Source organism: Urocitellus parryii, chromosome 9 (assembly GCF_045843805.1).
Source record: "Urocitellus parryii isolate mUroPar1 chromosome 9, mUroPar1.hap1, whole genome shotgun sequence".
Taxonomy (NCBI): Eukaryota; Metazoa; Chordata; class Mammalia; order Rodentia; family Sciuridae; genus Urocitellus; species Urocitellus parryii.
This window is the reverse complement of record NC_135539.1, coordinates 38,174,337-38,244,787: the sequence shown is the minus strand read 5'-3', so window position 1 is coordinate 38,244,787 and position 70,451 is coordinate 38,174,337.

Below are 70,451 nucleotides of genomic sequence, written 5' to 3'. Positions count from 1 at the left end.
CTCTCTGAGGTGTGGGGGCTATGGATAGTGGAAGGGATGCTGCTTCAGTTGGGAATCACCAGCAGAATCCCTGGCACCATTGGCCACCTAGATACTGCAGACACAGGAGGGAAGGACCACCTCCCCCTGCTTCCCCTCTTCTCCCCCCCCCCCCCCGCCACTTCCATGGCTCCATTTAGAGCAAGGTGAGATAGCTGGGCACAGCATTGCACACCTGTAATCCCAGCGATTCAGGAGGCTGAGGCAGGAGGATCCCAAATTTGAGCCTAGCCTCAGCAACTTAGTGAGACCCTGTCTCAAAACAAAAAGGGCTGGAGATATGGTTGAGAGGTAAAGTGCCCCTGAGTTCAATCCCCAATGTCCCCCCTGGCCCAAAGGAGCCAGGTGAAGTCATCTAAGGGGTTTTTAGGAACCCTTGGTGCCCAGGTCAGGAGGGAATGGGAGTGGGTAGTTGATGGCACTAAGTCTGTCTCTGAACCTCCCGCAATAACCCTAGGCTGGATGAGAACCAGAGTCTAACCTCTCATTTGACTCTGGGTCACCTTCACAGGTCACAGCTATGGGGCAGCCCAGGGAACTCTGGGAGAGCAATCATCAAGAGCTGTTCTGTTTACTGTGGGCAGAGGCCAAGGAGGCTCATCTGGTTGGCTCAGGATCTTTTCCTCTAAGTCAGTGTCATTGTCACTTGCATTCCCTTGTCTCAATTGTCTGTGAGTCTAAAGGTGAATTCCAGATCTTGAAGCTGTTGTCTGTAAGAATACCTTAGTGGGATTCCATTTGGTCTTTTTTTTTTTTTTTTAAGAGAGAGTGAGAGAGGAGAGAGAGAGAGAGAGAGAGAATTCCCAATATTTATTTTTTAGTTCTCGGCGGACACAACATCTTTGTTGGTATGTGGTGCTGAGGATCGAACCCGGGCCGCACGCATGCCAGGCGAGCGCGCCACCGCTGAGCCACATCTCCAGCCCCTCCATTTGGTCTTCAGGGGGCTTCAGTGGACTGGCCAGGGTGAGCTCTCCTGGTCACTTTGCATGGAGAGAGCAGTATGTTGGCCAGAAGTGCAGTCAGTTTGGGGGCCACACCTGGTTGCGGGGGGTGGGGGGACCCTTGGTTGGCAAGACTAGGTTGAACAGCCTTGAACAGGACTCTTTATTTTCATGATGCCTCTCTCTTCCTCCAGGAACAATCTTAGGTCCCCCTAGGTCACCTGGATGTCCCTATCCTCCATGTTCCACCCCACCAAAGCCCTTCAGCTGGGCATGGGAAGCTACAGAGCACTCCAGGTGTGACCTCCTGGATGGTTTCTCAGGGCTGCCTCCCTCTGAAAGCTGAGAAAGCCGGGCTGAACGGGGCACCTTCTCCTCACTATGGGAAGACGGGGTTCCCAACAGGAGAACCCCCTGGGGCCTGAGTTCCTTGTTCAAGTTCACCTCTTGGATCTGAGTCAAGATCCTCCTGAGTGGGGACTAGAAAGATCACACATGCTGTGGGCTGAGCTGTGTCCCCCCCAAACTCCAGTGCTGAAGCCCTGAACCCCAGCACCTCAGAATACAGAGAGAGGGACCTTGAGAGAGGGGATTAAAGTGAAGTGCGGTCACCGGGGTGGCCCTACCTAGTCCAGTCTGACTAGGGTTCTTTGAAGAGGAGTCCGGGACCCAGATACACACAGAAAGATGACCCGGTGAGGACACACAGAGAAGATGCCATTTGCAAGCCACACGAGGGCGGACTCAGGAGGAACCAGCCCTGCTCCTCCTTCATCTGGGACTGCAGCCTCTCCAGGGCTGTGACCTGGTCAGTGGTGTGGGCTAACTGTCGCTGGAGCAAACTGACACCAGACCTGAAGGAGATGCCCACCCATCTATGGGGGTCTCACTGGGCCCTGGAGGGGTCCCTGGGGAGGGGATTTTTGCCGCAAGGTAGCCAACTGTGAGAAAACACCAAGGTCAGGGTGACCTGTAGCCTTTTCTCCAGGTCAAGCAACCCGGGACAGAGAAGGAGACCTTCTTGTTCCCATCCGTCCGTCCGTCCGTCCACTCTTCTGGTGGGGAGACGGAGGTCTCTGGCCTCCTCATGTCTCCGTGGCTTAGAGCTGGCATGTGGGGAAGCCAGCAGGTCTCTGCGTTCCCCGGGGTGCATTGGTGACGTGGAGCCTTGCCACTGGGAGGAGGGGCTTGGTGTGGCCTGGACCTGGTTTCTACGGAGGGGAGTTGGCACGTGGGGTGGCAGGATGTTCTCAGCTTTTAGCTACAGATTTATGTAAATATGGATTATGGAGTTTGGCCCCAGTTCTCCCTTCCCCTTTCCCCTCCCCTGCCCCGGAACATAGTGGGCATTAGCACCCGTTGGTTGGTGGATTTCCACAGCCTGTCAATGAGCAGCACTTAATTCTCAGGCAAATGTCGACTTATCTCGCTGTGTGGTGGGCTTAGGCATTTGCCTCGCTCAGCCTGCAAAGCCGTGGAAGGGAGGGAGGGACGTGGCCACAGAGAAGGGGTGGCTTCCCTCACCAGGGCCTGCTGCATCTCCTGGCTTTGTCCTGGCAGTCCCATGCAGGACTGGGAGCCCAGAGAGAAGGCTCCTCCAGGGCAGTGGGCCTCTTTCTTGCTGTGTGTCTCTGAGTGGGTTCCTTCCTTTTATTTTATTCTATTTTTTTTTTTTTTTGGTACCAGGGATTGAACTCAGGGGCACTCGACCACCGAGCCACATCCCAGCCCTATTTTGTATTTTTCTTTAGAGAATGAGTTGCTTCGTGTCTTGCAGTTGCTGAGGCTGGTTTTGAACTCGAGATCCTCCTGCCTCAGCCTCCCAGCCACTGGGATTACAGGTGTGTGCCCCACCACACCCGGTGGTTCTTTCTGTTTTTGAGGTTCAGTTGTTCTCTCTCTGGGAAAACAGGGACAGTAAGATTCCTTCAGGGTGACCTTGGGATAGCTAGTAAATGAATGAGTGTGGCCAGCCCTATCACCTGCGACTCAGCCACCTGAAATTCTGTCCCTAGACCACGTCTAGCTTAGAAAGATGCAGGTGTCAGGAGACAGGCAGGTAGGACATTGAAACTCAGAGTCAAGTCTGACTAGCCCTGTAGAGCTGAGCTCCCACCCCTCCCTCTGGGCAAGAATGAAGGACAAGGCTCCAGGCCTGCCAGGATGCAGCAGTGGCCCCTTGGGCAGGTGTCACTAGATTGTGAACAGGTACTAGTGATGGACCGCAGGCTGGTGAGCATGCTGAGGAGGTCAAGGGCAGCTGGCTCAGGCTTGGAGCCCATGAGCACCCCAGCACATGCCTGGTGTGGTGGGTCTCGAGTTCCAATCTGCAAACTGAGTCACCCCTGGTTTTCCACCAGGTCCCCGGAGGGGGGGTGCCACTCGCCCTTGGTCCTATCTTCTCCATCACTTCCCTCTCCCTGTGGTTTCAGAGCTTTGAGAACCACAAAATTAGTTCTAAAAAAAAAAAAAAAAACTACCCCCTTATTTCATTGCTAATCTCCTAACTCCCTTAATTAAGTCAATGGTAGCCTAAATTGCTCTAAACATCTTTGGGGGGATTATATATTTTAATCATCATTATCCAATGAATATTTGATTATAGAGTCATCATATAATCAAGAGTAAAAATTATAATCCCAAAAAAGGGGCATTTAATAACACTTTAAACGACTGGGTGTTTGATAAAGGGCGTGAGAGGATTAGGTGCCGACTGAAAGACTGGACGGAGCTCCCCAGTCAAGGACTCCAGCGATCGCTTTGCTTAAACGTAGGGCCAACCTTTGAGAAAAAGGAAGAAAGAAAAACCGAGCTGCTGGGCTCCCCCAACACCCAACCCCTTCTCGAGGAGTAAGGTGTCTGTTCTCCTTTGAACAGCTCTTTTGGAAACGATGGCTAAAAATGTCATCAGGTTTGGGGATTGGACCGTGTTCTGTGACTCCTCGAGCAAGCTGAGAGGCAGGGTCATGAGCCTCCTCAAGTGAGTGTCCATCTTGTGGACGAGTACTCCAGGGTCCAGCAGGACAATGACGAGTACAGGACATCTGTGGGTTTGCCACCCCGGTCTGGAGCTAGGCTTCCCTTGGCCTGGATATGGTGTGTTCTATGATGGGCACATCCCCTTGCTCCCCACCCTGCCGCACCCCATTGCAGTACACCTGTCCCAGGCCCTCCCCTGCAAGCACCAGCTCCTCAGGCCATTGGTAGAGCCGACCTGGATGCAGAGAACCCCAAGACCCGACCGGCTCACCTCCTTCCCGTCGGAGAGGCCCCTCTATTGACGTCTGCTGAAATCATTTGAGACAAAGTTACTGCACGGGCATTAGAGCCACTTTTCAGAGCGAAACATCTGTCATTTAGCACTATGACGCTACGGGGATGGCACTTTAGAACAATCTTGTTGCATTTAATTTATTTTCTTGAGAACACTGCAGAGAGAAGGGTAAATTCTTAGGTTCTCTGTGTGGACAGATCCAGAAGCCCCGCCCCACAGCTGGGAGATGCCCGGGCTGGGGGCCACCCTCTGGCCCTCAGGGCAGATTGATTTATTCTTCTTCAGACTTGCAGGGGCCGCCTGGGAACACTGGCAGACCCCCTTCCCGAAGCCCCAGGGACAAAGGGGGGTCTGGGGGGGGGTAGCGTGCTACTGGCTGAAATGTCATCCTGGAGAGGAGCAGCTGGCACCTCCCCCACCCGGGGACTCTCCTTGCCACCTGTGTCATCCTTGTGCCCCCCCTGCCCCCAAGAGCCTGGTCTCCAGGATCCGCCTGTCCCACCTCCAGCATGAGACAGAGTAAACCCCTTGTCCAAGCCTCTCTTCCCTCCCCCACCCTCAGAGATGACACCATGTGTAAATGTCCTTTCCCGGCCTCCTGTCCCTGCTTCTTGGGCACCCCTGAGAGGTTGATAGAGGGCCCCCATTTCACACAGGAGGAAGCAGAAACTCAGAGGGGTCAGACTCGTGCCTGGAGCCAGTTGGCGGCAGCGGATCAGGGATTTGAAGGGCAGCGTGTGACCCTGCAGCTAGACACTTCCCAGTGTGCTGCCCTAGAGGACTGGCGGGCTCTGCACCTGGGGACTTGAGTGCATCCCAGGAGAGCAGGCAGGAGCTGGAAGAGGCTGAGGCGCAGTCCTCAGGCCCAGAGCAATGCTCATCCTCCTCCATCTATTCTGCACGTCGGCAGCAACCAGCCCCTTCCTCCGGGCCACCTGGAAGCTCCCCTCCTGGGGCCAGTGCTGCGGTCCCCATCTCTGCCCTGTCCCCGTCTGCCTCACACAGGGCTGCTGGGGACCACACAGGTGTCCTCATCACCTGAGGAGGATCATGGGTGTCCCCCAACCTTCCCCTAGCTCTGGTAAGGCCGAAACCCAGGCGGGGACCGTGGAATGAATCTCCCACACAGGCTCCGAGCTTGCTGAGATCAGTCCAGGGTCCTGGGTCCCACCAGGGTTGGTTGGTGTCAGGAGGAGACTGGGACAGTACAGGGAGCCCTGGAGCTGTCCTGTGACAGGGACCCTTTACCTCTGGGGCAGGGAGGAAGCTGTGTTTGGGGCCGAGACATTGGGCTGAGCTCCAGGCTGGGACGGAGGGAGGGGAAGGTGTCCTGAGCTCTGGTCTCCCAGGGCCCAGGACGTGGCTCAGCACAGCCCCCAGGGACTGATGGGAGACAGGGCCTGGAGGACGCAGAGCTCACTGCTCTGTCCCATTCCCTCCCACAGGGGCTGATCTCCGTCCTGCAGCTGCTCAGAACTCCTGCATCCCATCTGTGTGGGGGTGCAGAAACCCACCTTGATTTCTCCTTGGGTCTGTGGGATGTTGGCAGGCTGTGGGACCCCCCTCCCACACCAGAACATTCTGTGGTAATGGCCCCAGAGGCCCACCAGGCCTGCCCAAAGGACCAGGCTGTGATGAGGGGACAGAGTTTGTCCTTCTTTCTCTCCTATGGGACCACCTGGCCAGAGCCCCCTGCGGTTGGCATTTGTTCTCTGTGAACCCCTAGGAGTGTGCAGGGGTGGGCCAGCTCAAGTGTACCCCTGGAGCTCAGCGTGCTTGGGCACCTCATATCTAAGGCAGCCACGCGGAGGGCGGTCGGGAGACCCAAGGACAGGAGAGAGACTGGGACTGGTACCAGGTGGAACTCCTCTTCATCCTCCTCAGCTGGGCCCCAGGGCTTCCTGGAGTGGCCCCTGAGAGCTGGCAGAGGGCGGGGACTGAGGTGCTGGGCCCACCTGGGCTATTGTCCTGAGTCGCCAGCCCTGCTTGACCGCAGAGACTGGGTGTCTCTTCTTTCGAGAGGGCATGTCACAGAAGCAGGACAGAGAGGCAGTCCACCTTCCAGGGCACCTGGGCTCCAGCCCCTTGGTGAATCCTCCAGTCTGTGGCCAGAGGTCTCAGCTCTGCTGACGGACATGTGACAGAGGTGGGTGCAGCAGCCACAGAGGCAAAATTGGTTTTCTCCTGGCCACTGCTATTGTATTCCAAGGGTTAGTTCCAGCCTGGCTGAGCCGGCCTAGGGCCCAGGCACCTCCCGAGCTCTCCGCCTCCCATCAACTGGCATGAATAATTTAGTCTCTAATTAAAAGTGAGGTCAAACGATGAAAAATTGCTGGACGTTCTGTGGCACAGAGATGCATTGAATCACTGGCAGATCAGCGGCAGGAGGGCAGGAGACTCCAGTTTACCCACCAACTTCTGGGCCTCAACTCGCTATGCAGCAGCAGGGCCCAGCCTGAGGGAGAGCCCCGGGTGAGATGGGCCAGCACTGCCCTGACCTCTGTTCCGAAGTGGCCCTGAGGAGCTCTCTGCCTCTGGCCACGCAGGCCTCCCTTCCTTTCTCCAACAATAGCATGTCCTGCCGTGTGCCTGTGGGTGTGTGTGTTTTCTTTCTGGAACATTTTTCCTCCAGACACCTGCTTGGCTTGCTCCCTCATTTAACTTGGGTCTCTTCTCAGAGGTCATCTTGCCTGTCTACCCTGGCTAAAGTGCCATCTACCAATGCCCACTGCCTGTCTACCCAGAACCCTTCCTGGCTCCATCCTGGTCTATGCTCACTTGTTTACACACTTGTTATCTGCCTTGTCAGCTAGAATATAAAGGGACCTCTCCTCAGGACCCCCGTGGACGGCACCTGGTACACACAGGAGCATGTGGAGGCGGCTAACCCATGCACAGAGCTCCCTGTGGGCAGGTAGGGGATAGGACAGGGGCTGGGCTCCTCGGGGTCAGCAGGAAGGTGGGTCTCCTGAGAGACAGTGTTGTTCCAAGGTGCCTCTCCCTGCAGTATTTGTCCAGCTGTCCTTGGTGGAGACACAAGGTCACAGGGTACAGCTGATTGTCCCCTGAACTCTGTGATCCTACGTCTCCACTAAGGATAGCCAGAGGAACACGGCAGGGAGAGGTGTCCTTTGCTCATGAGCTTGTGCTTTGGGACAGCCATCCTCTGCCCATAGGTACCCAGGTTCCTGATGTGTCTGAGCTAAGGGCAGGTGATGGCTTGCAGTTTGCTCCAGTGGAAGCCAGCTGGGGGCAGGGCAGAGAACAGGGCGCTGCAGGGAGAGGTCCAGATCTGCAGGAGGTGGAAGAGCCTCCCCCACCCCCTGCCTGCTCTACAGCCCTCCCTGGGCGGCCTCTCCAACATCCACCTCCTCAAGGCTAGAACCCCTCCGAGAAGAGCCAAGGTTCTGAGCCACTGTACCATGCATGGTGACCCCATCATCACCTCTACTTGCCAGAGGGGTCAGGCAAGTCTCAATGAAGCCAGCTAATACACCCAAGTCCTCCAGCTGATGGGTGGCCAGGAGCTGGTTTGGGCCAGGTCTTGCACTCCCTGGTGGGTTATAGAAATCTGAGCAGTGCCAGACCCTCTCTGAGCTCAGTGACCTCTTCTGTAAAATGGGGCCTGATCCCAAACTCCTGGCTGCTCCAAGCCCTTTCCGCAGGCCAGCATCTTGGCCAGGTGCTAGAAGTTCCTGGAACTTTTCTGTGAGCTTTGAGTCCAGGCTGGGGAGGCAAGCCAGATAGACCTCAGTCACCTCCTGAGGCTGCCATGGCTCCAGGAACGCCCACAGGGCCAGAGCTAGGGAGGAAGACCTGCTGTAGAACAGCAAGCCGACAGAACATAGTTCACCCCATTGTACAGCGAGGGTCCTGGGAGAATCCGTGCAGAGGCTGAAATTCAAACCCAGAGCTTTGGAGCTGTTTCACTGCTCGTGTGCCATCATCAGGTTGCTTACCCTTGCCAACTGGTCTGTGGCTCCTGACTGAATCCTCGTTTGTATTTTCCAGAGAGGAAGGTGGGGGGAGGATAGGATGCCGGGGCGGGAGCGGGTTGCGTGGGCCCTTGGGTAGCAGATTAAAGATGGATATTTTGTTTGTTACAATCAAGACCTCTGATTTCAGTTTTATAAATTTTTAAAATATTAATTATATTTTGGAAAGTGTGCCGAGGTGAATGCATTAGCCGAGGCTCTTGCTTAGATGGCAACTCTTGGGTGTTTGGCCCAGATTAGCTGCTGTGGAGGTTGGGCATTTTAATCCACCTTGTTAAGTTATTAAATTTTCTTTATTTACATACAGATCCCACTTTCATTAGCATTGTAACAGGTGCTCATTAACAATTTATCATTTGGGAGGCCGGGTGAGAAAACAGCTAAAGAGAGACATTGCTACAAAGTTTACTCTTAATTACAGGGAAGGCATCGTGGAGGACAACAGAGGCTGCTGCTCCCTGGCCCTCCCTGGCTCTGTCAGGCCCTGTGGCTTCAGAACCAGTGGGGCTTCCTGTGGCCAGTCTGGGGTCCTCAGAGGAAACCTCTGCAAGGGACCAGGGCTGCTAGAGGGTCCAGCACTGGGGAAGGATTCGCCTCCTTGGCCCTTCCCCTGAACTGAATTCTGCCTGGAGGTGAGATTGTCTGCAGGGCCACCTGAGAGGCGTGGGCTCAGGGTAGTCACCTGTCCAGGGCTGGCTGGGCAGGGCCAGCCCCACCTGACTTCCTAAGCCCAGCAATAGGCCTCCTGAGCAGGGTGACCAATAGCTGGTGGTGGAGGAGGTGTGACCTTCGAGAGACTAGAGGGTCCCGGGGGGCATCCAGGGAGACCCTGCAAATGAGCAAAGGAAGGTGGGCTTCTGGCTTGTGGCTGCCCCTTGCTTTGGGTTAGGCTCTCTCCAGTGTCTTGAGGACCTCCTTTGTGTGACGGTCCAAGTGTCACCACCTTTAGCACCCAGAAGGCAGGGACCTGTGGCTCCTTTCTCATGTGGTTCTTTGGAATGGCAAGGTCACCCCCATCCTGCTGCCCCAGCTACAGCCAGGCTCCAGGGTGCTAGGAGAGGTGGGTAGGGAGGTAGGGGAGATGGTGTGGAAAGTTGGTGGTCAGTCGGGGAGAGGCTGGAGTGGGCAGACCCTGGTGCAGAGGCGCAGAGGAGCCTACCTGCTGGGGTGCAGGCCTTGGCATTACACCCCTGCCCCTCTCTCCCCTCCACTTGCTGCCATGCCAACCTGCTTTCTAGGACCTTGCAGCCCACCCACCCCTGTCCAGGAGACCAAGGCTCAGAGAGGAGAAGAGGCGGCCCAGGACTACCCAAGAGGAGGCAGAACTGGGACTGGGAGTGCCCAGTCTCCTGGTCACCTCTTCTCAGACTGGACATGCTGGGGAGAGGGGGCGTGGGACAAGTGGAGATGAGTTCCCGTCTCCTGGCTGCAATCGGATGGCACAGGGCCACAGCTGTGAACAGCCAGAGGGGCTGGCCTCCCTGCGTCTTGGGGCTGCCTCACGCCAGGTGCCCCAGGGCCTCCTGCACCTGCTACTTGAGTTGCTGCTCTTGGAAGGGCAGCCACACCCATCTCCCCCGGGGCTTGTCACCCTTCCTGGCTTCCTGCAGGCCCCTCTTGCCCCAGGGTGGGGACTTCTGGATGGCCATCCTCTCCAGCTGCCTGTAGGGTGGCCCTGGAGAGTACCTTCCCTGCTCTGCTCCTCTGAAACATATTCCCAGGGTGTTTTTCATGGATGGGGCTTTTAATATTCATCACAGCACTGACAATTTTTCCTGCCTTGTTACCAAGAGCCGGTGTCGGTTTTTCATTGTATCTTTGGACAGTTGGTTTATTCGGAGCCACTTAAAGGCTCAAAAGTGATTCTCTTTTTATAATTTGAGAAGTTTCATGGGCTGAACATCAAAGTGACCGGTTGGGACTGTTTCCCACTGTGCTCGGTGGCTCCCCCCCCCCCCCCCCCCGCAGGCCTTCCGGGCAGGTCAGGCCCACGGGTGGCTTAGTTCTCTCTGTGTGTGTGTGTGTGTGTGTGTGTGTATGCACACTTGCACGATGATGCCTTTAGTCTACAGTGAGGCTGGGGAGGGGGACTCTTGCAGGTCTGAGAGCAGCTCAGACCTGTACTGGGTCCTGCCCTTTCCAGTCTGCGAGGTCCACCGAGAGTCTCTGCTCATTTGTAAAATGAAGGTCTTGGTGCAGAGTAAGACCATCAATATGGAGCCACAGGGATGCAGCAAGACTTGGAACTGGGTGGGGGTTGGCTGGGTAAGTCTGTAGATGAGGGAGATACACGTGAGAACTGTTATGTCCCAGGGATTGGGGAGAGTTTGGGAACAAAACAGGAAAAATTCTGTCTGGGTGGGTGACATCCATGTGGACAGTGTTTGACTTGGTCACAGGAAACAATAGGACCCCAGGACCCAGGGAAACTGGAAATTCGCTACCCCTTGGGGCTACTGCTCCTCCGGGTGGAAAGCCCTGCCCTGCCCTGCCCCTAGATACCCCAAGGTTAAAGGTAGGTGACAGAGTGGGGGGCTGGGTGTGCCACAGGATGTCTTGAGCTCCCTGGGGAACCAGAAGGGGGTGGCCCGGTCCTACCCCAGCTGGACAGGGCAGACTTGACCACACCAAGAGTTGTTGTAGGTTTGGACTTTGGAAGAGAAGCCAAAATCTGGATTTGCCCATGAAATTTCCTGATTTCTGATGTCAGGGATGATTTCCAAAATGTTAAAAATACCAGGTAGCTGGTGGCACAACACTGTGAAGTCTTTAATGCCAGTTGTACACTGAAGAATGGTTTAAAATGGTAAATTTTATGTATACATTTTACCACCATGAAAAAAAAATACCATGTAGCAAATACTAGGTTGGGCAGATTCATGTTGCAGGCTCAGTTTGCCACCTCTGGTCTGGACTGGGAAATTGTTGCATTTTTCCTGACTTCAGCATTAGTATACTCACTCTTGGATCAACCACAGATTTATGTGATAAGAATGGACCTACTGCCGGGCACAGTGGCACACACACCTGTAATCCTAGCAGCTCGTGGAGGCTGAGGCCGGAGGATTGAAAGTTCAAAGCCAGCCTCAGCAATTTAACTCAGTGAGACCCTGTGTCTAAATAAAATACAAAATGGGGCTGGGGATGTGGCTCAGTAGTCAAGTGCCCCTGAGTTCAATACCTGGAACCCCCCTCAAAAAAAAAGAATGGACCTACTGCTGTTATTTGTTGAGGTCACCGGTCCACCAGATCTTCAGGTGTTGATTTCCACCTGGAGTGCTCGGAGATGGGTACCTGGGTGGGGAGGGGGTCATGATCTGTGTGCCTGTGTCCCCTCCCAGCTGTCATTTTCTCCTCGTCCCCCATATTTGCCAGGACTACCCCCACCTCCCTGCCTCCAACGTCACCTGCACCCACCCCTCCACACTGCCACCAACACTACTGTTATTTTATAGCATTTGCACTTTCAACTATAGCAAGATAAATGGGCACAATTATCCCATTCCCAGCCTGGGAACATGTGGCTTGGCATATGCGGGGCCAACCTCAGCAGAAATCCAAGAGTGCCTCCCCAGACGGCGGTCCCCGCACCCACCGCCCCAGCTTCACCCGGCCCGGCACCGCCCGTCCCCGCAGACAGCTGCGAATAGTCAGATGGCTTTACAATATTTTTACTTATAATAGAGAAAGTAATAAAAACACACATTTAAGTAGCATGCTGCCGTTCTAAAGGAGCCCTGGGTTGGCGGTAAATTCAGTGCACATGTTAGGTGCGGAAGAGCTGGGGGCTGGGATCGGCAGCCGGGCCACCTGGCTGGGGGGTGTGACTCCCAGGTCAGGTTGTTGTCCCTGCTGTGAAGTGCAGGTTCCCAGCCCTCAGTTTTTCAGGGGTTACTTGGGGGGTGGGGCAGAGAGACTCCTTAGAGAAGCTGGTGAGAGTTAGGGGCCTTGCCTTTGAAGAGTGACACCAAGGCATTTGGTGACAACCTGAGGGAGCCCCGAGGCCTGGACTAGGCACAGGTGTGAATGTGGGCACACTGGTGAGCTCTAGAGCTTCCTCTGTTCTCCCTGCTTGGCCTGGGCCACTGTTCTGGGGACCAGTGGACCGGTCTTCCCAAGGACAGGGACTTACCTGAAGTCCTACACAGGGCCAGTGGCATGGCCAAGATGCCTCTCACCTGCCCCCCAGAGCCTGAGGACCCTGGACCTGGGCTGTTTATGACAGAAGGGTCTTCCCTGAGTCTTGACCACTGCTAACACCCTGGCCATTGTCCTGCAGGCTGCAGAAGGGCTGGAAGAAGCCCCTGTCCTTTGTAGCAGTGTCTTTTCAGGTGGCCTTGGGGACCAGTGTTCAGCTTCTGCTTCCCCAGATGGAGGGCAGGAGAAGCCAGGCCCCATTCCCAGCCCCTCCCACCACACCTGTGTGCGCAGCCTGCGTTCCTGCCCCTGCAGCTCGCCCGGTGGCCCTGGAGGATGGCAGGAGGCGGGCGCCTATCTGCAGTGGAAGAAATCGAGGCTTGGACAGCACAAGAAGTAACTCAGCCCGTCTGTGCAGACGACTCGGGGCCAGCGGCCGGTGGCTATGTGACTCTGAAGAGGAGCCATCTCTGGTGGGTGGCATCATCTCGCACCTCACCGTGGTAGCTTGGCAGGTGCGGCACAGGGGCAAGCGACGGAACCCACACACTAGGTGATCCTGGGCGGCTCCAGGGTGGATTATGTAGGGCTGGGGACAGGGACGCTGGTGTGGGGCTCCTGGTCTTCCAGGGGTGGTGTGAAGTTGGTGGAGGGCTTTCAGCAGGGGCAGCTCACGGTCCTAGGGTCCCGGGGTGGTGGGGTGGGGCAGGAGGATATGGGTGTAGTAGCCCAGTGGCCACATCTGCTCTTCTCATGCCTTGTGGCCAGTGGCTGTGGCTCCTGGGTGGGATCTTGAACAAGGGGCATTTCTAGGGCACAGTCCAAGATCCATGGCCTCTGGTGCACTGGCTCTGTCCCCCTGTGGGGACACCGCCCGTGGATCCTAGTACACAGACCCACGTGCCCCTTTGTTGTGCCTGGGATGGGTGTCGAGTCACAGGGTCAGGGGCCCGTCCAGGGTGCCCTTGCTCTGATCTAGATGTCCTCCCTGTCCCAAGGGCCCTCCAAGAGCTGACCAAGCATGGTGGAAGCAGGTTGGTCTTCCCTGGGTGGACCTGTATTGTCCCCTACCCTTGCCCTCCCGTGTGGGAGAACTCCATTCCCAAATCATGGCAACCAAGGGCACAGATACCCCCTGGGGGTCACACTGGGCCACAGGTCACACCTATTTTGGAGGGTGAGTGTCCCAGGAGTCCTGAGCTGTGCATCCGCTTGTTTGAAGGACCCCAGTGCCCTGTAGGAGGGTTGGCCCCGTGGGTGCCCACAAAGCTGGAAAGAGACGCCTGTCCCCCTCCTGGGGCTCTCGCTCCCCAGCCCAGCTCCTGCTTCAGGGGTATGCCCTCCCACCCCACCTCTCAGGCCCCCTGCCCTCCTCGGGCCCCTGACCCCCCATCCCCAAGCCCCTCAGGTACGCCGATGGCCATCCCCAGCTCCCTCCCCCACACCTGTGCTCCACTCTGGTCCCGTCCCTTCAGCAGGGAGTCTCTGGGGCATGTCCACCACTGTCCATCTCTACCCGCTCGCCATCTCGCCTCGGGCCCTGTGCAACCTGCCTCTCCTGCCCCCCCCCTTCTCCCCACAGTAGCCAGAGAGAATTTCAGAACCCAGATCTGGTCACCAGACCCTCTGAGAGCCCTCAAGGTGACACCCAGTTCTGCCCCCTGGCCCTGATCCTCCTCCCCAAGCCTTCCTCTCCCTCGCTTGCTCTTCCAGAAGGAAGCCAGAGGCCACCCCTGCCCGCCGCCATATCTATGTCCCCTCAGCCTGGTCCTTCTCTGGGATGTGGGCCTCCCTGTGGCCCAAGGCCTCATCCCTCCTTGGCCCTGGAATCCCGTGGGCCAGCGCAGACCTGCCTGCCAGTCAAGGGAGACCCTTCCTGTCCACCCCCTCAGGTCCCCGCTGGCCGGCCCGGAGGAAGGAAGGAAGAAAGTCTGGGAAATGCGGAAGCCCCTGCTTTGCCCAAGAGCACCCTGAGCCGCGGAGCCTTTCAGCGAGGACCCGTGTCCGCACATGAGCGGGGACTTTTCAGCCTTGAGGTTGGCAGTGGAGCTGGGCGTGTGGCGGCCCCTCATTCCTGAGCCTGAGCTCTTCCCCAGGAGAGGGGGGCAGTCACAGGAAACCCACCCTGTCACCTGGCAGTTGGACTGGCCCATGGCCATCTCACAGGGCTCGCCCTGTGTCTCAGGAAGAGGTGGCAGGGTGTCACGAGGACACACGGGGCCTGGTTTCCTCCCTCTGCTGCCCTGAGCTCCCTGGGCCCTGTTTCCACTGGGTGAGACGGAGGGCGTGGGGCCCAAAGGGAGCATGGGAGTACCCAGGGGCTGCAGGGGACAGGGAGGTAGCTGGGGAGAGTGGCCCACCATGCCACAGGGGCACAGGGGGGATTGCTGAGCATGAGGCCAGCCCATCTTCTCCTTTCCTCCCAGGTTGGCAGAGAGGACGGGGTGGCATGATCCTCAGGCTGCATTTGTGAAGGTGGGAGCTGGGCCAGGGAGGTCAGGGGTCTGGTGCTCATGATGCTGAAGCACCCGTTGTTTGGGTGTCAGAGGCCGGGAACTCTGGGTAACAGCTGGGACCCTGGGGGGGACACAGAGATGTCAGTCTGCAGGAAACCCACTCTCAGAAAAGACCTACCTGGATCACAGAGGGGTCACTGGGGCCAGGAGGAAGAGGGCACCTGGCTCCTGGGTCCCTCACCCCCTCCGAAGCCCCCTGGAGCTGCCACACACGTCCCCGGGCTCTGAAGCCTTAAGACGCCCAAAGGCCCCTCTGAGGCCAGGTGACCTGCTGCCTTGGGGACGCAGAGCCGTGTGGCGGGCTGCTTGATTGTGTCGATGGGAGACGATTTTCAAGGTGAAATTTCTAGTCCAGTTGAGTCACTTTCGTTCAAGGCATCGCGCAAAATGTCATCCCCGCCCCGTTCCCCGCGCAACGTGCTTCTCTCCCGTCGCATTTAAATTTACTCCACTTTCCCTCCCTGACACCTGTTTAAATCAATATCTTCCTCTCCAGGTCGCGGGGAGAATGTGCCCGGCTCTCCACACAGCGCTTCTCAAATCCACTAAAATCAACACAATAATTGAAATATTTTCAAGCTGATTACACCGCAGCCCGAGGCTAGCCTGGTTGCTAAGGGTGAGCTCCGCGGTTGCTAGGGGGAGTAAATCATCTTGCATTATTTGATTTTTGTTATAGATATGAAACCGCTACTCCCGCGATTAAATGTCTCTCAGCCTAACACCTATGGGACCTGGGGAGAGAGGAGAGAGGGGCTCCAACCTTGACCCTGTCAAATAAATATCTCTAACTTTTCCTGTCCTCAGGCTTCCCAGCCAAACCTGTCTGCGGGATTTTTTTCTTCCCTTAACCTGACTTTAAATAACAAAGCTATGGGGACAGGGAGATGAAGAGAGGAAAGGCTGTCTGTTCTATTAACGGGCGCTCAGCGTTGAAACCTCCATGCCATCCTGGACCAGCGTCACCGATAGCTTCAGACGCCAGCTCAGGGCCCGCTCCCCTCTCTCTTGGCTCAGGCCAGGTGGCTCTTCGGGGCTCCCTGGCCGACAGAGGGGGAGGCTACCAGGGACTTGCCTACCCTGGTGACTCCTGCCCACTTTTGGCCACCTCCCTCTGGGTGGATCCTATCCAGACCATGACTTTGGCCCAGCAGAGTCACCCTGTAGAGGGACTGGAGGGTCCTGGGGAGTCCCAAGGTGGAAGGACCAGAGAAACAGGTTTAGTCTCCAGGGAGAATCAGGCCCAGAGGGGGTCGGGGTCCTGCCCTATCCCCCCCGAGTGGCACACAGCCCTTGCTCCTGGAGGCATGGGACAGCGCATACCCTGGCTCTCCCTGGCCTCAGTGGCCCTCCACAGCCTGCCAGCTGTCCGGTGGGGTACTCAGGCTGCAGGCAGCACCCTCATCCCCCAGCCTCCGGTGTGCGCACCCTGGGAGGACCGCAGTGTCCCCGCCAGCCCAGGCCATGCCCGCTGAGCCATAAGCACCGCTGCGTGGAGCCGGCTGTGGGGCGGCAGGTGGGCGGGCGAGGTGGCCCTGCTGGGACCCAGCCAGCTGTTCCTGCGAATGAATCTGAGTAAATTAACAAACACACACAAACCTGTCACTTGCATCATTCTTGATGACTCTAAGTGCCAGGAGGGGCAGGCCCCCGCCTGGGTGAGCTGTGACAGTGTGTGTGTGTGTGGGGGGGGGGCGGGGGTGGTCCCTGTGTCACCCCTTTGCAGCACCCGGCCCTGCCCAGAACCCACCGGCCCTTGCTTCCCAGCCTGTCCTCTGGGTGTATTTGGGGTTGAAATCCTGCCCAGTGTCCAGCCTGCAGGACACAGCCTCAAGCCCCTGGAGCCATCCTCTGTGGCATCCCCAAAGCCCAGGTCCTCCTCTGCCACCAAACATGCCCATTCTGCCAGTCAGCTCTGGACATTTCTTTGGCTGGACATCATCTCTGACCATGGGGGCTGCGCAGCCCATGACCCGGGGGGAGGCACGCTTGCTCACCGTGGTCAGGGAAATGGCTGGCCCTCCACTCCCCTTGGGGTGGCCACACGGGTCGCAGGTGAGGCACAGATACTGGGGTGACAGGCTGATGGGTGACCTCCCCCACCATGGAGCTCAAAAAGAGGGGTGCCCAGGGTGCAGCATAAAGCCTGCCGAGGGTGCCCCCCACCACTTCAGGTCTCACCTGTAGCCAAATGCCTCTTTCCCAGGTCCTGCCAGGCCTGGCCCCAAAGCCTGTCCTCCTCGATCTGCAGGGTCCCAGACAAGGCCCCAGCCAGTCTCCTCTTGGTGGCACATCCTTGAAGCCATTCCATATAGAAACCCAGGGACCCATTTTCTGAGCCCAGGGTGGACGTAGCCAAGGGTGAGCACTTGGGACCAGGGGTGGGCATGGGGTACCCGTGCTGCTTGACCCCCTTCCTGAACCCCCTCTTAGGAACCCACAAAGCACTTTCCCAACTGCCCTTGGAGACCCAGGCACGTGGGCTGTCCCCAATACACAGATGAGGAAACGGGGGTCTCGGAGCTTCAACCACCTGCCCAAGATGGCCTCAGCCAAGGTCAGGGGTGAGGTGAGGGGAGGGCAGAGTAGTCTGGGCTGGTGGGGCCGAGGGCTGGCTTGGAGCTCCTGGCTCTGCAGGCTGTGCTGGGCCAGGAGTCTGCCCGTCTTGGCACAGGTGGGCGTCCGTGACCCTCAGCCCTGGGTCAAGGTCAATGAGGGGCAGGGCTGAGGACAGGAAAGCCACACCTGGAGAATGACCCCCAGACCTGCTCCTGGGGTCACTGGACTTTATCGAAGCACCAACCACATCCAAGGATGGAGTTAACACCAGTGTCCACTCTCCTCTGTGCCGATGAAGGCCATTGAGCAAGATCTGGAAAATGCCAAAAAAGCATTCAGAGGTACATCTCTCTGAGAGAACCATGTGGAGCTTAGAATATTCCAGAATGGTTGAAGCCAGCTTGGTTGGAGATCCCAGGAGAGCAGTCTGAGTGGGACAGGACTGCTGGGACCCAGGAAGGTACAGAAATCCTACCCGAGTGCCACTCCCTCATGTGGCCACGCTTAGGCCTGTCCCCTCCCGCCTCACTCGGAGCCCACAGCTGCCCCAGCAGGTGCCAACCTGCCCCTGCTACAGATGCACAGCCAAGGCTGGGCAAGCGGCTACCCAGGTGCAGCCGGAGCGTGGACCTGGTCCTGCTCTCCCCTTCCATTCCTGGACACCGGGCAGCTTCCTGGGTCGGACCTGGCTGGAGACTCAGGCCTGGCCACTCTGCTCCCTTCAGGTCCAGCAGGCAGCAGGGAGGTGAGCGGATGGGGTGCCGGGCTGTAGGGAAGCAGATATCAGGGTCAAGCTCTGGGATGCTGGGACCTAGAGCGAGGGCAGCCAGGTGTCCTTGAGCACAGCTCCCACCTCTGTTTTGACCTCAGAGGCTCCCGAGGGCCTGACATAGCAATAATGTGCGGTGTACACCGTAGGCGCTCCCTAAATGGTGATGGTTATTCTTGGGTGTCTCTGGAAATCCCCAGGCGTGCGTGGACTTGAGCCCTTTGCCAGTTGAGGGCGTTTGCCCTCCTTCAGCCTCGGCTCAGGGGTGACCTCTGCTTGGGGTGGCGACCCCAGTCCCTTTGCTCCTTCAAGGCCTGTTCCAGCACCCCTCCTTGAAGCCCAGACGCGTCTCTATAGTCAGCGCTGACCAGGGACCCAGGAGCTCCCAGGGCAGGGACCCTGCTCAGCTCACTGTGTGGCCAGCCCGGAGCCAGGCTCCCAGCTGGCATAGGGGCCCTGGGTCAGAAGCACGAGTTGGCACGGGCAGCCATCTCTGGTCCATCCGGTCCAGCCCAGGCTGGGGACAGCCCCTCTGCAGCCCTAGGGGGTCTTCATCGCGGGACTGAGGGAGGAACCCCGGTCCCTGTCCGTGGTCATTTGGCGCCTGTGACTGACCCAGGGGTCTGGTGGCCTTGTCAGGGGCTGGCCGGGGCTGACTCCTGGGTCAGATTTCTCAGGGTGCTGGGGCCCCCTGCAGCAGCCATGGTGTGTTTGCTGAGGGGTCCCCAAGTCAGGGTGCAGCGTTTGATTTTCATCTCTGTAGACCCAGGTTGACCCCAGACAGCTATCCTGAGCTGAGCGTGGACCAGAAGAGGCGGAGGCTGCGGGGCTGGGGGAGGAGGTGGAGCTGGAGCCGAGGGGCAGGGCCCCATGGCCCAGGAACGGAACTGGGGGGACGCCACCCCAAGCAGAGGTCACCCCTGAGCCGAGGCTGAAGGAGGGCAAACGCCCTCAACTGGCAAAGGGCTCAAGTCCACGCACACCTGGGGATTTCCAGAGACACCCAAGAATAACCATCACCATTTAGGGAGCGCCTACTGTGTACACGGCACATTATTGCTATGTCAGGCCCTCAGGAGCCTCTGAGGACTAAACAGAGGTGGGAGCTGTGCTCAAGGACACCTGGCTGCCCTCGCTCTAGGTCCCAGCATCCCAGAGCTTGACCCTGATATCTGCTTCCCCACAGCCCGGCACCCCATCCGCTCACCTCCCTGCTGCCTGCTGGACCTTCCAGAAGAAGGGTCTGTCCGGGCCAATGAGAGGCCCAGTGGGCTTTGTTCTGGAGCGTTCCAGAGGCCCTGGCGGGCACAGCCTGGGGTCCTGGCTCTGAACACCTCAAGGGTCACCCACAGTAGCTGTGTTGGGCAGGTGTCCCCCATAGTGTGTCAGGGGCACCTGGAGGCTTGGCCTCTTGGCTCTGGAAGCTGGGGGGCTTCCTGGGAACGCGGCCCTTCCAGCCCCAGGAAGCCCCCTCTCCCAGCCCTCTGGGTGGCTAGAGCCTGGAGAATTCGTCTGGAGGATCCAGCCCCTCGCCCTGGACCCTCGCGCCTCTGCTACCCCCTGACCTCCACATCCCGACCACGGACACAGCTTCCAGAACTCCTGTGCCAGTTCTGGCCTTGGACAGCCCCCTGGCAGGGCTGTGAGGGTTCCAGGCCTGGAGAAAGTCCAGGGGACTCTGCTCCAGGGTCCCAGGCCTCCCCCAGAGAGAGACTGGGGAAGGCCCCGGAGCCCCGACCTATTTACCAAGCGGCCACCTCCCACCCTGCGGGGCTGCGGGGACCCTCCTCAGCCATTCAGAGGAGCCATCTGCCACCAGAGCCCCGAGTCTCTGAGTCTCCGGGCAGAAGCTGCGGTGACAAGCTCCAGCTATGTCAGTGCAGTTATCAACAGAAGGCAACATCTGCCTACTTGTGACACCAACAATGGTAGGCCATTTAGTCAGCCCCTCCGCCCCTGAGCGCAGACAACAGCTCCCTGTATTATATTTCTCACTCAATTAGCACCACCGTCCTGCTGAAATGGAGGCCAATTTACCTATAATAACATCATTGTTAGGGAAGTGGCCGGGCTGGGCTGTCACCAGGTTGTGCAGACAGGTCCGTCTCTCTCCACTAACCCTGACGGGGAAGGGACGGCCAGGGGTGGGAAGGGAAGGGGCGCCCGGGCGGCCTATCGGCGGCCACCCCGTCACCTCCGACCATAGACATTGTTTCCGACAGTTCTCAGGAGCAGTGTGGCGGAAAATTGAGTCCAGATTCATTAGGTTTTTCAGTGTGCCGCTCAAGTCAGTTAAATTGATACATTTCCTAACGAAATTGAAGTGCTTTGTGCTGCCAGCGGAAAGCCGGGTGACCCGCCTCGGCCCGCTGAGCAGCCGAACGAGCTGACGGATCCATTAGGCCGCTCCCAGCCCCGGCCCCTCTCCCTCCATTCCCGGCCCAACGCTGTAAATCTCCGCCAATTTCAGGCCTAATCATCATTATAAACCTTCCCGCCCGCGCGCTCCCTCGCCTGCGCCTCGGCACCTCGCTCACAACACAGCCCCCCCCCCCCACAGGATCAGCGGGCTGGCCTGCGGGGTCAGCAGCCCCTCCAGCCTCGTCCAGGCCTGGGCTTGTGGGGAGGCTGGACCCCGAGGCGGAGAGGGCTCCTGCCTGGGGGAGTGAAGAGTTCCCGAGGTGTCCAGGTGGAATGTGCACCCATTTGACAGATGGGGAGACTGAGGGAGGAAGAGGGGTTGAGGCTTAGATGCACACAGGGGGGGGAGGGGCGGAGTTGAAAGGGACCCTGGAGACCTTGGTTTCTAACTGGCTCTTTTTTTAAAAACTTAAAGTGCGGCGGGGGGGGGGCGGGGGGGATTGTGCATAAAGGTCAAAGAGACATGGTGATTAGAGTTGACACGTTATCCCAAGGATCCACCCCCAGATGGAGGGACAGAACATTCCAGAACCTGGAAGGCCCAGTGTGCCCCTTCCCAGACAATATACCACAACAGGCTGCTACTCTGACTTTTATCACTTACTTGTGTATGTGTGTGTGGTGCTGGGACTTGAACCAAGGACCTGGTCCCTACTAGGCAAGGTTCTACCGCCAAGCCACGCCCCCAACCCTGATCACCTGATGCTGAGCTCGAAAACGTAGAGACTTACATCATTTCTCTTTTGTTTCTGAATTGCTTTGCTCAACGTCATGGCTGTGAGACTTGCCACATGGTTGTGTATATCTGATGTCAGGCCCTTTTCACCACTGTGTAATATTCCATTGTGCCAATGTATTATGATCGACTTATCTCTTCTTCCTGTTCCCACTTTGGGGTTATGGTGAGCAAATTGGCGCTGATGTTTCTTGTGTGTGTCTTTTGGTGCCGTTAAGATTACTTCTGGAATCTTCTGGCTCTGCCCCACCGCCCTCCTCCATCCCTTGTTCCCTAGTGGGAAGACAGCCCAGCAGTCATGGGGGCCACAAGAGGATGGTGTCCAAGGGAGGCCAGGACACTGGCTGTGGATGGAGGCTCAGTGGATTGCAGACGATGTGCTGGTCTGCGGTAGTGCAAGAGGAAGATACTCAGTGGACAGGGCCAGCCAGAACGGGCTCTGTGGGTGGAGCTGGGGTTGGTTTTGCCACACTCTGGTGGATCAGGGAATGAAGAGACGCAATGAGCGTGCACTGTGCTCACGCGTGTCACGCTAAGGACTCCAGGCCGGGGAGTGCCAGACCTTAGCCTTGAGCCACCCTTCCCTGATGGGCAGATGGCGGATTCTGGGCTGGGCAGGGATGTGGGACACTCCAGCCTGCAGGCCACTGGCCTCACCCAGGACAACCTGAACATCCCAACAAGTAATGGGGTCAGAAGCCCTGTGGCAAGCTGTCAATCATGAGGCCCTGGGATTGAGGTGAACGGCACCATTACGTCCCTGACGGGAGCCAGAATCCACCGTGGGTCTCGGAGCGGGTGGGTGGTGAGCAGCGCGCGTTGACACCCTTTGAACGTTCCTTTCATCAAACGCCAGGTTGCTACTCGGGGCTTCAGTGGGGAACCTGGCAGACGCCCTGACCTAGCCGATTGGGTGGTCCCCAGCCCCATGACACTCCCACAGGATGCACACCCCGCAGCTGATCACCTCAACCCACGCGGAGGGACAATCTGCAGAACGACAGGTTAGAGTCTGCACAGGGACCAGAGCCCAGGAAGTCAAGGAGGGAGGGGACCAGGACTTTAGGGCCAACTACCAACTGTCCCTGCTCCAACTGGGCCAGTCCCACGTCACATCTGGGCCCGAGGGGTGGTGTTGGCTGGTGGCGGGGAAGGATGTGCCGTTTCAGGCTGAGGTTTTCCTCTGGGCAGCGCCTGGTCTCAGTAGGACATGGTGGTCAGCAGCAGAGACCTGCACCCACTTCCCTGTCTCTTGGTGGCCCTCCACCCTGGCTCCCGAGGTCCCCCGGGACCTCTGTCTGCTGGGGTGGCTCTGTAATCCTAGAGGCAGTGACATAAATTTCAGGACCCCATGAAGGTGGGAGCCACAGGTTGGGTGTCCCCTAACGGGGACAGGAGCCCAAGGGTCTGTACTGTGACCTCAGGGCCACAGGGGAGTTAAGGGGACCTTGGAATGTTGTCTCAATAGGGGACACGTGTGGCCCTGGAGCACCTGAGATGTGTCTGTGTCATGGGTGAGACGCACCCTGGATCTGCTGGCTCAACCTGGAAGAGGGTGTTGTTATACGATTCTATTTGTAAGAGATAAAGCCAAATAAAATCTGGTATTTCAAGTAACCTCACCTGTTTCTTTTGATCTTTTTATGGCAGCTACTAGAAAGTCAGAGGTTGCCTACACGGTTCATCTTGCATTCTGCTGCAGGGTGGGTCAGAGCAGCCCCTTTTCACGACTCCATAATATTCCACCCAGGTTGGCCCCCACTGCTGACCCACTCATCCGTTGGGAGATATGGGTGGGAGCTTTTGTTGCTGAAGACTGGAGCAGGGTACGAACATTCACCTACACTGGCTTGAACACTCGTTTTCAATGACTTTTTTTTTTTTTTTTTTAAAGAGAGAGGGGAGAGAGAGAGAGAGAGAGAGAGAGAGAGAGAGAGAGAGAGAGAGAGAAATTTTAATATTTATTTCTTAGTTCTCGGTGGACACAACGTCTTTGTTGGTATGTGGTGCTGAGGATCGAACCCGGGCCGCGCGCATGCCAGGCGAGCGCACTACCGCTTGAGCCACATCCCCAGCCCCCAATGACTTTTTTATATGACTGTTAGACATAAGAATGTAACAGTGAGAAATAAAACGAGGGATCGGCCTCCATCTCTGTGGGTCTCCCCCAAGGAGGGGCCGGGAAATGTGAGCCAGGGCCACAGGATCACAAAGAGGAGTGCGGGGCCCTTGTCCCTCGAGCATTGAGGAAAGGGGGTGGCTTAGTGCCGAGAGGTGATGTGACCCAGAGGTGATGTGCTTCTGGGGTGGAGCCCTTGCCTGTCAGGATCAGGGCCTCTCAGGGGAGGCTGGGCCCTGGGACCACCCACTCTGGAAGCTCTGGGACCCAGGGGCTGGAGTTTCTGTGTCAACCTCTGCTGGTGGCAGGGCAGACCCGGTGGCCCAGGGTCCTGTGGCTGAGACTCCTGCAGCGACCCCCACCCCCGGCAGCCTGGGGATAGGGGAGCAAGGGGCTGCGCCCGGCTGCCCCTCTGGCACCGTTTCTGCACCTGAAGGTTGTGGAGGGCCCAGGTCCCCCAGTGGCTAGAGACGAGGGCCTGTGGCCACCCACCTGGCCAGGGCCGCCTCAAGCTGAGCAGGGAGCTTCCTCTGGGCAGAGGGGCTCCAGGGGGGAGTTCCGGGCCTCAGTCTCTCTGGTTGTCACATGAGAGGACAGTGGCTGGGAGTGTCCTGTCGGTCAGCGTCTAGAACAAACGAAACTCGCTTCTGATGAGACAGAAGGCTGCGGGGTCCGGCCCTGTGTCTCCTGGCCCAGGCACACCTGGGCGGGGGCTGCAGGGACCCGCACTCTCGGGCCCTGTTCTCCTGGGGCTCTTCCCCCTCGGGCCATGAGACCCAAAGCCCCCAGGGCTGTGGAGACCAGGAGGGGGACCAGGATGGGGGCAGGGACACAGCCCAAAGAAGGGCCACCTTGGCCTGGGGGACCAGGGAACCGCCCGGGGTGGGCTTTAAAACTCACAGGTGCAGGCCAGTCCCTGTGCCCGTGCCCAGCTGCGGGGACGGCAGGGGCCAGAGGGGATGTCCAGGGCAGTGCCTGGGGGCTAGGACGTGGGCTGTGCCGGGTTCTCCCGGGAGAGGGTCCCTGGGGTCTCTGGGATCCTGGGTGAGGGCTGGGGAGGGGCCACGGGGCACGGGGGCTGCTCTCCTGGTCCACGGCAGCAGCAGAGCCAACGGCCCGACCCAGAGGGGCCGTGAGACCCTTGACCGCACCCCTCCAGGCGGACGCAGAGACGCCCAGATGGAGATTTATGGGGTGGAGGGAAGAGCTGGCAGCGCAGGGTCCCGGCTCGAGGGCCGAGAGAGCGCAGATTCCCATCGAGAAAGATGCAAAAGCTCTTAACGGATCGATGAGCCGCCTCCAGTCGATAACCCGACGCTTTTGAGGGAGGTGGGGACCCCACCTCCTCTTGGCCCGGGGGCCTCCGGGCTCCTCTGAGGGCGGGGGTCCAGAGGGGCAGCGGCCTCCAGGGGGAGACTGTGTCCGCCTGCCCAGGGGCTGGGGGCTCAGGCCCTCTGTGCCCCTCTGGAGAGGGCAGGGCCCAGGCTGGCATCCTGACTCCAGCTGACATCTCCCCTCTCAGCCCTCCCTTCAGGCCACAGTCACTGCCTCTCGGGCCCCAGCATGGCACCTGGCCCTGTCCCCCAGAGCCGGTCACCTGCCTAGATCTCTCCACGGGACCCACCCGGTGGCTTCCTTTCCCCCTGTGGCCATGCGTGGTGGGATGTGGCTTTTCAGGCCTTCAGCAAACATTTTTGAGGCCTGTCCCCGGGGGTGGGGGGGCGGGCCGTGTCTTGGGCCTCAGGAAGTAGTAGGAAGCAGGACTCAGGGGTGTCCATGCTTGTGGGGACTCAGGGCACAGAGGGGACAGGTAGCAGGCACCAGGGGGCTTGGGAAGGTGGGGCACGTGAGGTGAAGGGGTCAAGGAGGGGCTCTTGGGAGGCGACCCTGAGCAGGGACTGAGTGGACGTCAAGTGGGAGTCGAGAATACTAGGAGGGGAGTTCCAGGCAGGGAGAACAGCACGTGCAAAGGCCCTGAGGTGGGAAGGAGCTGTTCATTCTCAGGATCCGTGAGGGGCCCCATGCCGCGGCAATAGAAGGAGCAAGGGAGAAAGTGGAGAGGGGGCGTTTGGCCATGGGGGGGGTGGAGGACTGAGCTGCATGGGACGGGCACTTCAGGAGTTTGGACAGGAGTGGTATGAACCAAGTGACATTTTTAAAAGGATCACTGGGACTGCTGGGAGGGAAGGGGTGACAGGAGAAGGGGGGAAAGGGTAGGCATTTACGGAGAGAGGGGACAACTGGGAGGGACTTTCAGAAAGGTTGAGGGGTAAGAACTCTATTTTGCTTCTGCACAGACATGTAGCTCTCCAGACACGTAGCTACCCCAGCGCTGTCGGGTGGAAATGGCACATGAGCTGCTTTTTTAAGAAATAAAATATTTTAAAAATTTGTTCTCATTAGTTACACATGACAGTAGAATGCATTTTGACACATCCTCCATACGTGGAGTATAACTTCCCATTCATCCAGTTGTTCGTGATGTAGAGTCACACAGGTCGCGTGATCATACATGCAATAGGTAACGATGTCATTTCATACCACTATCCTTCCTACTCCCTACCCCCTCATCTCCCTTCACTCCCCTCCGTCTAGTCCAAAATACCTCCATTCTTACCCCTTACTTGTTGTGAATTAGCACCCACGTATCAGAGAAAACATTGGGCCTTTGGTTTGGGGGGGACTGGCTTATTTCACTTAGCACGATAGTCTCCAGTTCCATCTATTTACCAGCAAATGCCATCACTTCATTCTTCTTTAAGACTGAGTAATATTCCACTGTGTGTATGTCCCACAGTTTCTTTAGCCATTCATCTGTTGAAGGGCACCCAGGTTGGTTCCAGAGTTTAGCTATGGTGAATTGTGCTGCTGTAAACAGTGATGTGGCTGCGTCCCTGTGGTATGCTGATTTTAAGTCCTTTGGGTATACACCGAGGAGTTGGGATGACTGGGTCAAATGGTGGTTCCATTCCAAGTTTTCTTAGGAATCTCATGAGCTGCTCTTTGTTTTCTGGTGGCCATATTAAAAAAAAAAAAAAAAGATGGATCAGGTGAAAATCATCATTTATTTAACTAAATACATCAAAAAAAATCTTACCACTTCCACGCGTCATCAGCAAACAGTACCAGCGCTGTTATCTTCACGTCCCTTTGTGCACGAAGACTTTGAGGCTGGCGTGCATGTTACTGGAGCCCGGCCGGCTAAGACACCCAGTCCTCAGTGTTCAGGGAGGGCTGTAGCCCTCCGACGCGACAGAGTCGCCCTTGATGGAGAAACTCCAAACATGGATTGTGTTTTTACGTTTAAATGGAAAATAAAGAAGATGAACGGGGCACAGTGGAGTGTGCCCTTCATCCTAGTGATTTGGGAGGCTGAGGCAGGAGGATCACGGGTTTGAGGCCAACCTCAGCAACTTAGCAAAGCCCTATGCAACTTAGGGAGAGCCTGTCACAAAATGAAAAAAAAGGGCTGGGGTTGTGGATTAAATGCTCCAAGGCTCAATCCCCGGTCCCCAAAATAAATAAATAAATAAAACAAAGAAGATGAGACAAAATGAGAATTTTTTTTTTCTCATTTAGAGAGGCCCTCTTAGTCCCAGGGCCGTGTTTCCAGTGGACGCAGGTGGCCGGTGGACAGGATGGTAGAAGGGAGTGAGCAGAGGGTGAGGCTGCTGTTGTGCAGAGGCTGGACCCTGCTCTGGGGAGGAGGGTGGAGCTTCCACCTCAGACTTCCTCTGAGAAGGACCAAGTGGAGGCCAAGGATGTGGGGCCTGAGAGACCGCTGTGGCCTGGGAAGAGGGAGGTCAGCGGGTACTTCAAGGCCTGAGGATTGACCTCAGGGTCCCAGTGTAGGTGGGCAAGGGGAGCTGTGGGCAGGGGCAGGGGGCGGAGGAGCATCGACACAGTTCTGAGGAGTCTGCAGCAGAGGAGCTCTGAGCAGTGGGCAGGGGCCGGTCAGTGCAGGCCACCGTCGCATCTCTGGGCTCTCCCACCCTCTGAGCCAGCTCCTTCCCCACTCAGCCCCCTCTGCCTGGGAGGTTCTGTGACTTTAAGGAGATGACATTCTTCTGGCTGCTCCAGGCCTGGCAGGGGCAGTGGGAATGGCCCTGGAGCAGGAGACAAGTAAACACTGGCCAGCCTGTGCCTGGGGCCCAGCCTCCCCGGGCCTCGGTTGCCTCCTCTAAGAAGCATCTAGGCACCGGGGACATCTCGCGAGAAGCCGGTGGGATGAGGGACGGGTGCTGTGGGATGGCAAACCAGGAAGAGCCATTCGTGCACACCGTGGGTAGCTGGTGGGTCCAGGCCCAGGAGCCCGGGCCTGCCCCATCTTTCCTTTCTGGGCAGCGGAGCACGTGGGCTGCCTGCCCAGCCTGCCTCAGGGGATGCCTCGTGGCCAGGCGCGTGGCCGGCTCTGCTTTCCATCTGCTGCCACTCGGCCTCTCTCAACCCCCACCCTGCTGAGGCTCCCCTCCGCCCAAGGAGCGGCCTTCTCGATGCCAGGGCAACCGGTGGCCTCCGTAGAATCTGCTCAGCAGACGGAGATCCAGAAGTCCCCCAGATTCAGGGCCCCGGGCCAGCCTCTGGACCCCTCGGCTAGACTGGTGGGAGGCCACCTTCTCACGGTGCCCAGCCCCCACAGCTGGGTGAGGGTGAGGTGATGACCAGGCCGAAGCTGGCCTGCCGAGAAGGGGAGTGAGCAGAAGAGTGCAGACACACAGTCCCGGGGACATCAGCAGCGCCCTGCAGGTCCTCCTGCGGGGTCACCCTGCCTGCCACCTTCCTTCCCTGGCACTAGTTGGACCTCGAGCCTTGGCGATGTGGCTGGATGCCTCCTCTGGGCTCTGCTGGCTCTGGAGGGACCTGGTTTCCTCCCTGTCCACCAGCACTTAACAGTAGGTCCCGTGAGCCTCCTGTCCACTTGAGGCTCCTGTCCACTTCTCCCGTCCCCATTTAACAGGTGAGAAAACTGAGGCTCCAAGGACAGTGTGTGCCACTGACTCCCAAGCTCAGGCCCTTGCCAGGCCTGGGACGGGGCAGCCCCTCTGCTGCGGTTCCTCCCTCTGCTCCCCCTCCTGGCTCTGCCCTGAGCAGTGAGGGCGGCCAGCCCCTGCCCACCAGGCTGGCTCCAAGGAGCCTCCCTTCCTGGAGACACAGAGAAGCCAGACGGCAGGTCCTCTGGTTGCCCTGGAGATGTGGGCAGAGCCCTGCCTCCTTGTCCCACTGCCAGGGCCTCAGGGGGCCCCCCATCCATACCCGGGTGCGGCCAGCCACGGCCCCAGTGATCAGATATGGCACATCGTGATCTGGCTGCACAGACCCGGGCAGGGAGCAGGAAGGTGAGAAGCCACGGATCCGGGTGGCACAGCCCCAGCGCTGGGCATCTGCTCAGCCCCTGAGGGCGGGAACTCACAAGGGCTCTTCAAGCCTCCACGCTCTCCCTGAGCCGGGGCCGGGACCCTCCGGTCCCTGTAGTTCCTTCAGGAAGGAGGTAGGACACCCACCCCCGAGCCTGGTCACCAGCGTGTGGGGGCAGATCCATCCGGATCCTGAGGCTGGCAGCTCCCACCTTCTTCCTGAAGTCCAGCCCTCCAAGGATGCCCTCCTGGCTGGATGGGCGGTGCCCACGCTCGGACAGACACTAAATAGGCAAATTGGCAGGGAGCAGGGCCAGGGCCAGGACACAGGCTCCATTAACTCCAGGCTCCGGTCTAATTAGCCCTAATATCGCCCTAATTCCTGCTAACACAGGCAAGTCCTCTGGCCCCACCTCCTCGGGCCTTTCCCGGGCCCCCTGCGGAGCCTGCGGTCCCTCCCTGGGGGCCCCTTCCACCCTCCAAACCCACCGATGACTTTCCCTATCAAAACGGGCAATAAAAGCAGCGAGGCCCATTTCTTTTTTCTATTTTGAATTCTGTTAACTGACAATTTAACCTAAAATCCTCTGTATTTCCAGCTTGTACAGCTGTAAATAGAGACTGACAGTTTATTTTCACGTCCCGGCTTGAGGGGGGGGCGGCGGCCGGGGTGGGGGAACCCATTTGAAATAAATACTTGCGGGTCCCTGACAGACTCCAGACGGGCCGTTGACGCTGCCTGGCAATCTCTGGGACCTGTCACACTCCGTGATCGGTCTTTTTACAAACACAAACGCTGCTGATTTCTTATCAAATGTAAAACCGGGCCCGGCTCTTTCTTAAATGGTTACCACGAGCATGAAATTGACATTGTGAATCACAAGTGACACCAGCTTGTCTGAGCTGTAATTGATCGGTGCTTAGGAGCAGGCGCGCCTGGCCCCGAGTCCCCCCCCCCCCACACCAGCCCAGCCGCGCCCCCACCGCCCTCGGCCCGAGCCCCGGCCCCTGCAAATCCTTGTCAATGGAAGGAAACTCTAAGAAAAATGCTTGATTCATGTACGGTGCATTTCTTCCCCCTCCGCGATCCTCCGAGGTGTCAATTCCAATTTCCACGGCTTCATCATTACGCACATCAAACGACTGTAATTGGCTGCTACAGAAATTTATCCTCCAAAAGGAGAGAGAGAGAGAGAGAGAGAGAGAAAGAGAGGGCAGGGGAGGAGGGAGCCGCGGAGGACGGGAAATGGTGGCGGTAATGAGATTTTGGAAGCCGCAGTGCCACCCCTGAGGTTGGCAGGCAAAGAGAGGGGAGGTTGGCGGTGCTTTGCTAAAACGCCCCGTTGGAAAACAAGCCCGGCGGGTGTGGGTGTCACACAACAGTCACAAACAGCAGCACCGGTCCAGGGGCAGCCCAAGAAGGCGCCTTTCACTGCCGCCTAGGTCGTCGTCACGGTGACCACCGGCAATCCTCGAGCACCCCTCCCCCGGCACTTTACAGTTTGCACAGCTGGGGGTGCAGGGTTCCCACCCTGCACCAGTCAGAAGGGGAAACTGAGGCTCAGAGAAGGGGGTAGGGTCCCCCCCCCAGCCCTGCAGCCAGATTGGGGAGGAGCATGAGCCTCCTTCTTTAGGACTTGCTCCCTAAGGTCACCATGACCTTATACCCATGGCCCTGAAACCAGAATGGGGGTTTTCAGGCCATGGATCTCCCCAAGCCTCCCAGCAAGCAAGGAAGCCAGCCGCTCTCCCTTCACCACCAGGCCTCCCCTTCCCTGTTCCCCTGGCCACCGATGCCAGGCCAGGCTCAGCTCTTGACCCGGGGCCAGGGGACTCTGGCCCCAGGGACACTGTGATTCCCAAGCCAAGCATTGCCACCCTCGCCTCCTCTGGGCCCTGGGAAGCGTCCATCGGTTCCCTGGGCGAGCGTGTTGATGTCTGTTTTTCCATTTGGATTTTGTGACTGATGAAAGAACGGAGCTGAATTACACACGGCCATCAGATCCCGCCTCCCGGCAACCAACGCCACCTTCCCAGCTTGTGACCTCAGCCAGCTCCTGTAACTGGGCCACACTGGCACGGCTCCAGGCCCTGGGCTCCCCGCAGACACAGCAGGAAGTACCACCCCTTCTCCTAGGTGGGGGAACTGTACCCCCAGCCAGCCGGGTGGGGCCCAGGATCCAATGCCCAGGCCAGTAACACTGCAGAGCTTATGAGGGCTCCCGATGCCCCTCAGGAAATGGGCTCTATGGCGCTCCTTCTGGAAGCCTCGCAGGACGCCTGGGCAGCAGTGCCCTGCCATGTCCCTCCAACTGCCTGGATTGTTCTCTCACCGGAGTCGCCAGATGCACCACAATGAAGTGTTTTCCCCTTTCTCCTTGGCCCTTGGGAAGCTCGGGGTCAGATCACAACCCGTTTTTAATGACTATATAGGCACCGATGGTATACACTCCGAAAGCCGAGCTTCCCTCTAGATTCACTCAATGCAGTGTTGTATCTGTTTTCTTAACTGTTTCAAATCCTTTAGGGAATGACTTGGGGACCAAAATAGGACGTAGGTCAGTAAAGGCTGGAGCGTCATGGGGGGTGGTATTGGGGTTTCTTTATCCTCCTCGCCACTAGCCAGATGCCCCGCCTGGGGGACTGGCAGCAGGGTAGGTGCCTTCATAGGAGGAATATTTCCTGTTTGCTGATGATGATGGTTCGGGAGGCTCTGGAGGGGACCCCTCTGGCGGTGGGGTTCAGGGCGGCTCCTGAAAACCTGGTGGGAACCGTGGGGCGATGGCTCAGTCCAGCTGGTATTTGGTTTCCTGTGCCATTTTTTTGGGAACGGCTCTCTGGAGCACTGTGTTCAGAAGGATTCTGCGGTCCTTTTGTGCAAGATCAGCTACGGATGCTACCTGGAAGGGTACAGCTGGCTCAGGTGGCCAGAATTTCCCATTTGAGGTCAGAGGTCAGGCTGCGCCGAAGCTGGGCTTCCCGGCCGTCCACTCCTGAGCTGCACAGAGGTGGCTGTATGACGGGTGGGGCGAGGCCCTCCCTCACCAGAGGTGGCCAGGGACCTGGGGTGGCAGGCCTGGGACGGAGTAGCCAGGATCATGACCCCGAGGTGTGCTGGGCTTCTCGGCAGGCTCTGACTGGCTTGGGGCCACCTGGGGCCAGCTGTGGTCCTGGGGTAGGAGGGGAACCTTAGAGGCAAAGTTATCTGACCCGTGAGCCCACGGTGCAGGGGACTGAGCTGGGCTCCAGGGGGAGCAGGGAGAGTCACCTGGAAAAACCGCAGTGAGGGGCATTGTGGGAAGGTGGATGGGCCCAGGTGAGTGGGCCCAGGTGAGCATCCTGGGAACATCTGCACTGGCCTCTGCTCCTGGAGGCAGAGCCAGTCGTAAGACACTTGTTCTGTCTCACCCCTGGGGTCGGGGTGAGATACCTCATGGGGAAACTGAGTCACAGAGAGCCAGGGCCAGGCATGAGGCAGAACCCAGCTCCCCAGTGACCTCCTGTTACGCGGCTTCTTCTCCAGCCCATGCCCAGGGAGCCTCTGGGAGTCAGAAGCTCTGCCCGAGGGCAGAGCCTGTGGGTGGCTGGACTTCAGACCCGGCAGGGCCGGGCGTCTTCCCGTCCCACTGAGAGCCCTCCAGAGGGGGTCAGGCTGGGCTGGTGCCTCTGAGTGAGTGGGGAGGGGAGGGGAAAAGCCAAAACTTTAAGATATATGAACTGTGAAATTAAATCGAAATACTCAAATAAGGAATCACATAACAACCTCAGCAAAAGATGTTTACCAGGGCTTGAAGTTAAATACAGATTTTTTTTCATAAACTCAAACACAAAACGCAATAAAGTTCTGTGGAATGTTAAATATAATTTACAGTGGAAAGAATGTTCCTTGCCGTCATAAACCCGCGAACACGATGTCACTGCTGGGCTCCGGAAGCTCAGTCAGCTGACTGCACCTCTGGGTGCCTCGGCCCCCTCAGGAGCTGCAGCGCCGGGGACTGGACAGGTAGCAGGTGCCCACGGCAGGCGGCCCTCGGCCTGCCCGAGTGGCAGGTGCTGCTCCAGGGCCGGGGCTGGCAGGGGTGGCCAAATGTGCCCTGCATTCAGGGGAGCTGTCCTCTCTCTAAACAGGAGAGCAGACATCTGCTGCTAGTTCCTGGCCCCACCTGGCCTTGGTCCTGGCCTCCTGGCCTGCACTGCCCAGACACCTCCCCGCAGGGGCCAGGCACCCAGTGTCCCTCTGCTAGTCAAGCTCTCTTGCAGGAAGGGAGCCTTGGGTAGTCATTTACACTGTGGTGAGAATGAGCTCCTTCAAATGGCCCTCTTGGAGACGCTCCCCTCTGGCTGTGGAACTGGACTGGAGGCTGTCGCTCTGGGGGACCAGAAGCTGCTCAGTCCTGCACACGCATTTCAGGTGAGCTGTCTGGAGTCTGAAGGTTCCTGGTGGAGAATCCTATCTAGAGCGGCAGGCAGCCGCCCCTACCATGCCGAGGACAGCCCATGTAGGTGTGCGTCTGACATGTTGGAGAGGGACCTATGCGTCTGTGTGAACATCCCTAGATATTTATATATTTTTTGGTACCAGGGATTGAACCCAGGGGCGCTTAACCACTGAGCTACATCCCTAGCTCTGTTTTACTTTATTTATTTAGAGACAGGGACCCACTGTGTTGCTTAGCTAAATTGCTGAGGCTGGCTTTAAACTCATGATCCTCCGGCCTCAGCCTCCAGAGTCCCTGGGATTACAGGTGTGCGCCACTGGGCCTGGTGAACATAACTATATTTGTGTCTCTTAGGGGTGGCAGAGGCCCTGGACCTGACTCCCTTGAACTGTCAGGTGGCCCTTCCCTGGGCAGTGCCACAAGCATGAGCTGGGGCGGGGAGAACCCTCCCCTGCCACTCAGACCCACCGGGGCTACAGAAGATGGGTGGACAAGCCTCCTCAGGGACCCCACCCTGGGAGCAGCACCTGGGTGCCTGGCCTGGCTGGAGCCCTGCAGAGGGCGTCAGGCCTGTGGGGAGGGACACCGGCCCTGCTATAGCCTTTCCATTTCCTCTGTGGTGAGTTCCATGGGAAATGGCTGCTCGGACTGTCTTGCTGACATGGCAGCTGGGCTCGGGGTGGGGGGGCGGGTCTCCTGGCTCAGGGACTTTGTGCATGGCCACGTCCCCCGGAGGCTGGAAGGCTGAGGCTGAGCCTGGCTGTCCTGGCGGGTGGGGCTGGGGAGGGTCTGAAGTCAGCCACCGCAGGTGAGCCCCTGGACAGGGCTGGGCAGGCCTCCAACGCAAGCCAACCTGGGCCCCTAGGTGAGTCCACAGGAGGTCAGCCAGCCACCCGTGGCCATCTGGCCCTGCCATCCGGCATGTCCTTTAACCCCAGCAGGATATCAGGTGGCACTCTTAACCCCGCCCAGTGGCCAGCCTGGGGCCTCTGCTCCCATCCACTCCCAGCCCACCTCTAAGTGGGCAGGTGGGCACCCTCCGTCCACTTACCGAGCCTGTATTGTGTGCCAGGCCCTGAGCTGGGAGCTGGGGACCTGGAAGACCAGATGTGGCCCCTGTCCCACCCCCCCCACCCCCGGGGCGGGGGTGCTCCCATCTTGGAGGTGGGACAGAAGAGGCAGTCACGGACGGCCGTGTGGCCAATCGATTTCTGTCCTCATCAGCCTGGCCCTAGGGAGGGGCTGGGCCCAAGATGGGCCACCTGGGTCCCAGGCCCTGGGGGTTCTCAGGGACAGTAGTCCTGTCAGGGTTGACTGTTCTGGGCTCAGCGGGCAGCATCCTGGCCCCAGATCCAACCCCCCCGCCCACATCTCTCCCAGGGCCCCTCGGCTCAGCCAAGTCACCTGGTCACTCCCTGGATCTTAAATTGCCGGGGTCCTGTGGCATTTTCCAGTCTCCTAGCCTTCCTAATTTATGTGCAGCTACACGGGGAGTGTTTTCTTTAAAAACAGGACGGATGTGAGAAAAACAACAATGCCCCCAAACCACACTTAATGGGTGGGTCACTGGCTCGTGAGCACTGACTAATCCAGCCTCAGCCACACCTTTGGGCAGCACAAATAAACAGCACGCACTGGGGTGGGCGTCCACGGCCACGCAGGCACAGGCTCAGCACCCACCAGCCCCGGCACACCAGCGCCCCTGCCTTGGTGGGATTCCTCCCTCCAGCCACCATGGCCAGGCACCCACCCTGGGAAAGGTCACTCAGAGGGTGGCTCCCCAGGGGGACAGACCTCCCCGCCCCTCCCGGGGAGGAAACCTTTGTGGTGAACCTAAATCCCACTAGGTAATTGAAGCTTGCTTCTTCCTGTCCTGTCCCCAGGAAAGATGGAGAACAGCTGGCCACCACTCTTCTTCCAATAAATCCCATCGGGCTGCACTGCTGGGGTGGGGGAGGGAGACAGGCCAGGCAGGGGGCGAGGGGACTCCACCAGACGGGCCAGAAAGCCCCAGAGGGGGCCCACTTCTATCACACCCCAGGCTTTGGTCATCAGAAGGGGGAGACCCAAGGGGGGACCTCTGTCCTGCTGCCCCCAGTCTCCGGCTGCCTTTGTGTGGGTGGTGGGACCGCTGTGCTGGCGGGAGGGTTGGGGTGTGGGGGGGATGGTGTGGGCTCCTTTGTGCAGTCAAGTTCCAGGCGCATTGTGTACCGGCCCAACTTCAGCTCACAATTTGGGATTAGAGCAATCCGAGTATTTTTCTGCATGCCTGCCCGCTCCCGGGCGCCCAGAGCCTGCTGGGTAACTGCCTATTATCCGCCGGTTCCACTCCAGTGCCCTCCCCAATAAAACTTTTCATATCCTTATAAACGAACCCGATTGCCGTGTTATAAACATTTACACTGTGCTAACAGATCATCTCCGCACATCAGAATTGGCTAAATTCCCTTTTCCAGATGAATATATTGAAGGAGATTAGAGATATGATAGCTTTTCAGATTGCTGAACCCAGAGAAATTAGTTTAGTGAGCATTTACAGAGGCTAAATTGGAACCATTAAATAGTGGATTAAATTGATGGCACTTTCATTGTCTGTCCTTCGGTACCGCTGTAAAATCAATTAGCCGTCACGAGCCCATTCCCCGTACAGTGAGATTGTCATCCTCTCTGGAAGCTGATGCAAAACCTCCCAGCGGCCAGGGGTGTGACAGCACACCTATTAGGTGGTGTGGCAGGAAACAGTACCGGGGAACCGGGGAACCGGCTGCCGGGACCTCCTGTTGTCACCTGGGTGCAGCCTGGCTGGGACGGTGGCCCCTGCCGGTCTCCTAAGGGCTGCATCTGGGAAAGAGCTGCCAACAGCTGTCCCTCCCTCGACAGGCTTCTGGGACTGGCAAGAGGGGGGTCCCAGCCTGGCATGTTGGGGACCCTGTTCTCCATCTCCAGTGGCCCCAGTGAGTCAGGCCATCTGTGACATCTGTTTGGAGGAGATGGCAATCCCAGGGGGCAGAGGCAGGCCTTCGGAAGACACCCAAGGGGGCTAGAGGTCTTCAGCTGGCATTCGAGCACATGGTTCTTTTTTTGAGCCACATCCCCAACCCTTTCTTCTTTTTTCTTTTTCTTTTTCTTTCTTTCTTTCTTTCTTTCTTTCTTTCTTTCTTTCTTTTTTTTTTTTTTTTTTTTTTTAGTACTGGGGATTGAACTCAGGGACACTTGACCACTGAGCCACATCCCCAACCTGATTTTGTATTTTATTTAGAGAAAAAGTCTCACTGAGTTGCTCAGCACCTCGCCATGGCTGAGGTTGGCTTTGAACTCATGGTCCTCCTGCCTCAGCCTCCGGAGCTGCAGGGATCACAGGCGTGCGCCACCGTGCAGGGCTGGAGCGCGCGATTCTCATCATCCCAGCCTAAGTTGCTGGGGGCTGTTATGAGCCGTGGAGCACAGGGTCCTCACAGCCCTGGGAGGCAGGGACTACTCTTGGTTTCCCCAGGAGAAAGCTCAGGCAAACGAGGTTATGCAGCTGCCCCCATGATCATGGCTAGTCTGAGGCACCCATTTCAGTGCCTGGACTCCCAGTCCACGTAGGGAGCAGCTGCCCAGGGCTCCAGGAGAGCACCTCCATAAAGGAGCAGACTGGGACCACAGGCTCTTCTTCCCAGGCAGGTGTGCTGCCTCGAGACGCGAGACGCGGCCACACAGGGAGGGCGGGGAGGGCGGTGCTGGGGAGATGGGAATGTCCTGCTCTGCACCAGCACCCTCGTCATCCCTGTGGAATTTCCCGCAGATTTTGTAGTGCTCAACACAAGAACTCAGGACTAGAAGGTCCTACCCCGGCCTCGTACTAATGGGGAAACGGAGGCCCAGAGAGGACAAACTTTGACTCCTATTGCAAGTAGTGGCCGGGTGGGGCTTTCTGGCAGAATTTTTTTTCTTTTTTTTTGTACTGGAGATTTCACCCAGGGGTGCTCTCCCACTGAGCTACATCCCCAGACCTTTTTATTTTTATTTTTTTAAATCTGAGACAGGGTCTCACTCAGTTGCTGAGGCTGACCTTGAACTTGCTGTCCTCCTGCCTCAGTCTCCTGAGTCACCGGGATCACAGGCATGTGCCACCGCCTACAGCTCTGGTAGAATCTTGTTTAACAAACCTGGTTTGGGATTCGATGCAACTTTTGATCCCTGGTACCCCCCACCAAGTATTCCAGAGGGACCAGCAGAAGCCACCCAGGCCTTAAAGTCGCACCCGCAACACAATGTGGACACTCCTTCAGGCAGGGCAGAGGGCATGTGGTTTGAGTGGGGAGTTTGCAGCCTCCCATATCACAGGGTCTCAAGAGGGGGGTCCTGGGCCAGGCCTAGGCTCCTTGGGAGTAGTTGGGTGAGCCTGGGCCTCTTTCTCTGTCTGTGCCCTGCTGGCCACCCTACAGCTGCCCCCTCCCCATGCTGGCTTAGAGCTCAGATCAGGGGCCTCCTCCAGGAAGGGCCCCTGGACCCCTCTTGGCCAGGCCAGAGCCCCCACTCTGATGGCTGTTGGGATTCTGAGTGTCACAGTGTCCGTATCCTGTCCTTCAGGAGCCTGCCTTCCCCCTCTCTTCAGGGGTCCTTAGGTCCAGCAGGGCCAGTCCCTCTCAAGGGCTGATGGACTAACTGTGCTAACACCCTGGTCACTGTGAAAGGTACATGAGAACACCAAAGGGACCTGTCACCCGGCGGAGGCCAAACCTGCGGGTCCTCAAGGAGCCTGGCTCCTCCCTGGCCCAACCCCAGAAAAGGGAGGACAGCTGGGTGGGGGCGTGGGAGAGGGTCTGGGTGGCCGTGTGGCGCCCTCTCAGTGGCCAGGGCCCATGAGACTTGGAGGCCAGGGAGGCCCCCCTCCCCTGGCACCTTCTCCTGGCCAAGAGCACATTCTGCAAATGTTTTGGCAGCACCGAGCAGTTTACCAGACCTTTCCAAGACGTGGCCTCCTCTGTCCCTCCTGCCAGTCTGGAAAGAGCACTGTCTCTATTCTACAAACAGGTGAGACTGGGGAATGGTCAAGGCGGAGCAGAGGAGCCAAGGTACTGAGCTGTCCCTTCATGCCTGTGGGTCCACTCAGGGCCCCGGGGGTGCTGGCAAGAGAGACCCTGTCCCCACCACACAGGGCTCCGCCCAGCTGGGCACCAGGTTCACCCCCCACCCCAAGTAGATTTGGCATGGGACCCAAGAGGGCTGAGAGGTCTGGAGAAGAGGGTGGGTGGGTGGCCAAGGGCATAGGCAGGCGACTCCCGGGCCTCTAGGCTGTGGGTGCCCATGCCAGGGGCTTTTCAGAGGCTGTGAGCGGAAGTGTCTGTGCCCACGGGAAGGAGCCCAGGTACATGACGGCCCCAGGAGCCCACTGCCTCCCCTACCCCCAGGCAGCTCACCTGAGCCTGACCCCCAGGCACTGGGGAGGGGAGCCCGGGGGGGGCTGTATCACCCACCACCCCTTTTCCCCCTCTGCCCCTGCTCGGCAGCTCCCAGGCCTGGTGGGCCGGGGTGTCCTGTTGGGCCTCAGCAGGGTGCACCCGCTTGGGATGTAAGGAGGTGGGCAGACAATGTGCTGGCCAGATGTGGACTCAGACCCGGGGAACACCAGCTGAGCGGCTGTTCCAGGCTGGACTGGGTCTCTCCATGTGCCGGAACCTTCTTCCACAACCACTCAGGGGTCTGTAGATGTGCAGGAAGGACTCAGAGCTCAGAAAAGAAAGGGGGACCCTCCCTGATGCTCCTTTCCCTGTGGCACTGCCAGGGCCCTGGGGACATCTGTGTGGACTTCAGCTTCAGAACAGAGCTTTCCTCCTGAGAGTCCGCCTAGGTGACAAGTCCCATCCGGGCCCCCTCCACCTGGGCCCCTGTGGCCGTGCTGTGATATCTGTGGTGCCATTCGGAGCCAGTCCTGTACCAGGTGCCCTTGGGGGTTTCCTATTAACTGAGGGTGTTGGGGACAAGTGGCTGGGGGAGGTGCTGAGCAACCCGTCCCAGGAAGAGAGCAAGTCCTAGGCGACCAGGAAGAGGTAGATAGCTCGGCCTCCGTGGGGGGGTGGTGGTGTCTGGGGCTCCCTCCTGCTACCCTATGTATGGTGCTGGCTGGATTTCCAGGCAGATTCACAGGGGCTGGGGGGCCCCTAGACCCCTGTTCCCAGCCCCTGCTGAGTCCCAGCACCTCCCTGTCCTCACCTTCCTGACCCCTGACCCCCGGCTGCTCTGAGAACTGGCTGGTTGAGAGGCCCCTGTTCCAGCAGATTAGCGCCCCTCCCAAAGAAAACACACAGTGTCTGTTTCATCTGAGCCCAGCAGCTGGGCAGGGGGCCTCAGAAGCAGAGAAGCCTCTGAGTGTGTGTCGGGGGTGTGTGTGTGGAGGGGGAGGAGGAAGTGTGGCCCAGGTCAGGTGGTCTGTTGCAGAGAGAGAGGCCCTGGTTGGAGGCCACCCAGCACAGTGGAGGGCTAGATAGAGGCCGGACGGGGCCAGGATGGGCTGGGCCTACCCTGGATCACCAGAGTTCCCCAGATCCTGACTCCTGTGCCTCTCCACTCCCTTGAGGCTCAAGAAAGGACCTATGACCCCACATTATAGATGAGGAATCTGAGGCCCAGGGAAGGGGAGGAGGGCCCAGGGACCCAGGTAAAAAGGAGCTCCTCTGGGTCTCAAACCCCAGGTGACCGGAGACCATCGGGCCATATCCACAGTTTCCAGATGGGAGACTATGGCCCAGAGAGGCCCTGCCCAGGGTCCCACGGCAAGCTGATGCAGTAGAGCCAAGACACATCCCCGTGCCTTTGAGATGAGGGTCCCCACAGTCCCTTCCCAGCCCAAGCCCCTCCTCCATGGCCAGGGTGCTGCTCACGGGGCTGGTGGATGAGGTTTCTGGGTAGCTAGGGGTGGGTCTGGTGGCAGCAGGTGTCGGGGTGGGGCCGGGGGGTGTAGAGGCAGGTGAGAAGGCCAGTCACAGGAAGTTCTCACGGACCTGGTGACCTGGCTCCCCCTGCTTCCCTGGCCCACCCGCCAGGGACAACTGATACCCAGTGGGCTGGTAGCCAGAGGATATGCAGCGCAGACCCAGCAGCTAAGGCTCCACCTGGGGAGGGCCCTGGGCCCTGTTCTCAGCTGCCTCTGCCCTGGACTCCAGCCTCTGCCCTCTCTGCACTTCCAGCTCCATCTGCGCGTGGGAGACAGCGCTGTCTCTGGACCGCCCCCCCACCCCCACCGCCCCCTGTGGTTTCCAGGCTGGGATTCTGGGATCACCTCCGCTCACTCCCCTGGGGAAGTGATCGGCTAACTCCAGGGAGTCCGGAGGTCGAGGTTCTAGGCTCTGCCGCTGGGTGAGTGACTTTGTCCCTCTGGGCCTCAGTTTCTCCTCTGGATAATGGACTGGCCCCCTGTTTCCCCGAAAAAGCTTCTAAGGAAGGGAGGGAAACAGGGCCAGAGCCCGGGCAGACGGAAGATGAGAATACAAGGTGTGTTGTCCTTGTCACGCTTGTCACAGATGGAGTCTCACGCTCCCCCCCCCCCCGGGAATTTCAGTACCCTGTGGGGAGGGGCCTGGGGCCTCAGAGCCTTTCATCACCTGGACGCCAGTTCCCCATCCGGGGCAGCCTGCATCTGGCCATGATGAATGGCTGCAGCCTCCAAGGCCCGGGGGTGGGGGGAACAGGCCGAGGCCCAGACACAGGGTGGAGAGGGGTGAGCTGGCGCCTCCCCAACAGCCACCTGTCTGTCTGTCCATCCCTCTGACAAGGCAAGAACATGGTGGGAGGGGCTAAAGAATCTCTAGAACGTTTTCCAAAATGCTCAAGCTAAAGGAGGAAGTCAGCTGGGGCGGGCTTGTCCCCGGGGACGTGTGTGGCGAAGTCTCAGTATTGGCCCACGGGGCTCTGGGGCGTGGACAGCCCTCCAAGGTGCTCTGCTTGCTGGGGTGGATCAGAGCCTGCCTGGAAGTAGGGAGCCTGTCTGGTTGGGCTCAGGGGCCCCTCCCAGGCCTCCCTCTCCCCTTCCAGCAAGAGGACATTTGTGGCTTGTTTGGGAAAGTTGGACATTGGCCAAGGTCAGAGTAGCTTCCGTATCCCGGGAAACGGGAGCCTGGCTTCCTCCGGACCTGCTGCCGGCACAGCCCATGAAGTCCTGGCAGGATCCTGGGCAGGTCAGTGCCCTGGCGAGGCCAGCTCTGGGCAGTTGAAGACGGCTGGCAGAGAGTACAGGGCACCCCGGGGCACCTTTAGCGACTGGCTGCTGTCTGGTGACCAGTGCTGCTCTTGTTCCTGCATCCCTGCCACTGATCACGTTTGTGAGGACAGAGCAGCCTGACTTTGGGGCTTGAGAAGAAATCTGGTTGGCACTGGAATGTCACAAACGGAGCTGGTACTAGGATCACCGGTGAATGCTAAGGCCGACATCATGGAAAGAGTCCAGCATCTCAAAATGCCTCCCCTGAGATATCTGTTAATTTTTTAAAACTTTTTTTTTTTGTACTTAACCTCAGAGCCACATCCCCAGTCCCTTCTGCTTATTTTAAAAAGTTTTACAGGGGGGGGGGGTCTCATTAAGTTGCTGAGGGCCTGGGTGAGTTCCTGAGGTTAGCCTTGAACTTGCAATCCTCCTGCCTCTGCCTCCCAAGCCGCTGGGATTACAGGTGTGCACCACAGCACCCGGAAAATCTTTTGAGTTAACATAAAGTATAACCATTTATATTTAAGCGGGCAGTTCTAGGCATTGAGCACTTCCACATGGTTATGCGCCCATCTACATAAAGCTTCAAAATTCTCATCTTCTCACACCAAAGCACTGCACCCATGACACACTGGTGCTCGCCCCTCCCCCGTCCTGGCTCCCCCGTGCTGCTTTCTGTCTGTCTGGATTCCATCACTCCAGGTGGGACCAAGCGGGACCACGCAGTATTCGTCCTCCTGCATCTGGCTTATTTCGCTCAGCACAGTGTCCTCCAAGTTCATGGTGTGTCAGGGTTTGCTTCATTTCTAAGGCTCCAGATCCATATGAATTACAAAGCGGGAAGTGGTGAGGGGAGAAATCCAATCGTCATCTGCATGAGGACGTGGCCAAGTGATAGGACAGGGTGGACATCCCAAGCGCCCCTGCTGTGATATCCAAAGAGACCACCTTGCTTCCTGAGGTCCCTGGTGGACATGTGCTGATCACCAATCACGAGGAAGCAGCACCATCCAAACCAAGGGTGTCCCACCAAGGAACTGATCAACACCCTGCCTAAGTGTCACTGCGAAACAGAACAAGGACCAGGAGACCCACCCGGGATGAAGGAGACCAAGGAGTCAATGGCTACAAGCAGGGTAGAGGCCAGAACAGGATGTGGACATTAGGGGACAGCTCACGGAACTCTAGCTGTCTGTGGTGTGGCACAGACAGCTCATAGTGAGGTGACAGTTGGTGGCTGAATGCTCAGGAGTCTGCAAGCCTTTGTCAGACAGTTGGTCTGACATGCATTGGGCATGGTGGGGGTACTGGCACCACGGTCATGAACAAATGTTGCAAAGCAGAGCTGACCACGAGCTGGCCTCTAGTCATGTCGGATGTTAGCCAGAGAAGCTGGGCTAGGTGTGTTGGACGACAGAGGGCTGCTTGCAACTATTTTCTGGAAGTTATATAGTTAATATGTGAAAATTATGACATTTAAGACTGATCTCAGCAGCCCTCTGGGCGAAGCTTCTGTTGAGCTAACCTCTGCCTCCAACAGATACCGGGCAGCCTTACCAAGACAGGCCCAGGACATGCCTCAGCCCCTGGAACACCACACTCTCCTGTTTCCCCTCTTCCTTCTTGGTATCTTGCAGTGCTTGAATAGATTCAGACTTCATAACCCACTCATTTCCTTCTTCCTTCCATCCATCCATCCAATCCCATCCATCCATCTACCCACCTACCCATGCATCTAAACATCCATCCCTCCATCTATCCATCCACTTACCCAACCATCTATCTACTCATTCATCCATCTATCCATTTCCATCCATCCCTCCATCCATTCACCTGCCCACCCACCTCTATCTGTCCGTTCATCCACCCACCCAAATCCTTCCATCCATCGACTAAGCAACTCAGATCCAGACCACTGTGCTGGTACTTGTTCAAGTTCTGAGTCAAGGTCTGGGAGGCCCCGGAAGTTGTGCGAATAGTCACCCATGTCTGATGAGAAAATGTTGGTGGGAGTCCATCACAGAGGGCCTTGATTTGACATGCCCACCATGACCTTGTGAGGAGAAGGGGCCCAGGGGACAGGGCAGAAGCTGGAAGACCAGAGAGAAGGGTGCTGGCCATATGCAGGTACTCTCAAGAGGTCTCATCTTGGCTTGGGGGGAAGGGAGAGGTGGGCTACCCTGCTAGGCTTTGCTGACCATGCTGTACAGATGGGGGACAAGGGGACAAAAGTAGTTGCCTATTTTTTTGATCCAGCCAATCAGGTGAAGGATGCACTGATGCAGTGATGGGCTGTGGGTTCGGAGGCAGCTGGTCCAGCGGGAGGCTGGAGGCCCAACAACATCCAAGTGGACGTGTGAGCCTCTGGTTGTGGGAAGGGCGCTTCCCTGAGGGAGACCTGGGAATGGTGGGCACACAGACACTCCCCAGTGCACCCTTCTCCTGACACACACCCCTGGAGCCGGGGGTGCTTCCTGCCCCCAACCCTGCTCCCATCCTGCCACTGTCTCGCTCATCGTTTTATCCAGCGCACAGTGAGCGTCTGAGAGAGTGGATGAGATTGATGGAGGTGGAACGTGGGATTGGACCCAAACCCAGAGCACTGTACCCTCTGCTTAGTGAACAAATGCTAAAAGCCACAGATCCCCCATTTGGGGACCTTCAGGGAGGTAACAGGCTCTCACATTGTCAGTGGTGCTGGAAGCCAGGCCAGCCCTCCCAGAAAGTGATTTGGCAGCGTGCACGGAGCACCATGGCAATGCTCAGTGCCTTTGACCCAGTAATGCCGCCTCTGGGATGCTCTTGTGAAGAAATCATCCAAAATACGGGGAGAAGTTTAGGCCCAAGGATATTCATTGCAACATTATTTTTAATGGCCAAAAAAAAATTGGATGCAGCTGAAATGTCCAAAGAGTAGGGAGTCATTTAGTAAATTATGATACATGCACTCCGTGGAATACTAGACAGTCATTAAAAGTGATAATTGCAGAGACAGGGTGGCAATATGCAAACCCATCTACAGTGTAATGTGGAGGGAAAGCAGCGTATAGAATTATATGTACATTAAGGGTGTAATGATGGCAAAAACATATGCAGCAGGAAAAAGAGGATTGTACGACACACAGAGTGTTGAGGCAGTGAGATGGAGACAGAGGGTTTTTCTGTTTCCTGACTTTTCTGAAAACCATTGTATCTCTTTGGTGATTTTAAATACTTAATGGAGTATATTCTGGGTGGTGGTGGGATGATGAATGAGTTTTTTTTCTTTCGTGTCTTTCTAGATTTTCTAAATGTTCTCCTCTGATGAGGGTTGCCCTGGACCTGGGGTCCAGGGAGGAGGCAGGGTAGGGCAGAGGAATAGGAGGGCCACTGTAGGAGGCCGCCTCTCTTGGGGGTGTTTCCACTCTAGGAAGGGCTGTCCAGGTGGAGGGGCAGATGCACTTAGGTGGCTGTGGGTGGAGCTGACCCTTTGGCACCTTGGGAAGGAGGGACTCCTTGTACCTGGATGGGCTCTTGGACTGTCCCAGAGAGGTTCCTTCCAAATGATCCGAGGGCTGTCAGGCATACATTTAGGTGATGATGGTGACAGTGACAGTGAGGATAGTAGTGGTGGCAGTGATAGTGATGGTGATGGTGGTGATGGTGATGGTGATGATGATGGTGGTGATGATGATGGTGATGATGGTGATGGTGGTGATGATGATGGTGATGATGGTGATGGTGATGGTGTGGGGGTGATGGTGATGGTGTTAGTGATGATGGTGATAATGGCGATGGTGGTGATGGAGATCGAGATGGTGACAATAGTAAAAGTGACTGGTATGGTGATGATGATGGTGATGGTGATGATGACTGTGATGGTGATGGTGGTGATGGTAATGGTGGTGGTGATGATGGTGGTGGTGGTGGTGGTGATGGAGATGGAGATGGAAATAGTGATGATGGTAGTAGTGATTGGTGCTGGTGATGATGATGGTGATGGTGATGATGACTGTGATGGTGGTGATGGTGATGATGGTGATGGTGATGGTGATGGTGATGATGGTGATAGTGATTGTGATGGTGGTGATGGTGTGGTGGTGATGGTGATGGTGGTGATGGTGATGGTGGTGATGGTGATGGTGATTGTGATGGTGGTGATGGTGTGGTGGTGATGGTGATGGTGGTGATGGTGATGGTGGTGATGGTGATGGTGGTGGTGATGGTGATGGTGTTAGTGATGATGGTGATGGAGATGGTGATGGTGATAGTGATGGTGAAAATGGCAATGGTGGTGATGATGGTGGTGATGGAGATGGAGATGGTGACAATAGTAGTAATGATTGGCATGGTGATGATGGTGATGGTGATGGTGATGATGGTGGTGATGGTAGTAGTGATGATGGTGCTGGTGATGGTGGTGATGGAGATAGAGATGGTGATGATGGTAGTAGAGATTGGTGCTGGTGATGATAATGGTGATGGTGATGGTGATCGTGGTGATGGAGATAGAGATGGTGATGATGGTAGTAGAGATTGGTGCTGGTGATGATAATGGTGATGGTGATGGTGATCGTGGTGATGGAGATAGAGATGGTGATGATGGTAGTAGAGATTGGTGCTGGTGATGATAATGGTGATGGTGATGGTGATAGTGTTGATGGGCTGGTGGTGGTAATAGTGATGGTGATAATGGCGATGGTGGTGATGATGGTGGTGATAGAGATGGAGATGGTGATAATAATGGTAGTGATTGGTGTTGGTGATGATGATTGTGATGATGATGGTGATGGTGATGATGGTGGTGATGGTGACATGATGGTGGTGGTGATGGTCATGATGGTGGTGATGGTCATGGTGGTGGTGATGGTGATGAAGGTGGTGATGGTGATGGTGGTGATGATGGTGATGGTGGTGGTGATGGTGGTGGTGGTGGTGATGGTGGTGGTGATGGTCATGATGGTGGTGATGGTGACGTGATGGTGATGTGATGGTGGTGATGGTGATGGTGGTGGTGATGGTGATGATGGTGGTGATGGTGATGATGGTGGTGGTGGTGATGGTGATGGTGACAGTGATGGTGATGGTGGTGATGGTGGTGATGGTGGTGATGGTGATGATGGTGGTGATGGTGGTGGTGGTGGTGGTGGTGATGGTGGTGGTGGTAGTGGTGGTGGTGGTGATGGTGACAGTGATGGTGATAGTGATGATGATGATGACAGTGATGGTGATGGTGATGATGATGATGACGGTGATGGTGATGGTGGAATGATGAGGTGGTGATGAGGACAGTGGTAGTGATAATCATGGTGGCATTAACTAAAATTTACTCAATGCACTCTGTGCACCAGGTGCTGAGCTACCTTTTTGTTAAACTACTTGGGTAACAGTGCTATTGACTTGCCCGATCTTATCCAGCCATTGGTAAGTAACGGCTGACATTTTATCCCTGGTCCATGAGGTTCAGAACCAGGGCTGGACCATGGGGCTGGAGATCCGTGCAGTTGGACCCCATTTGCCTGTTGGTGGAGGCAGAGGAAAGTATGCCTGGTACAGAACTGTCCACACAGATGACTTCCTGGCTGTGACCAGCAGCAGGAGTGAGACCAGGCCAGCCCATAGGGGCCATTAGAGTTGGGGCAGAGTTGTGCCTTTTGTTTTCTGTATTTTAGGAAGTGCTGGCATCTTTGAGGTCTCGTGACTTCCTCCCCAGGGAATCACTTCTGATGGCTCCCAGGGTCCACCCGTGGGAGACTTTGGGACTACCTCTCCCAAGTGCACCCATTCCTCAGGACAGCAAATGCTCCCTTGGGGGTCTGCCTGTCACACGAAACCCACCAAGCCCAAGCCATGTCTCTGACACTTCCTTTAACTTTAAAAGCTGTCACAATCCCAGGTCAAAATTTTCCCCATCTAAATCACCCAGGGCCAGGGACCAGACAGCTGGGGACACCCTGATGGCCTGAGCCTACCGACATTCAAACCCGGCTGTCCTTGGCCTGCTCAGCCGGGAACCCGCTTGGCTTCTTTGCCCACAACAAAGACTCTGGGCCATGCTTGCCGCCTCCCTCTGCTTCCTGCCCAACCCAGGGTACCCAGTGGCCCTGGGTGGAGTGGTGGGGTCTCTTCTGGGGACATGTGAGTACCAAGCTCTCCGGGCAAGGCAGTGACTCTGCTATCAAACCCAACTCAAAAAATCCTGGGCCCAAATTTCAAGATGGCAGGAACAGCACAGGCCATGTCAGCACAGGTCCGGACAGCTCTGGGCAAGCTTGAGGCAGGTTGAACAGGAGCAGGGGTCAAGAGGAGGGCCTTCCGGGGTCCTGGGGGCAGATAAGCCACTGTGGGAGGACACGTGGGCTCCCTTTGTCCCTATTCAGATCTGAGTTCTGCTGCTGTCCTGCCTGCTGGGACCTGGGTGGCTTCTGCTGGTCTCTGGGCAGCTGAGCCCCTTCTGGGGCTGGGGAGGGGATTATGGTCTGACCCGGGTTTGGACACTGGGGGCCAGTAGGGCTGGCCTGGGCTCCTGGGATCCAGGGCCAGCTTGGGCCTGCTCCTACCACACTCTCCCCTTCCTAGTGGAGTCATCTAGGAAATATGGAGCCTTAGGGGTGTGGCCACAGGGAGTAGCCAGAGCTGGTTTGTACAGAAGCAGGACCCTCTGCCAGGCTGGCAGGGCGCCTGGCCACGGCTGCGCATCCCCGTGCCTGCTGGCGCGGCACCTGGCGCTGGCCCAGGACCCCCTTCATCTGGACTCGGCTCTCTCTGTCCACTGGGCCATCCCCCTGGCGGTGCTGGCCCCTGAGCGTGTGGCCACAGCCAGCCCGGCCCACATGACATTGAAGCCTCTCTCCCGTAATTGGCAATTTTGTCATATTTATTCACAACAGATCGGATTGTCAGGAGCTCGCTGGGGCTCTCCGGAGGCCCGCCGTGAAATCGGTTTGAAATGGCGTGTCAGGTTGCTCTCCCTGCTGAAGCGACCATCTGGCTGATAGACCAGGGGCTGGACTCAGACGCTGACCCAGGGAATCACAGCTGAGCGGCTCCGGGGGGTCCACACGCAGCTCTGCAGCCCCTTGTGCCCTTCCCGGCCTCTCTGGTGGGCTCCGAGAGCCAGGCTGCAGGAGAGCCCTGGGCAGGCAGGGAGGGGGGCAGGCACGAGTGCCCCGGCCCTGAGCTGCCTGAAGCTTCACCAGGGCCGGGCCTTCCAATCAACCTGGGCCCACCTGGGAGACGGGGAAGGGCCAGGGCTGTTCCTCCCAGCAGGTCCTTGGCCTGGGCACCACTTTCTCAGGGAGCTGGGCTCCCATATGCTTGGGCATGTATGATCCTGAGCCATGTTCACACGGGTGTGCGCGTGTGCACACACACACACACACACACACACACACACACACACAAACGCCACATGACCCGGAGCCACTGTGCCCCAACATGAGTGGCTGCAATGAGCATCCCCAGATCTCCCTGGCTGAGCAGAGTCAAAGTCTAACTTCTTGGTCACCTTGCAGTTTTCCCAGGGGGGATCTACTCCACTCAGTCATTCAGGCTTCAAAGGGTGGTCTGGTCACTCTAGCTGGGTGGCCTGGTCACCTGAGGATGTGGTGGGACTCAGCAAGGAGTGGCGTGGAGAAGGAGGAGGGACCAGCCTGCAGGAAGGCCGGGCCCACTCACCGGCCTCCTGCTTGCTTTCTGTTAAGTAGACCTGGGCGTGTGTCCCACCTCCAGGCAGAGAGGGCTGGGGGGGCATTTGGCCCGGCCGGGAGCCCCCTAAGCACCAGGCATGTGCAGTGACATCGACAGCAGGGCACCAGAGGCATTCTGGGAGGTTGTGGGGAGGCTGCTCTGAGGCTGGACATGGCGGGCCAGGACTTGAGGCCACGACAGGCCAGGGGAGAGGATGCCGGCCGATGACTCTGGGTCGTTTTTAACCCTGACAGCCACATTGGGAAGGGCTGCTAGGCCGGGGCTGTGAGAAATCAATTGGTTTTGGAGCAAAGACCAAAAGCCGGAGGGCAGGAAGGTTGAGGGAACCACTGGGGGATGGTTTGGTTTGTAGCCAGCTCCCATGAGCCTGCTGGTTTGGCCCCTGAGGGAGCTAGAGGTCAGGGGAGGGTCCAGGTGGCTCTATCCTCCACCAGACTCCCCTGCTTGACCTTTGGGGGGAATGGTGGGTGCCCAGGGGCCTGCCTGTGTCTCTGTTTGGGACCCCCCCGAGGGCTTTAACTGGGCTGCTGCAGGTGGGCCACCTGAGGGGTCACTACCCTCACCTGCCCACCCCTCCTCACTGCCCTTTGAGCCTGAGATATTGCTGTCCACACCTGGCTTCTAATCTCAGTGTCTCTGCTCCTGATCCAGGTGACCCCTGGCAGGTAAGGGCCCCGTGATGTTTTCCTCTGAAAAAAGGGGAAGAGAGCGGGGGTGGGGGGGCAGGAAGCCTGGGTGGAGAGGGCCTCTCTTCCGGAGCAAGCTGGCCATCTGCTCGGGGTACTGCCTGGGTGGGGACATCCTGCGGGGTCCTGCTGGCCTCTGCCGCAGTCTGGCTGGCTCATCTGCCTTGTGCCTGCCCTGGCTGCTGGGCACACTGTGGGTGAGACCCCAGCTAAGTTCCGGGGGCCCAGGCTGAGCCCCCCACACACACACCCACCCATGGTGGAGGGACAGGGAGGGCTGTCTCCCAACTCACCCTGCTGAGTGGGGTTTGAGTGTGTGAGACTCTGAGCTGGGTTTGCTATTTTCCTAAGGATTAAAAGCGGCCGTAGCTCTTTACCCAACGCTGCCCCCAGCTGGGACCCGGCCTTCTCACTGAGCACCCACCACACAGGCCCGCAGGCGGGGGCAGGGGGCGCAGGCGGGGGCAGAGGCCCAGCCCCAGGGCCTGATCAGAGGGGCTGGCTGTGGGTGGAGCTGTGTGGCAGAGGGAGAGGGGCACCCTGGACCTGCAGTGTCCTGGGGTGGGTCTCAGGCTGGTGGCCTCTATGGGCGCTGAGGTTTCCAGGTGCCTGATGCGGGTCCTGGCTGAGCCATGGGCCTCTCTGCGCTCAGCCTCAATTTCTTCATCTCCAAAGTAGGGCCTCAGTCACGGGGAGTCATGCAGGGTTGATGACACCCTGGTGTACGGCTGCCCATTCCATGTTTTGTCCTTGGGTCCTTGATCACCTCCACGCACCTGTACTGCCCCAGAGCAGAGCTTGGAGGAGCCCTGAGCCACACACCTGAGTGGGACTGTGCTGTCCATGTAAAGTAGCATGAGAGACGCGCAGAGCTATGGCCCATGCAAAAGAATGCAAATTATGTCAGCACCAGTTTTGTTTATACGTGTTTATATGATATGTCAAAATGATCCTGTGTCGAACAATTGAGACTAAATAAAATATATTATTAAAATCAGTTTCATCTGTTTCTTTTGACCTTTTTAAATATGACCCATAAAATTTGAAATTGTACAGTGTGGCCAGGATGGCTATAGATGATGTCTCTGTGTCCCCTTCCTATCCCTCGTTGTTTTTTTTTTTTTTTTTTTTTCCAGCATTACAGGGCTAATGAAGTTACAGGCAGATGAAGTTAGGCTCCTCCCCTAAATCTGCTTGACCAATAGGAGTGGCAGAGTTGCTGTTCTAGGACTTCCTCTGTTAGGTCATAAAAAGGCTTCTCCCTCTTCCTCTTGGGATCTTCTTGCTGGGATACTGAAGCTGCTATGGGAGAAATCTGATTATAGGGACAGCCATGCTTAAAAGGCCACTGCTGGGCACCGAGTCAGGCTTCATCTGTCCCCACCAGGGCAGCCCCAAACCCATCCTGGGTAGTTAGAAACTACCGAGTGACCTCAGTGGACACCTCACAGAACAGAAGGGTCACTTGCTGAGCCTCCCTGGATTCCTGACCCAGGAGTAGGGAGACATCATGAAATGGCTGTGTTTAAGCCGCTGAGTTTGCCGGCAGCTTGTCAGGCCGTGGCAGGTGACTGGAACACGTGGGTCACTCCTCCCATGGACTCCCACCAGCCCAGCAGTGCCCTGCACAGCAGAAAGTGCAGCTCAGACTTCACACGGGACACAGTACAAGTGCATTTCACCTCAGGTCTCTGAACTTGATGGCCCTTGAATCCAACAGGCTGATGGTGGAAGGCCCTTGTCCTCACCTCGTCTGCAGCTTCTTCTAGAACAGCACAGAAATGTAGGAAGGAAACTGGAGTAAGCCCCACCCTCCCCAGCCATGTGCTGGGGCTCAGAACCTGCCACAGGCAGGACACGGGCCACGCTCCATGATGGCTCTGGGTCGTCAAAGCCCCGCCTGGCCAAGCTCGGCCCCCAGGGATGTCAGATACAGGGCAAAAGGAGGGTGAGAGTCCCCACTGCCCGCCCGGCCAGGCCCAGAGGGGTGACAGAGCTGCATAGCTAGAAGGATCTCCGAGTAGATCAGAGACCCCCCCAACTCGTGTCCCCAGGGTCCTCCCAAGCCAGAAGCCCAGGCTTCTGCCCTGACCTCACCAAGGCCACAGTGGCCACCAGGGACCAATCTGAAGCTTCTCTGAGACTGGGCCCCACTTCAGCAAAATGGGGAGTGCAGTCCAATCTGCAGTCTCTTGGGGGCTCCAGGGCTGGCTTGGGAATCTCCAAGGGTGGGACCAGCCTGAGGCGCCGGGAAGCTGCTTCCTGCCCCTGAGAGTCCCGCTGGGCCCAGCCACAGGGCGCCTCTCTTTGCTCCTCAGAGTCTGGGATGAGGGGACCATTGATCCTCAAGGCAGGGGGCCGTCCACACCAGGAGAGCCACATCCCTATCGACCACACGGTCTGCGCTTGCTCGTCCCCGCTCTGCTAACGAGCCTAATGGGCAGGGCGGCACGTGTCTGTCTGGGAGCCCAGGCCTCGGTGCCCACCCATCCAGGCCTGCAGCCGGGGACCGTTTGGGGATCCAGGGTGGGGCATGGGTGTCCTGCCCTCCAGGCTGCCTGTTGAGGACTCCCCGTTTCTGAAAGAAACACCCAGCAGGGTCCTGGGGTAATAATGGCCCCCAAGAGACGGGGAGAGGGGCCGATCTTATTCCCAGCCAAGAAGGCAGTGGGAGCCCGCCCACGGGGTGATGGAGACCAGGGGACTGGGGGACTGGGCAGGGACGGCTAGGCTGGCAGGAGGTTTCTCCCAGAGTCCAGGAGGCCACTCCAGACCTTGGGTACCGCTGCCTGGGGGTGCCGATGGGAGCAGGTCTGGGAGGTCTGTTGTAACCACAGGGATCCAGGGAACAGGGACCCTGGCCCAGGAGGAAAGGACACAGGACTTCTGAGCAGGAGGCGGGGGGATGTGGAGCTTCCCAAGACAGTGGTCACCTCCCTGTGGGGACGAGGCAGCCCTGCCTGTGGGCTGGGATGCAGCCTGAGTTTGGGCAAGTGAGAGGGGGAGGACCAGAGTGGGCTGGGACGAAGCCAGTGGCCTGTCCTGGGGCGGGGAGGGAGGGCTCTGGAGGCTCCCTGCTCTGCACATGGCAGAGTGCTGCTGGAGTGGACCATATGGGCTTAGGAATATCCTTTAGGAACCCTTTCGCTGAGGAAGGCTACGAAGTCACCAGAGACTGTCCCAAAGGGGCAGACACAGCTGTGAGTCAGGGAAGCCAGCTGGGCTCCCCACTCTGCAATACTCGGCAACACCTGCCTGGGCTGGGCCTCCTCATCCCGGTCCCCCAGAACCCAGCTGCCCCCCAAGAGGACAGTCACCCCTCAGAGCCAGCCTCCAGCTACAAAAGACATCCAAACCTGCTCCTGTCAGCACCCTGAGGCAACAGCGCCCAAGGCCCAGGGGTGGCCACCTGGCTCAGGGAGGCACTGCCTGCCACCCCAGCCCTCCCTGCCCAGCTCCCCAGGCTCCTACCCACCACGCTCCCTGGCACTCCCTCAGGGCCCTCATCTCCCATGCACCGGGCCTCAGAGCCTCCATTCTCTTGGCCTCTGCTGGGCTTCCTTCCGAGTGAGCCAGGACTCCCCAGAAGGAGAGGCCCCACCTGGACGCTGGACCTACAGGGCAGAGGTGTGCTGGAGCTGGCTCCCACTGTCTTAGAGAGTCACAGGAGCTGTCTGTCCCACCTCTGCTCAGTGACAGCAGCTTGAGTCCTGGAGAAAGCATTCATGCTCTGCACGCCGGGACTCTTCTGAGAGCCTGTCCAGGGGCCATCTTTCTTCTTCTTTCTTCTGCCAGCGGCTCCTCTGCTCTGGATGAGGAAACCGAGGAACACAGGGGATCAGGAGTCCCTTGGAAACCCCAGTCTGGCCATGGAGGACCCAGAGGGTGGACCCAAAGCCTTGGCTGCCTGCACCAGGTCACCAGGGCCATCTCGGGGTCCCTCGATGCTCCTCCCAGCCCAGGGCTGGTCACGCACACCCTGCCCGCCTACCAGGCCAGACAGGTGTGTGTGGCTGCCCTGCCCACTCGAGGCCCGTGGGCCCCACCGGCCCATAAATCAGCGTGCTAATCTTTCACCATCCGCTGGCCTCTTGCGGGGCGTGATGGATGGGCTCCCGGCCTGGCCGACTGCTGCGAAATCACTCAGCAAGCAGACAAGCCCCTAAATCTGACGCACAGAGTGTTGAAAGGAGAGATGTCTGTTTTCATAACCTACCTCAGTTACAATAAATATTTAAAATGCGCATTAACATCCTCTCTCTGCACAATCGGCCTCTGTGGCCTCGGCCTGCGCAGATTTAATTAGCTCCCTGCTTCCCCCGCCGGCCGCGCTCGCCCGTGGACGAAGGCCCCTGTTTTCTTAAACTCCCGGCCTGCCATAAATACCGGCCTCGTGCAGCTGGGCCCGAACAGAAGCTTTTTGTCTGGCTCCACTGGGCCTCTCGGCAGGGCCTGGCCAGGGCGGCCCCAGCGCAAGGGCAGGGGTGGGCAAGGGCCTGGCGGGGTCTCTGGGCCCCTTGGGTGCACTCAACAGGGGTGAGCCCCAGGGTGTCCTGACCCTGACCTGGCGCCCCCGACAATCCCAGTCTCCGAGGGGCTGGGAAGACCCTGGAAATACAATTCCCCCAGGATCCCCCTTTCCAGCCCTGCAAGCGACAGACCCAATAATAGACCTTGGTTCTGGGTGGCCGGTGGCCTCAACCTTCCCCATGTGGGACCGTGGAAAGTTCAGGCCGCCCACAAGCCCAGGTGCCAGGTACAGAGCTAGGCACCTTCTCACTCACTCACTCAAAAAAAAAAAAAAAAAAGATAGGGATGAGATAGGGATGGTACTGCCCATTTTAGAGATGAGGAGACGGAGGCTTGGAGGGGTGACTTGGCTTTCCTGAGTCATATGGATGGTGACTGTCAGAGCCTGGGTTTGTCTGGACCCCCTAGCTCTTAGAACATGATTCACCCCTTCATTCTCCCTCCCTGATGTACACCAGGCATGGCTACCCGGGGGTGGGGGGGTGGGGGGCTCTCTGACCAGCTGCAGAGCCTGGTGGTCAGTCACCCAGCCGATCCAAGCTTAGGGGTGGGAAAGCTTCCACTGGGCCCGCACCAGGGGGCATCTGTCTTTTTTTTTGGGGGGGTACTGAGGATTGAACCCAGGGTGCTTAACCACTGAGCCCCATCCCCAGCCCTCTTATGTATATATTTTATTTAGAGACAGGGTCTCACTGAGGTGCTAAGGGCCTCGCTTTTGCTGAGGCTGGCTTTGAACTTGAGGTTATCTGCAGCCTCCCGAGCCACTGGGATTACAGGTGAGCGCCACTGCACTCGGCAGGCACCCAGCTTCCCGTGGTTGTGGAAGACCCGAATCCCAGGATGAGACGCCCTGAACTACTGCCTAACACGGTGGGGAAACTGAGGCTTGGCCAGGGGAGCCCAGCCCAGGGCTGCCCAGTGTGCTGGTGGCTGTTGTGCATTCAATTATGTCTCCCAAGATGTGTTCAAGCCCCACCCTGCCACCTATGGGTGTGACCTCATTTGGAAATCAGGTCTTGCCACCATCAAGTTAATATTGGTCATGAGCGTGGGTCCTGGTCCTATGTGGAGGGTGTCCTTAGCAGATGAGGGACAATCTGGGTGCAGACACAGGAAGAATGGTGTATAAGGTAAGGGCCCAGGTGGGGTGACGTGTGCACAAGGCAAGGTCCAGACACAGGAAAGCAGCTAGGACAGGACCATCCTGGGGACCTCCAGAGGGAACCGGACCTGCCGGCACCTCACCCTGGACTTCTGGCCTCTGGATGGTGACAGAGCAGATTTTGGTCACTTGAGGATCCCCAGTTTGTGGTCCTTTGTTCCACAGGGTGTGGACCCCCAGCCCTGCCCCTCCTCATTCCTCTCTGCCCATCCTGTGACATCCTGTGCTCCGGGGTTGACAGGAGGGCCTGGCGCTCTCCAGCAAGGGGGAGGCACCTCTGTCCAGAGGGACTTTGGGTCTCTTTGGGTTGTAGGGCAGACTGAGGAGGCTAGGGGTGCGGCCCCCAGAGGGAAGACCTGCCCCCAGGCCTGCCCCAAGGCCCAGATTCTCCAGATGGCAGAGGAACCGGGGGAGGCCCAGCATTCCCTGTCCTTTCTCAGGGAAGTAGAGTCCAGGCCATGGTCCCAGAGAGGGTCTGGCCCTGGGGGTCACAGTGCAAGTGCATTGTGAGGTCCTGCTAGGATGAAGGATGAGCAGACTTAATGGCTGTCCCCTCCCTGGGCAGGAAGCCCCTGCTGAAATGTCCCCTCTGACTGTCCCGGGCTGACCTTGTCTTCTCCTCCTTTGACACCCCCTCGGTGCTGGCCAGTACTTTCCTGGGCTGAAGTCCAGGTGGCCCTTGCTGGCCACGTATTGGGAGTGTCCATAACTTTTCTCACCTCTGGGTCCCTCCTCTTTGCATGGGGCTTCTGAGGAGGGGCGTGAGTGGCCCCTGAGGGGCCCTGGGTCAACCCTCTGCACCCAAGGCCCCAAATCCGCCCACAACTGCATAACAAGCCGCTTCACACACACCTATTTCACTTACAGTCGGAACTTGGCAGGTTCAGTGTCTCTGCCGTCCTGGTGCTGGCCACAGCTGGGGGGCTGGGGCCTCAGGAAGGCTGTGCTTCCCGCTGCCAGGGACCTGCCCAGATGGGCCAGGTCACCTTCTTGAGTTAAAGTTGCCTGGGTGCAAGTGTCCACCACACCGAAGACACCCCCCAGCCACTCCTGGACCAGTGTCTGGTGGAGTCGCTGGCTCCACAGCCTGCCCAGGTGACAGCAGCGTCCCATCTCCAAGGTGTTCCGCTCTATTCCTCAGACACTGGTGAGGGGTGTCATGCTGCTGGTCTCCTGGGAAGGCCTTCTGAGCAACCCGGGAGTCCTCTCATGGGGATGTGAGGTGGCACTTGACCTTGGAGGGCCAGGGGGTCCAGTTAAGAAGCATTAAAAAATCCGGGTACAGTGGTGGCACACGTCTGTAACCCCAGCAGCTCGGGAGGCTGAGGCAGGAGGATCACGAGTTCACATCCAGCCTCAGCAATGGTGATGCAATAAGCAATTCAGCGAGACCCTGTCTCTAAATAAAATACAAAATAGGGCTGGGGAGGGGGCTCAGTGGTCAGGTGCCCCTGAGTTCAATCCCTGGTAACCCCCCCCCCCCAAAAAAAAGAAGCATTAAAGAGGTACCTGCTGTTTGCCAGGCTCCACTAGGTCTTGGGAGAGGATGGACAGGGGGTGTGGAGGCCCGGCAGGGAATCAGGCAGAGCAGGACACTGTGGGAATGTTGGTGGACAAGGAGCCCAGAGAAACCATGGAAGAAGCGGTGAGCGGCGGCTTGGGGGTCAGAGCATGCGCCCTTTCCCCTTCCCCTGCCCTCAGGGCTGGAAGTCCCCAAGCCCTGCACCCAGGGTGGACAGAGCCTGAGAGAGCTGCCTGCTGCCCTGCCCTGCTCCCCGCCCGCTGGCCTTCTGCCTTGGTACCCAGGAGGGGCATATGGGAGTGTCTGTGTGCGTGTGCAAGTGTGCACACACTGTGCTGTGACGGAGTCCTTGGCCCCACCCTCAGGGCAGCCCACGTGTGCCAGGTCTCCTGGGGAGCAAGGAACCCCCTTAGCCGTCTGTGAATTGCACCCCGGGCCCAGAGGCTCTGCAGGTTCTCCAGGAGAGAGATTCCAAAAGGCCAAGGGCTGGCCCCTGGGTGGGCCATCGGCTCAGTCTGCGACTTCATTTTTCTTTTTTGATGCCAGGGATTGAACCCTGGGCACTTAACCACTAAGCCACCCTCCGTCCTCACCCCAGTCCTTTTTAGTTTTTATTTAAAGACAGGGTCTTGCTAAGTCCCTGAGGCCGGCTTTGAAATTTCGGTCCTTGGGCTGGGGATGTGGCTCAGCGGTAGCACGCTCGCCTGGCATGCGTGCGGCCCGGGTTCGATCCTCAGCACCACATACCAACAAAGATGTTGTGTCCGCCGAGAACTAAAAAATAAATATTTAAAAAAAAAATAAAAATTCTCTCTCTCTCTCTCTCTCTCTCTCTCTCTCTCTCTCTCTCTCTCTCTCTCTCTCTCTCCTCTCTTTAAAAAAAAAAAATGAAATTTCGGTCCTCCTGCCTCAGCCTCCCAAGTTGCAGGGATTACAGGCGTGCACCACCATACTCAGCCTCTGTATTTCCTTCCTTCCTTCCTTCCTTCCTCCCTCCCTCTCTCTCTCTCTCTCTCTCTCTCTCTCTCTTTCTTTCTACCAGGGATTGAACTCAGGGGCACTCAGCCACTGAGCCCCATCCCCAGCCCTATTCTGTATTTTTATTTGGAGACAGGGTCTCACTGAGTTGCTTAGGGCCTCACCATTGTCGAGGCTGGTTTTGAACTTACAATCCTCCTGCCTCAGCCTCCTGAGCCACTGGGATTACAGGCGTGCACTATGGTGCCCAGCTTAGCCTCTGCATTTCTTCATGGGCCTGAGGTAGGCCCCCTGATCTCTGGGATGAGACTCATGCAACCACTGATTACATCTTCCAGCACATGCCAGATGCCCCCCGAGTGCCTCCTGGGGTCTGACCAGGGCTGAATGGGGCTGTTCTGGAAGTGGGCAGATGGGTCTCGAGCAGGTGAATGTGATGCCCGACAAGGCTTCCACAGAGTATGGACACACCTGGGCACCATGCTGGGCTCTGGGCTTGGAGCAGCAGCACACGGTAGCAAACAGAGAGGCCCCTGGCCCAGCCCTGGCGCAGGGCATCACCTGGGCAGCCTGCACTGCTTGTGGCTGTCACAGCGGGCCCAGTCTCAAGGGGGAGTGCGGATCCCCATTCCAGGAGAGGAGTATCACTGGGGGCCATGTCTCCGTTATCAGCCCTGTTTTAAAATGATCACGGTGACGCCGTCAGACAGATCTCCCCAAATCACTTTGGCTGGGAGTGGTTAGAGGAGGCCTGGAGCTTGTTGAGTGCTCGTGGTGACCAAAGCTTGCACCCCAGAGAGAGAGAGAGAGTGACCAAAGGCAGAGGGCAGGCTCAGGACCAGGGGCTGTGTCTAGGATGCCATGGTCAGCAGGCTGGGCTCCTGGGGCCTGGGGAAAGCCAGGAGGGCTTCCTGGAGTAGGGGCTGAGAAGACTGGACTCTGACCCAAGACCTGGACAGAGCTTTTGGCCCTTCTGGACATCAGTCCCCCTGCTCATCTGACCCCTGGCCTCCCTGCCCACAGGGCAGCCGGATCCTGGTGTGGGTCTGTGCTGGCGTGGGCCTCCCTGACAGCCGATATTTCACAGCGCCCGAGCCAGCTCCCGCTCCCACCCGCTCGCTCCTGTTTATGAAGCGAAGGGTAAGTGTTTAATTAGTCGCCTAATTGCCTGGGTAATTGGGAGACGTACTCAGCTCTCCAAGTAATCAGTCGGAACAGGCCTCGAAAATATCTGGCCCAATATTCATTAGTGTGGTTCAATCGTTAAACAGTCACCGTGTTTGGTTCACGACGAGGCCCAGCAATCAGCCTGGCGCCCCCCACCGCCTGCCAGCCTGGGCTGGGCAGGCCACCCCGGGCACACCCCCAGACAGATGGCCACTGGGCACGGAGGCTGGGCGGGCGGGTCTGTGCCTCCCCCCTCCCAGGGCTGCTTGTCCCTGGAGCCACAGGGGGCGCCCCAACCAGCCTGCAGGGGAGCCCCACGGGCTCTGTGCGCAGCACTGGGGGACAGGGAAGGAAGTCCCCCTGCAGGGGACAGCCCGTCGCCATGCATCCCACTCACCACCCCTTGAGGCTGACAGAGCAGGTGCCTCTGCCTGTCCTACTCACTGCACCTAAGAGAGGACCGTAAACTCGCCCATTTCACAGACAGGAACTGAGGCCAGAGGGGCGAGGCGGCCTGGGCAGAGCCAGATTTCCCCTTAACCAGCAGCCCCAGGGGCCTTCTGGAGATGCCACTGGCCCCTCTCTCCTCTGCCCAGAGCCCCACCTCCCTGTGGGGAGACTGGCCCTTATTGGGGGGATGCAGCTGTCATTCAAGGTGATGTCAACTGGGTCCTGGGCATCCCTCAGCCAGACAGCCCAGACACCGTCCCCCATCTCAACATGATCTGCTGCTGGCACCCACAGTCTGCTCATCCCTCCATCCCTCCAACCCTCCATCCCCATCCCCCATCTCCCATCCCTCCATCCCATACCTCCATCCCTCCATCCCATACCTCCATCCCTCCATTCCTATCCCCACCCCCATCCCTCCATCCCCATCCCCCATCCCTCCATCCCCATCCCCCATCCCTCCATCCCCATCTCCCATCCCTCCATCCTCATTTCCCATCCCTCCATTCCCATCCCTCCATCTCTCCATCCCCATCCCCATCCCCCATCCCTCCATCCCCATCCCTCCATCCCCATACCCCATCCCTCCATCCCCATCCCCCATCCCTCCATCCCCATCCTCCATCCTTCCATTCCCATCCCTCCATCTCTCCATCCCTATCCCCCACCCCCGTCCCCCATCCCCCATCCCTCCATCCCCATCCTCCATCCCTCTATGCCCATCCCCCCTGACTCCTGTTCTCACTGCTCCTGGCTCCTGGGCCAGCACCATCTGAGGCTGGCACAGTTCTGAACAAGCCAGATCTAGCTCCTGCCCATGATGTCCCCGGGACACTCTGGGGAGAGGACTGTGCAGAGAGGGTTTAGGAGAAAGCAGGCCTGGGGGAGGGGCTTCCAGGAAGTGACCTTGAGTCAGGCCTGAGGAAATGCCAGTCACCCCAGGGGGAGGGGAGCGAGGAGCACCCACAGTGGAGCATCGTGTGCCAACGCCCCGGGCAGGGGAGGAGCGGGGGTTGGCAGCTGGTGGGGTGGGGTGGGGTTCGTGGGGGGTGCGGGTCTTGCCAGGTGCAGCTGAGGACACCCTGCTAAGAGTGGTGGGTGACTTCAGGGGTCTCCAGGAGGGGGACAGTGCAGCCCAGCTGACCTTTTATAAAGACTGTCCACTAGGAGGATGGGGCCCAGGACAAGTCTGGAGGCCTGTGCAGATATCCAGCAGAGGGGACACTGGAGACCAGGGAGGGCCACTTGCCTGTTCCCTCTGCCTGGGACCCAGCAGGGAGCTGGCCCCCTCCCCTGGGCATTGGGGTGGGAGGTGGAGGTGAAGATGTGTTTCCCAGCTTCCTCTCTGACGCGCCCTCCCGTAGACCCTGGCTCCCTGCTGCCTGCATCACCAGCCCAGGGCATTCACCCAAGAGCTCTGCTGCCCTCAGTTCTGTCCACACAGGGAACAGCTCCCCTATTAAATCTCCTTCTCCACGGCTGAGGGACCCAGCCCTGTGGAGCCTGAGCCTCATCCCACTAGGACCAGGACTGGCCTTTGAGTGTCACACACTAAGCACCTCCGCCCTCAGGTGCAGATGGGGGGCTCCGTGGTGGTGCACGGAAGGAGCTGGACCTAGACTCAGGAATCTGGGTTGGAGTCCTACCCCTTGCTGTGTGACTTCAGGCAAGACACTTGCCCTCTCTGAGCCTTGTCTGCTCATCTGTAGAATGGAGGTAAAAATAACACCACTGGTGTGATTATCATGGGGAAATGCACTGAGGTCCTAAATAACTGGGATCCAGGGATGAGCTGTGCTGACAGTGCTCCCAGCTGATGGGGCTCTTCCCAATGTCACCACGTGTAATCTAACTCTCCCTGGCATCCTTTTCCAACGGAGGGAAACTTTGCATAAATTTCGTCACTGGTCATTTTAGTCGCATCCAGGATGGAAGAATTGAAGAAATGTGGTCAGCAGAAGGGAGGGCCTGGATATTCTCTCTCTCTCTCTCTCTCTCTCTCTCTCTCTCTCTCTCTCTCTCTCTCTCTCTCTCTCTCTCCTCCCTCCTCTATACCTCTATCTTTAAAACTTAGATATTTTGTACACCATGGAATTTTTTTCCTTTAGTTCATATTGAATTTTTAATTAAAACACTGTAATTAAAACTTTTTTGATGCAATTATAGATTCACATGTAGGCGTGAGAAATAATGTGTGTACCCTTTGAACAATTTTCCCCACTAGTGACATCCTGCAAAACTATCACATTATCACAACCAGGATGCTGACTCTGATACCATGTCTCGGATCATCCGATGACAGTCCACTTGCTCTCATTTCCTCCAACATGAGGCTTACATTTTTATTGTCATGTGTTTGACATTTACCTGGGTGGTACACCCCACAGTAGATTACATTGTTTCAACAGCTGATTGTCATTTAAAGAGATTTTTAAAAAATGAAACATGTCATACTTATTTCTCCAAGAAGTTACCATTTGAACTTTAGCATTTGCAGTGCTCTTCATTCCTGTGGAAATTCACATCCTGCTGCTATTTCCTTTTGCTTGAAGGACACCTTGTAATAGGTGTGTGTGTGTGTGTGTGTGTGTGTGTGTGTGTGTGTGTGTGGTGGTGTGTTGGGGTCAGAACCCAGGCTTACCCACATGCTAGGTAAAACTCCATTGCTAAGTTCTCCCCCAGGTCCTTCTGGACCTTGTAGCCCAGGCCCAAGGGCGAAGTCAGCCATTTCTTGTCTGAGTGTCCATTTCCTCTTCAGCCTGGAGAGATAGTTTTGCTGGGTATAGAATCCGGGGCTGGCGGGGCCTTTTCTGTATTTCCCCACTGTCTTCTTGCTCCATCGTTTCCACTGAACAGTCTGCTGTCGATCTTATCCCTTCAGCCCTCTGTGAATGCTTTTTCTCTCTGCCTTGAAGATTTCTCTTTCCACAGGTCTTGAGTGACTTGCTTATGATATGCCTCCTTAGACTTTTCTTTGCGTTTCTTAAACTTGGGGTGCGTAGAGCTTTTGTTTGAGAGTTGATCGTTTTCATCAAATTTTGTAAAATTGCAGCCACTGATTCATCAAAGTCTTCCTTTCTCATCTGTGTGTTAGGCTGCTGGAAGCTGCCTCAGAGCCCACACTTTTTTCACTTTTAGAAAAATTATTGTTCTGGCCGGGCACAGTGGCACATGCCTGTAATCCCAGGGGCTCTGGAGGCTGAGGCAGGAGGATCACAAGTTCAAAGCCAGCCTCAGCCAAAGTGAGGCTCTAAGCAACTCAGTGAGACCCTGTCTCTAAATAAAATATAAAATAGGGCTGGGGATGTGGCTCAGTGGTCAAGTGTCCCTGAGTTCAATCCCTGGTACCAAAAATAAATTATTATTCTGTTTTCTGTTCTGCTTCTTTTGACATAACTATTTACACATATCCCTCATCTAAGATGTTGTCATTTCCATGCCTAGAAGTTCCATTTGGAGTTTTTTTTTTTTTAATACCTTCCACGTCTCTACTTAACTCTTTGAACATGTAGAATGCAGTTACAAGAATCCATTTAATGTCCTTGTCTGCTCCTTCTAACATCTGTGTCTGTTCTGGGCCAGTTTCAACTGACACAGTGTCCTCCTCAATGTGGGTCATGTCTTTTCTGTGTCTTTGATACCTAGCAGCCTTCGACTGGATGTCAGACATCGTGAACTGTACCTCATTGATTGTGGGGGATCTTTGTATCCTGTAAGATGTGGGAGCTGTGTTCTGGGATGCAGCGTGGAAATCGTGGGACCTTTCTGGTCCTGCTGTTATTAATGGCTTAGCGTCTCTGGGGCGGGTCTCTGTCGGGGGCGTTACTCCTCCTGCCTAAGGCCAGCCCTGGCTCAAGGCTTTTCTCCAGGATGGTCCTGGGCCTGCTGTTTGCTCAGCATAAGTCTAGCGAGGGACAGAGCCCTCTCAGTCCCATGTCAGCCCGGAGCATTGTTCTCTGATCCTTTCGGAGGGTTCGTCTCCAGTCCTGGAGAATTTCTCCAGGTTCACACACTCATCAGTGCTCAGCTGAATGCTCAGGGGGCTCCTCTGCAGAACTCTGGGGTCCTCGACCTGTTCCACTCTCCCTCTTGGGTACCCTGCCAAGAACTCAAGCCACCTTGGCCTCCCCAGAAGCTCGGGGGCTTTCTGGAAACTCTGGCAATCCCAGGAGCTTCATCCCCTCCCCACCCATCTCAGGAACCACTGGCCTTCACGGCTGGTTGTCCATGTCTTGGAAATCTCTTTTTTTCCCCTTATATTTTGTCTATTTGTTATTGTTGTTGTTTCAGATGGGAGCATAAATGTGGTCCCCGTTATTTCACCCCAGGTGGAAGTGGAAATCCTTGTGTGGCTTTGGTCCTGAGGCTGGAACTACCATCTTAGAAAAACCAGATCCCAGACATGGATCCTGTGATAACAGTTGAGGCCTGGATCAAGCCATACCTGAAGTCAGAGACCTGCCCCAGACAGTTCAGCTATAGGAGGCAATTCAGTCCATCTTCTATTGAAGCCCGTCAGGCTGGCCTTTTTGTCCCTTGGGGCTAGCAGCTTTCGACTGGACCATGGCTGTACTGGGCAGCTCCCTGGAGGTGAGAAATACTGTTGAGGTGAGACTGAGCCAGGCTGGGTCAGGACAGCACAGACAGGGAGAGGTTTGCCTCTCAAGAGGCCAATCTGATCAGGTGATGAGAGTGGACAGGTCATCTGTTTCCTGCTTCAAACACTCCAAGGCTTTTCGACAAGCTAAAATAAAGCCCTAAGCACAGCTTGCCAGGGCCACACCCTATCAGGGTCACACACTATCAGGGCCACACCCTATCAGGGTCACCTTCTCCATCCCCCTTTTGACCCATGCTGCCTCTTCTGCCCATGTCCTGCAGGCTTCTGGCCCAATCCTATCCCAGGGCCTTTGCACCTGCTCGCCGGCCTCCTGGTTGCTCCTCCCTTGGGCATCTGGTGAGGCTGGTCACGCAGCGAGGTGCTGCCTTTCCCTCCTGGGGAGTCACACGATAGGAGAGGAACAAAGAGAAGGGCAAGAAAAGAGAAAGGAGAGTGAGTTGGGCCCTTCGGAGGCTCCCAGGACCCCGAATCTTCCCGGCACAGGCCCCACCGTGGACCCTCCTCCCCGGGGGGCTCCTAGAACTCCCACCAGCTCCCCCTGCAAAATATTCCCTTTAAACCGAGAGGATGGGGGGGGGCAGAGAGGAAGGGAAAATAATTACTTCTCAGCCTCTAACCTTTCCGGCAAGTGACTCGGTAATAAATAATCCCCGCGTCCCTCCAGTGCGATCCATCAGCAGGAACTCCTAATTACTTCAGACTCACTTGAAGCCGCTTCCAGGCCCACTTTCAGATAAATAAAAAATTAACATGGACCTCGAGCAGAGACCCGGACGTGAGGCCCCCCACCCACGTCCCACCAGGTTTGCCTGAGACGGGTCGGGACAGAGCCCTGGCGGGGAGTCGCGGGCCCCAAAGTCAGACGAGAGTGACAGTCGGGGAGAGGTGGCTTCCCCATCACCGCCCCCCAGCCCAGGGCACATCTCGGGGTCCCTGTGGGCTGCCCTCCCTGTTGTCTTTGGCACCCGGGGTCTCAGGTTCAGGACCCCGGGCCAGGCCCCAGGCAGATGTGCTGGTGACAGCTGGCTGGACGCCCCTCAGTGAGCCCAGGGTCTGCAGGACGTGAGGGGCACTGAGCCCCGCCCCCGATGGTGGCCGAGGTCTGCACCCTGAGCGCCCAGCTGGCCTGGGAGGTCCTGGGGGTTGCTCCTGAGCAGCCCCCATGTCCACAGCCTCCATGTCCGCAGCCCCAGGCCAGCCCAGCGCTGTTGGTGGCAGGCAGGGACTTCTCAGTGACGCAGACACTGTCACCCTCTGACCTCATCCGGCTCTGCCCAGGGCACGTCACCAGCAGCTGCTGAGACCCCTGTGAGGTCCACAGTCGAGCATCCCTCTGCTCCGGCCACCATCTGTCCTCTCTGGACCTGATGGACAGGTGGGAGCCACCGCCCAGACCTCTGGACGTGAGAGAGCCCGCGGCAGGGATTGATGGGGCCCAGGAAGGTCCTGGGGACCCAAGATGGAGGGTGCCGGTCAGGGTGGGCGAGGGCTGGACCGCGACCCGTCGCTCACCCCCTGTGAGTCGTGGGGCTGGGGACACAGGAGGTGCCCACGGCAGAGCAGGCTGAGCAGAGCCCTGCTGGGCAAGGAGGGCAGCTGGGGCCGGGGGCAGCGGTGGCCGGGGGGGACCCTCGGCCAGACCCTCCACAGGAGAATTAATTAAAGGCACTCACCCCGCCACCACCGGGCGGTTTCTGCTGACCTCACCAGGCTGATTAATATTTCATCAGCCTCGAGGAGGGAGGCGCGCACTTATTAACCCGCTGTGTCAATCCGTCAGCGCAGGGGGCTCCCGCGGCGTCCAGGGAGGTGGCAGAGTGATGGCCGGGGCGTCCTAGCTCCCAGGGGCCCCCTGGATGGAGCAGACCCCCTTCTGCTGAGACTGGCCCTTCTCTGTCCCGAGGCCTTGGACCCCAGGGGCAGGACAGATGTGTCCCCTCCCAGGCTCCACCACGGCCTCTGAGTGAGGCTGGAGCTGCGCTGGCCCAGGGCTTTGTGATCTCAGCCAGAGTGGGCAGGGGCCCCAGGGCTGCAGGGCGCCCCTCCCCGGCCTGCAAGGTCCTCTGAGCACTGTCCACGGCTGCTCTTGGCCCCTGGCTCCTACTGATCTGGAGGGCTGAGGCCCTAGGAATCCCTGGGAACAGGGTCAGGTGCTGCTGGAGGAGAGAGCCGAGTGTGCGACCTGGCCCACCGCCCCAGGCGGCCCTGCCTGCACGGTCCAGGCCCCCAACACGGGGTGGCTCTCACAGCACCGGCTCAACGATGCCCTCTGGGGATCTGCCAATGTTTTACAAGAAGCCGGGAAGACGGGTTTTATGGGAACCTGCCTGCTTTTTCAATTCCATGACAAATTTTAGGTTCACACATAGCTCTTGTGCGCAGCGAGTGACCGTGTCAGTATATACATCAGGCTGGCACACAGTGGGCCTCATAAACTTTTGTGGGAAGGACACACGGGAGGATGGTGAGCTAGGGTGGGTCAGGTTCTTGGTGGGGGGTGGGGGAATCCAGCCCCGACGGCACCCTTGAGGCCCTCTGCTGCTGCCCACGGCCACGCCCCCTCACCACACGCCCAGCCTGCGGCTTCCAGAGGCCCCTGGGCCTTTGCATGTGCCGCATCTCCCTGAAAAACCACCAGATAAGCCTGTTCTGGGAGGCGGCTGGAGAAGGGGGTCTTGGGCCCTGCTGGCTGTCTAGGGGCAGATGGTGCCCCTAGGTGGGCACAATGTGGAGTGGCCACAGTCAGGCCAGCCGGGGACCTAAGATGGGGGCTGGCAGTGCCCTTTGCTGCCAGCACCTCCCTGTCTCCTCAGGAGGCCAGAGCCAGGCACAAGGGCCAAGTCGTGAGGCCCTCTCCCCCGGACACTGGCTGGCAGCCATGAAGTTTTTAAATAAGTTAAAAACATGAAAGCTCCCCCGAGTTTTATTAAGCAGGGATGCTGTTAGGTAATTACCAACTGGCTTAATTAAAAGTCGCCCTCTTTAGGTGGCACTGGGCGGGTGGCCTGGCAGGGAAGGGGAGGAGGGGGAAGGGGCTTGTTCCCCCCAGCTGTAGGGCCTGGGGAGTCCTGAGGGCAGAGTCCCGGGGGAGGGGAGGCTGCGGCCCCGGAGCCACAGCAGGACTTAGCAGGGACAGAGGGGCCAGGGCCTGGGGTCAGAGCCACGTCCTGGGGAGGCTGAGCCTGTGAAGGGACAGAGAATGAGACTTATTTTGGAGCGGGGGCCCGGGGACTCTCCCCTCTGGGGAAGGTGACCATGTGGTGGGGACGGTCACCTGGGGGGGGGCATTGGCTGAGGGGGAGCGGCTCTGCAGGGGCCCCGTGGAGGACCAGGGCTGGGAGGCGGGCGGCTGCTCTGGGAGCCAGGCCTGGGGTTGGCCCCAGGGAGGGACGGGGCTCCTCGGGGATCTGCTCTGGTCAGAGGAGCAGTTTGCTAGGTCCCTGCTGGGGACTGTGGGTCTGTGTCCATCTCACCCTTTGACTGCGGCAGCCTCAGGCGGTCCCTGGGGAAGGGCCGGGGACCTGGACGGCCCAGGGAGCAGGTGCAGGAGCTCATGGTCCGGGGGTCTCTGTGGGTGAGAGGACCCGAGTGACTGTGCCCGCTCGGCAGGGACCGTGGTGCGAACTGGAGGGTCCCTCTACCTGGAAGGTTGGGGTTCAGGACCCCAGAGGGACCCGAAGCTCGGGGAAGGGGATGCTGTGTGGAGAAGGTGGCGCTTGGGCTGAATGGGACAGAGTCAGGGTGACAGGGACAGAGACAATGTCAAAGACAGAGACACCCAGGACGGGGGCATCATGAGCCATCGAGGAGACCTAGCCAGGCTCCCCCAGACCCAATGCCGACACCCCAGCCCAGAGCCGAGGGCCCCCTCCACGGAAGCCTGGTTCCCAGGTCCCCACATCCTGACGCCCTCTGATTCCAGGGCCAGGCCCGGGGTGTCCCCATCTGTCTCCAACAAGGCTCCCACCCTCCCGGCAGGGATCCACACCCGGGGGCCACCTGGGGGCAGGGGAAGGCTCTGGGGCTGTCCAGGCCCAAGTCCATCCTGGCTGGTCCCCGGCTGGCTGTGCCCTTGGGGACGTTTCCTGGCCCCAGCCTCCGTTCCCCCATCTGTCAGGTGGCTCTGAGGGCCGCTGAGGGGTGAGAACCCCAGCCCGCGGCTAGCACCCCGGGTGCCCCCACCCCACGCCTGGTGGGGGCTCTGAACCCCCTTCCGGCCCCCCCAGCGGGAGCCTGGGGACCGGCCCCTGCAGCCCAGCCCGGCCTGTCCCTGCTCCGTCCCACTCGGCTCATAAACCCCGAGCTTTGATCAGCTCCATTCTGTCCTGGCCGGAAGAGAAGGGCTCCTCCCTGGCCAGCCTCGGGCCCAGCTGGGGACAGGCCACTGGGCAGCCTCCCAGCTGCCCACCCCCCCCACTGACCTCTGCACTCGGGCCGGAAAGGCAGCTCCGGGGCCCGCGGTTCCCATGACAGGGAAGGGTAGGGCTTTGGGGGAGGACCCCCAGGGGTCCCCGGGAGGCACCGCCTGACAGTCTAAGAGCCACGGCCGCCATTCTCTTTGAGAGGTGGCCGCTGACGGCCTCCTGCACCCCTGGGGCCCAGGCCTGTCACCCAGCAGGGACGGATTCTCTGTGTCTGAGGCCTCTCCTTGGGTGGGTGTCACGGGAGAGACCCCCATAAGTCAGTTTTCTCATCCAACACTGTCCCACCTTGGGACCCCTCCTGTCCCTGCGGGGACTGTCCCATCTCAAGCTGGCTGGGGGCAGTGTCCCCCCACCGCCTGGATGCCCTTCTTTGAAGAGGACGCCTCCCCAGGCCTTTTGGAGAGCTGCTCATGGGGACCTCCAGCAGCGCCTCAGTCCCCTCCCTCTGGGTTCTCTGCTAGGGCCACAGGCTGACTCTTGTCCCTCCTGGTGAGCCCCTCAGGCCCCCACAGCAATGCTCACTGTCCCTCTCACACCTGTCCTTCATCTAAGGTCCTTTTCTGGTCCCAGGGCACTGGCCACTCCTGTGTGGCATGCAGAGCTCACGCAGGGAGGGAAGGAGGCCGCCGCTGCCTAGGCCTGAGCACAGGTCCACTGAGACCCCAGACTCACTCTCATCAGAGATGCAGCGTCCCCTCTCCTGCCTGCTCTGCTTCATCTCTGTGTCCCAAGCGCCTGCTGTGGGGCCCTGGACAGCATCGCCCTCTCTGTGTCTAGACAGCACTGGGAATTCAGCGGAGGGCACCCCTTCTCACAGATGATGCGAGATGCCCACACACCAGGCCAACAACCCCTAAATGGAGCCTCTCCCTGTGCATCCTCTGTGTCCATGGGGCCACCCTGGAGAGCAAATCTGGAGGCCATAACCCCCAGAGAGGTGCTCCACAAGATGAATATGATGACCAGCCCCTTTCCTGTGAGCCTTGGGAAGAGCCAGACTTCCAACTGGCTTCACCCTCTGCTGTGTGACTGTGGGCAAAGCCTTGCCATCTCTGGGCTTCTGACCCATCCATCTGGGCCTATGAACTCCTCGGGAACGGGGCTCCGACCCAAGCTCACTGTTGTACAGAGGCTGGAGTCCAACTCCATGGCCCTCCTACTTGAGAGGAGTCTGGCACCTGCCTGCAGCCTCCCAGCACCCCAGCCTGCCGCCCCCCTCCCATCAGCTCCGTCTGAAATCGACACACTTCCTTCCGAGAAATGATGCATGTTTTCCCCGTCGGGTTTACAAATAACTGCAAATTTTACTGTTTTCTTTCCCTAATGAATTCTCTGGAACGGGCTACAAGCTCCCTGGTAATGGATGTGAGCGGAAGCCGGGACCAGCGCTGCCTCCCGCCCGCCTCCCGGCTCCCTGCATTAGCCTGCAGCGCCCGCGCCCTGGCCTCGTGCGGTGGGTGGGAATCCATTATATTGACCACCTCCGCCCGCGTAATTCCTGCATTAGGATTTTGTGCTAAACTGTGTTGGAAAGGCGCTCCTGACCCTGATTACCTCTTTAATTGTGCTTAAAAATCCAGATTAACTCGCAGGCGACGCTGGCCGGCCCCGGGGAAGGGCCTGTGGGGACAGCCATCTCAGGAGGTGGCGGGTCTCCACGGGTGGCCTCTCCACACAGCCCCCCGAGTCTCACAAAGGCTCCCTCAGAGCTGCAGGGAGACCCTCTGGACCTCAG